The sequence below is a fragment of the Apteryx rowi genome, unplaced genomic scaffold, assembly GCF_003343035.1.
Source record: "Apteryx rowi isolate R43461 unplaced genomic scaffold, aptRow1 scaffold_152, whole genome shotgun sequence".
NCBI lineage: Eukaryota > Metazoa > Chordata > Aves > Apterygiformes > Apterygidae > Apteryx > Apteryx rowi.
Window position 1 is genome coordinate 820428 of NW_020447775.1, and position 65667 is coordinate 886094.

Here is a 65667-nt window from a genome sequence, read left to right on the forward strand (position 1 = left end):
CATCCGGCCTGCTACTGAACTACCATTTTCACCACTTTCCTCGTGCCTGCATCCCCCGAGGATGGAGCGGGGGGGCTGCCCAGCATCCCTCCCCTGCGCTGCAGGTCTCGGTCCTCAGGGCTGTTCATCCTTCGGCAGCCTGGGCACAGCCTGGAGGGTGAGGAGTGCCCTCCCCCCCGCCCCCAGACCCCCAGGAGTGTTGTTTCTTGTCCAGTGGGGCTGGTAAGAGATGGGGTAGGAGGGTGGGAGGCTTGGAGGGGTATGGACCGCCCTACTGGGTGGCGGTAAGGTGTGGAGTGGCCTCACTGTTTCTGAGCTTTGACTCCCGATGCGTTTGGGTGAGCTCTCTTAGCCGTCTGTGGCAGCTCTTGATTTCATAGCAGATCTTCACCGTTATGCCCCTTTCACAGATGGGGAAACTGAGGCAAGGAGTGGAAAAAAACACATATCTACATGTACTTTGTAATCAGTGTTGCTCGTAGTGATCAGTAACTCTCCGTCTCGTGAGCCTCTGTGCTATGGCTTCAGAAAGGAGCTTGGTGTGAGGCTGGTGAGGTATCCCTTCAGCACAGTGACCTCTCCCTCCGCTTCCTCCTTCCCACCCAGGTGGCCATGCCTGGGATGAGTTTGGCTCGTGTCAGCCTGGTTCCCTGACAAGCTTGCCGCCAGACTTTGAGAACCTGAGGTGTCTCACTCACTTGGATCTCAGCTTCAATCGCCTCTCCACCTTGCCCAGCTGCATCCCCCACCTCCCCAGCCTCCGTGTGCTCCTGGTGAGCCACAACAGCCTGGTGGCGCTGCCTGAGGACTTCGGCTGCCTGAGCAAGCTGACTTTCTTCTCTGCTATGAAAAACCAGCTGAAGGACTTGCCACAGAGCATTGGGGAGCTGGCAGCACTGCAGGACCTGGATCTCTCAGAAAATGCCTTGGAATGCCTCCCTGATGAAATAGGGAATCTGCGCAACTGCACAGAACTGGAACTCTCTGGGAATCGGTTATCGAGCATCCCGGACTCTTTAGGTAAATATTGCCCTGGGGAGAAGAAGACCCTCAGTCTCTGTCCCCATAGAGTTGTTAGCAGGAACTGTCCATTATACTAGAGCCTAAATGGAAGGGATATCCAGAGGAAACATGCCTGGTTCAGTCAGTCCCTTTAGCATTAAGGGATCTCTGGGCCACGTTCTCTGTGATCAGCAGGACTCCTAAGATTTCAATCCAGTTTTCAGAAGCTGAGGATTTGGCCTGGCTGGTTTTGGGTAGCATCCAGCACTGGAAACAAAAGAGCTGGGGCTTAATGGTATGGATGGAAATCTGGGCTTGAAATCATGGTTGTCAGATATGGACCAGTCCATGGAGCTGGGCCCTGACTTCTGCTGCCCGGGTTTCTGCAGCTTTGCTGGCTCCTGGGTCCTATATGATTTTGTGCATGGGTGCTGTCACTGATGGTGCTGTGTTTTGGAAGCATCTCGTAGCTGGGTGCTGCAAGGCACAAGACAAAAGAGGCTGCAGGGCCTCTCAGCTAATTCATTGCCCCCCTTTATTTTATGAAATAAAGATATGCAGAGCGCTTGAGCTTTTCCCTTATGGTGTGTGTGCGATGGGAGTGAAGATCCGGCGCTCGACAGCGGGAGTGTGTGTGTATTTGTGGTGAGGAGAGCGGGGAGGGGGGTTGGAGCTGGTGTGCAATATAATTAACAACCCCGATGGGGAGTCACGTCTTGTTCTAACCTGCAGCCAATTTGAAGTCTCTGCGGCGGCTGCATCTCCACAGCAATCTCCTGGTGACGGTCCCCGCGTCGCTCGCCAGCCTGCCCAACTTGTCCAGACTCGATCTGCAGAACAACTGCCTCCGAGCCGTCCCCCCCGAGATCCAGACCTTGCCGTTCGTGCACCTCCGCGGCAACCCCTTAGGAGAAACTGAGCCCTCCCCGCAGACTGGTAATTGCGCGGCTTCTCTTGTGTCGGTCCTGCCCAGCTGCTCCCTTGCTCTGCCCAGCACGGTGTGAATAGATTTGGGTTAGAGAGGAGAAGCAGGGGGGAATTAGATCAGTATTTATTTGTCTGGCGTAATTATTAGGTTGTAAGGACGCAACAGCGCCAGTTCTGGAGCTTCTGGTTTTATGAGCTCAGCCGGTTCTAAAGGGCTCAGGGGTACTTGGAAGCGGACTTGCTCGGCCCGCTCTTAGGGAAGTRGAGGTGAAAATGGGATTCACAGGAAACAGAAAAGGCCTTAAAGGGCCTTTTCAGGARTGGGCACCAGTTTTTGGGTGCACTGCCTCACCTTGAGGCTGTGGTGGCTCGYGCTAGCAGCACACTGGGCAATAGGAGGTGAGCCAGCAGCGCGATTACCCCTGGCTTTGCCCTTGCCCTGGCTGCAGGAGGGCAGCTCGTTCTCTGAGGCAAAGGTGATGAAGCAGAAGGAATCTGAGCAGGTTTTCCCATGGGTGCTCACATTGGCAAGGGTGAGCACTGACTCCCAGGAGTGGCCCCAGGCACTCAGTCCCGGCCCCGGGAGCTGTGGGGCTGGTGAATGGGGAGCTTCGCTAACTCCCCCTGCTCCTGAGCTTTCCTGGGGGACACAGTCAGCATTTCCAGTGCATCTGGGGACCTCTGGGCTTCTTCCCATGCTCCTCCTGCTCCTTGATCTGAACCCCCCTGGAGTGTGAGCATGGTTTCTTTAGTGACTTCTATCAGATTAGGATTAAACCAAAACCGAAATGCAAGTTCAGCTTTTCTTGCCTACCCTGATCTAAATAACCTCTGTCTTCTCCTGCCACCCAACCCTTCTTACTGCTGCAGATGAATCCAGTGCCAGAAGGCTACAAAGACTGTTCCTTGCATCAGGAGAGGACAGGTATGCCTGTTTTTAAGAATTTATGTTATAGTAGTGTTACAAGGCCCCAGACAAGATTGCCTGGTAGATACTGCAAATGTACATAGAGAATTTACGGCCTCAGTAGGCCAGTCAGACAAGGTGGGAGATTTCTTCTGTTGATTTTTGGAGCACTGAAGTCATTGCACAGTGTCATACATTCATACATTTCTTCCGGAAGCTTTACCGTGACATCTGAAGGCTGCAAAGTACTCCTGGCCTGTGGCATCCATTTCCACTTTCCTCCGGGGGCTGCCTCTGACCCTCTGCGCATTCACTTCCGCACCCTTCCGCCGGACCCCCAGTGGGTGAAGCTGCGGCACCACGACGTCCTGCTGAGCATGGTCCTGGAGCTGCGGCCTCACGGGGTTGAATTCCAGCAGGTGAGGGCACGTCCAGGCCACCCGCTGAGCCAGCGGCCTCTGCCACAGCCCAGCCGCATGGCAGAGTCCTTTGGGACCATGGGTGCCAGCTACACCCGTCACTGCTGTTTTTAAGTAGCTGTATGACTGGCTGTCAAAAACCCCCACTGCAAAGACACAGAAAGGACACAACCAGGTTGCCTAGCACGGTGTTGGCCTGCCTCTTTTCCTTTCTCCACTGCTTCTGCTTGAGCTGAGCTATAAACTTCCTCGCTTACAGCCCTCCTCCTCTGCCAGAAGAGAGGTGCTGTTCCTGCATTTGACCTTAGCCCGCAAGGAGAATGGGTCACATCTTTCCCTAAAAGTCCGACTGAGCGGTTTTAATTCAAACTCCTGTGTACTTACACCACCAGCCCTGCCGCACTGACAGCAACTCCGTGGAAAGGTTGCTTTGCCCTTTCTGCCCACAAACTGCTGAACTTTCTCTGCAGTTACAGTACACTGTGTGCCTGACATCTTCTGTCCCCTCCCTCGAGGCTGCAGGAGAGAGCAGGCTCCCATCTCCTCCCTGACTCCCCGYGTACAGGCCACGCTTTGCCTCCCCTTCTCGTCTGCACAGGAGGCCACAGAGCAGAGCTAGGCTTGGTTTTGTCCTTTCTGTTGGTGTCTTAGGGGAATGCCTTTTTGTACCCGCTCTGTTGCCAGGAGGTGGAGATCTGGATGCCGTATGCCTCTCCTCAAACCCTTCACCAGCGTGAGGTGGTAGTTCGGACCTTTAGCGGGCAGAGCTGGAGCGATCTGAGAACAAAAGTGAAGCATAAGAGAAAATCAAAGGTAAGCAGGTAGTGACACATGTCATTCCTGTTCCCCTCTTTGGTTTTGCCTGAACATAAGCCTGCCTGAAACGTTTTGTGAAGCATCTTGTGAGCAGTGTTGTTGTGTCCAGTTGGTATAAAATGGAGTGATTTCGGCTTTAGGTTTGCTCTCTCGTGGAGGTATGTCTCCTAAAGTTGATGAGTTAAAGCATGCCATGCTCCATTCCTGTTCTAGTATTGGAGACTTTGATCTGCTGGGGTTTTACTGCCTCTTTTTTCCTGCTGCTCTTGTGTTATGTTATATGCCTGCATGTTTTCTCTTCTTCCTTGTCTTCTGTTACAGAAGCATGTGGCTTGTTGTAGTGTCCTTCACTTCTCCTGGTTCCTAGTTGTGTCTCGGCTTGTAGAGAATGAATGCAAAGTGCCAGCAGAGGGGACATTGCTCTTTTCTAGCGTGGATCCAGACATCAAAGTGATCTTCCCTCCTGGGGTCACCGAAGAGACTCGCAGCGTCAAACTGCAGGTATGTGTGCTTAAAAAAATAAATGGTGAGCCTTGGTGCGACTGCTGACCCATGCTGAGTAGGAGATCAGAGCTGAGCTGGCTGCCCTAGGCTAGTTTGGTGTGACATGGATGTGTCATGGGCTGACCCATCTCAGATCGCCTCCTGCCTTAGCTTCCCTCCCTGCAAAATGGAGAGAGGATCTCCTTGCAGCTCTGCCAGTGCTGCCTTTGGCAGGTCAGCTGCTGTGAACGGGGCATAAAGAAGCTTTTGCCTCTTGTTCCATTACAAAACATAATGAGCCTGGCAGAGCAGGTCAGCAAGTGAGATTTCGGGGGATTGCTCAAGCGAATCTAACTCTAGAGCAGCCCCACTGCAGCTGGTTGTGCTGTAGAGCAGGCAGACAGTGCTAGATGCTGTTGCAATACCTCGGTCTGCCCCTGCTTGCCAGGCTGGCGTCAGGATTAGAGCAGAATTTGGCCCAGCTGCTGGGCTTCCTTTTCCCACTGTGCCCTGAGCCAAGCACAGCATTTGCCTGCTGGGTGTTGGGGGTCTGCGCAGGTGACAAGGGGATGTGGGTGCCTGACCACTCAGCTCACTGCACTAYGTTCCACATCCAGGTGCTGCCGGTCTCTGCGGAGGAGGTAGAGGAAATCACGGCTGATGCGGGTTGCAGAGCCAGTCCCCTGCTCTGCCTCTCCCAGGATTGCCCGGTGGATTTTCTCAGGCCAGTGAGAATTCAGCTCCCCCTCCCACTTGGGGTCACAGGTCAGTTTATTCCCCAAATTGGCCAAGAGAAACTGCACGTGTAGAAAACCACAAGTGGCAAGCTGGACATTTTGTTTGCTTTTCCTGTTAATAATAAAGCTTGTTGCCCTGCCTGCAGGAACAGCACTGTGGCGAGGCACGTCCGCTTGGTGGGTGCTAGTGCAGGGTGGTGGGAGCAGAGGTAGTTCAGATCTCGTAGCAAACCAGCGCTGAGCTTCTGGTCCTGCAGGGGAAGAGGAGAAGCGAGGCACAGTAAGCCAGCAGCAGCAGCTGGGAAAATGGCCCTGGTAAATGGGTTTCCCTGCTGACCCACATTTGTATTTAGCCTGCGGGGTTTGGTGGGATGGGTTGGAGAGGCACTCCTGCAAGCTGAGGAGATGTGTTGTAAAAGGGCTCCGATTCGTGATTGGGAATAGCAGAGCTTGAAGCAGACAAGGAAGATGCTGCCTGCAGGGGTCTGCCTTCTCTCTCACTTCCTGCTCATGAATCAGCTGCTGCAGTTAATACTGTAGCGTTACACACTAAACCATCTCCTGCTCTGAACACTGTGCTGCTATAAGCTGCCTCAGTTCAACAGCTGACTTGCCAGGGATTCCTCTGTCTGCGTGCGGAGTACCCTGCATCTACTGATTTCTGTTTTCTTTGGCCTCTTCTGGCTTTCTCATGAGGAAGTAAAATCTTTTTCAGTATTGGCTTGGCCTTCTTTTTAAGACTACCTGGTATTTTCATGGCCGGAGTGCATCAAGATTAAAAAGTCTCTGGGCTGTACATTTAGAAAGGGAAAGAACTTCATTAACACCCCTAGGTACTGGTGATGGGGATCGCACCATCTGTGCATCTGTGTTGGTGGAGATCAGTACACTATCAGTTTAAGACTGCATATTCTGCCAGAATATCCTGGATGCATTGGGGTAGCCTGATGCTTTTACTGCTGCTCTTCTTAGACCAAAATCCTGTCCTGGATGCTGAAGAGAAGAGCATGATGCTTAATTTGGTACTTTTAAAAAAGTGAATCACCCCAAACCATGGCTGGGTTTGTAAAGCCATGAATCAAGGGTGGAAGGAAGATGCCTATATTCACCTCAGATTAAAAGCTTCTGTTGTACACTGCATGTCTTGATTTTTGTCTTTAGGGTTAAACTTGGATCGATCCAGGCTGCACCTTCTCCATGGCGACCTGCAGGGCCAAACCTGGGATGACATTACCAGTCAGGTGGTGCTGGAATTCACCCATCTTTATGCAGTGTTTGAAGTCACCCACTTCTCCTGGTGAGTGGGGACTTAGTCTTGAGGAAGAGATGGGATGTTTCTTCACCTTGCTTTTTTTTGTCCCCCAGCCAGGGCTCATGTCATTATTCCTGCCTATTCCACTTTTCCTTTGGAGTTCAAGCCCAGCTTAAAACTTTCTCTTTACCCATCATTTTTTACTCCATTGTACAACTCCACTGGAAAAAAGCATGTGGTTCTGCTCTCCTCAGAGTGCTCCTGGCCCTTCTCCTTGCCCTTCAGTGCAGAGAAGTCTGGACAGATTAGCCAGCAGGGTATCCTTAGAGCAATTACACTCCACCTAGTGCCTTCCCATGCTGAATCCGTAGTTCTTCAGCCACAGGGTGCCAGGCCATTCTCCCCTCAGCTCTGAGTTCTCCTCCTCTTCCTCCCTGGTCTCGGCCTCCCTCACTTTAAGTTTTCTCCCCCATTCTCAATCTGAGTACCTGCCTCTCATGCTGTCAGCTGGGATAAGAAGATAAGCTGGTGCCTGAAGTGTTGCTTGAGAAACACAAGCTCCCTCAACACCGAGCTTTGTCTTTTCCCCGAAGGAGTGAAGAGGGGGTCACTGAAGACCTGAACAGTGGGTGATCTCATGGGCGTGACCCTGGCTTCTCCAGGATCTTTCCCTCTTCTTAACTACTTTGTCTGCTAGGTACTGGCTGTGGTACACCACCAAGACCTACATTGGAGGCATTGCCAAGAAAGTCTATGAGCGGCTGCGTATGTACCAGGTGAACTTCATTGCTCTGCAGAGGAAGAAAGACCCTGAGCAAGTCCTGCTTCAGTGTGTGCCCAAGCACAAGGTCTGGTCTGGGCTGCATTGCTTTGCTTCTGAGCTCCCGGGGCTTTTTTGTGGGACATAAGGGCAGCAGGGCACCACATGGTCCTGCTGGCTGCCCTGGGATCRTGGCTGGGGTATGTTGTTGCCCCACTATGTTGGTACTGTGATGCCAGCTCACTGGGAAGCAGGGGAGGAAGAAAACTTGTTCTGTGCAGCAGTGGATGCAGTGCAGTGATTTCCTGCCCTGTGAACCCCAGGGACTGGGCTGCTAAGCTCAGCTGGGCCACAGTAACTGTCCTTGTGCGTGCTGGTAGCCTGCAGCAAACATGAGGCAAAATGTGCTGGCTTAAACTTCAGTAAAAGATACTGACGTTAACACATTACTTGTCTGCTGTTGGCTCATAGCATGGGTGGAAACAATCTCCTCAGTCTGCTTCAGCGCAATGCCAGGTTAGCTCATGCTCTCAGGGAGGGCAGTTTGAGCTAACCTGTCTGACTTTGCACTGAGGGAGATGGGAAGCACTCAGGCAGCTCTTCTACTCCCTCTGCCCTATGGGTATCGGCCCTCAGTAGCATTGCTTCAGATGTTTGCAAAGTAAATGCGATGCTGCGTTTGGAGAGCGTGTACCCTGACAGGCAGCGCTGCTCAGTGAGGCAAGGAAGGGCTCATTCATCAAACCACTGGAGCTGGGCTGCATGTCCCAGTCTCGGCATAATCCTCTGGCCTGATTGCTCCCTCTTGTCTTTATTTGTTCTCCCCCATTGCAATGACGCGTGGCTAAAAACCATCTATAAGGGGTCTTCGTCTTTTGGATCTTGGACTCAAATTCTGTTTCCAGAGGATACAGCAATAGCACTCGCGGTGAGATCAGGGTGCTGTTTTCCTGCCAGTGAGATTGGAGATAGCGTTTACAGCTATAAATATGAAGAAGGATAGACACACACCACAGCTCTAGGCTAACTTTTGCACTGCCTCTGGGACTGCAGGGCTCGCAGTGTTAAGATACTACAGGCTGCTATGCCAAAATGAGCCTTCTGGTGTCCTCAGCTGTGTGTCATTGCAGCCTGTGGGTTTTGCAGACTACTAGGAGGGAAAGGGAACAAGTGACTCCCTGCCTTTGAAGGTCACTGACCTGTTAAAAAGACAGTGAAGCTGATAATACCTTTTAGTGGCAGCTTTGGGATGGCCTATCTTTGCTAATCCACACAGGCTTTTCTGCTTTTTACTTGAAAACAGAAATAGGGAAGCCAAAAGACTCGGAGCACCACTTCTTCCTCCGTAGTGAATGTGCCTGGGATAGGAGCGGGTGGGTGTTTGTTCATTTGTTTTTCCTTTCCACAGAAAATAAACTTTCTCTTTTGAAAGTGAATGAGAGGAACATTATGGGCTTGGGGACATGGGCCTGGGGACAGACATTATGTGACCAAACGCGGGGCTCCTGTGTTGTCACCCTCGTCAGGTTGATCCGGTGCTGAAGAAGCTGCAGGACCGCTACCGAGGACCTGAGCCATCTGACATGGTGGAGATGTTTGAGGGAGAGCAGTTCTTCGCCGCTTTTGAGCGAGGCATCAGCATTGATATGGGTATGGCAGTGCTGGACTCCTTTCTGATCCTGCCCCTCTCCTGCTTCCCTAGCCCCAGGTCTGTCCCTGCTGGGGACTGTGCTCCTCCGTGGCATTTTCCCTCATCTCCAGCATGCTGCTCGCCTGCTGCTCACAACAGCTGGCCTGTGGACACTGAGCCTGTCACATCCTCTGGTCACCAGCTTGTGTGTCTAGCTTTCTCTATGACAGTGCTGTTTGCAGACTTCTGTTTCCTCTCGTGCTGCTGTAGCCTGCAAAAGACTCTATGCAAGTGTGTTTATTTTGTGACTGATCTGCTTGTGCAGCCAGTTATGCCCTTTTCCAGGCATCTCAGACACTGCACTGGGATGCCCACAGGGATCTAATTCACGTTGTCCATTTCTGGGAAAACATATGTAAAGATACCTCTCTGGAGAAGAGATTCTGAAATGATCCAGAGCAGAGAATTCCCATTACCAAATTCCATGTGTATGTGCTATCTCTCTGTTTTCATAACCCTTTTAGTCCTTTTCCCTAATGGAGTTTTTAGAAGAGATAGAAAGAAAGAGCAGGACCAAAACCCAAGATGGTGTTTTATGCCCCAGTGTGTCTGAACCTATTACAGCTGCAAACTGAGGCACCTTCTGCAAAACCTGAATATACAGCTCAGTTTCAGTGGTGTAAATTAAGAGCAACTCTATCAAGAATAATAAAGTGCACTGGATTTGCCATGGAGCTGATGAGCCTGGAATCTGTGCCGTTACCCAGATTTAGTCTGGATTCTAACTTAGTCTCGAGACACTTACATATATGAATGCTATACCTGGTTATATTTTTTTTCTCTTTAGCTCTATTCCTGTTTCCTCACACACTATGAAAATGGTGAAGAGCTAGATGACCTATTTTTGTGTATTACAGAGTACTATCGCAGCTGATTCTGTCCTTGCCTKGCCTTGCCTTCCCTTCTTGAACTTGATCTCCACCTTGTGGCCATTCTCCTTCTTCATCTGCTGGACCTGCTTTCCTGTGTCACCCAAGGGGGAAGGGGGGATTAAAATTCTTTCAGGCCTGACTAGAAGGAGGAGTAGATTGTAGCCTGGAGGCTTGCTGTCGATGACGGGCTGTTGCCCAGGCTCATAAAGGTGCACACTTTTCTGCACAAGTTGAATTGATGCTACTTCTCTGACACAGATCGCCCTGACTGTGTGGATGGACGTCTCTCATTCATTTTTTACTCACACTTGAAGAACATGAAAGAAATCTATGTGACCTCCCCTGTAGACAGGAAGGGCCAAGCTGTAAAAGGCCAGGTGAGCAACCAGTGACACTCTGCACAAGGACTTTTTGTTTCCTCCTTCATCATCATCATCATTGTTTTTAAGATGCTCCTCACCATAGTCTCTGAGTGCTGTGCATGACTCTTTTCCTCCTCTCTTTCCCTTGGCTTTGCATTTCACTAACTGAACCCTGAATATGCAGGAAGAGGAGATGTGGGATGATCACTCCTCACAATATCTCTCTGGCTTTATATTCCTGCCCTTAGCTCTTGGGGTACCAGCAGAAATGGGAGGGAGTCTAGCTATTATGGCATAACCTCAGTGTCCCTCTCAGTCACACTTGAGTGGGGAGTGGAAGGGTGTATTTATGGACCGAGGATAGGTGAGAAATGCCAAATCCATCCTTTCGCAGAATGAAAAGCAGGCCTGCCACTGTGCTTGCATCTGAATCTCACTGCATGCTCTCTGTTTGCAAAGGTCTCTTTCTACCGAGGGGCAGTTCCTGACAGCATCCCTGAAGATGCCAGCAGGAGGAGGAAAGGACCAGACTCCCTCTGGCTTGCTACTCTGCCAATCAAACTGCCTGTGAGTTATTTTGTCTCCTACAGAAAAATGAGTCTAGATGGGGAAAGAGCTGGCCCTTCCTGCTGGGCTAATTTTCTCCTCCTTCATGATAATGGGTGGAATGAATGACTGCAAGAAATTGCTGCCCACCTGCACAAAGGAAAGGAAAGCATCTTCTCTTCCTTTTAAGAACTCCATGGGTGTAGAGGAAGGGTATTAGTTTTCCATAAGTGAAGTGTAGGGTAGTGTTATGATGACATAATCGGAAGCTGACTATAATTAAGAGAAGTTTCTGTTTTGAACATAAATTTCTTTGTCACCGTGATCACACGGGCAGGAAAATAGAAAGGTCTAGGATGAAGTAGTTCAGCTGGATTTGAATAGAGGCGTTGGGTGAAAGTATTCCGGTGTGAGCCACTGGCCTTTAAAAGCCAGGCTATGTGTTACAGAGAGAAAAGCGACTTTCTCTTATGTAATCTAATTGATTTTGAGAAGCTTAAACCTGCAAATGTCTTTGTAGGCTGAACATTTCCCTTCAAATCATGTGCCATGATCTCCCATCCCTTTCTGACACGTGCAGGCCTCAACTGTGGTCTCTTGCTGCTGAGGCAAATAGGTTTTGGGGAAATGATTCATTGAAAATTGCTCTCCAAAGACAGGAAAGAAATTTTCCAGTGTGAGCTGTGACTGTGAGCACTATAATTTGTTACTTTTCAGAGGCACTGAGTATTGCCAGTCGTTGCAAGTTTGTGTGCTCACTGCTTCTTATCGCCTGACTCTTCAGCCCCGAATTAAAATCTTCCTTCCTCCCCAGTATGAGGAAGCAAGTTTCAATGTGGAGACTGAACGGCCAAACACTGTCCTCTTCAAAGAAAATTTATTTAGCAAGTTACATCTCTCTCTCCTCTGTGAAACAGAAATTGAAATCCCGCTGGGGTGAGAATCCCGGTCCCCTGAACGGCTTCTCCTTCCCTCCTCTGAACCTGGGGAACGCCGAGACTGGCTACCTGACACAAGCAAACCTGCTGAGCATTGCCAGGCGTGTGGGAGCCGACTGGCAGACCATCGGCTTGAACCTGGGGCTGACCTATCAGCAGATTGAGCGCATCGGATACAATAACAGGTAAGGTGGGACACAGTGATTGACAGCGACCCATGGCATACAACTGCAGTGCAGTAATCTAAATCCATGCTTGGCTGGTTGAAAGTTTTTCCACTGGAATTGTTTCATTGGATAAAAGGCAGGTTGACTAACAGTTCTTCTCAAAATGTTACCTTTTTAACAGGAAACTGATTTTTTTCTCTTGCTGTTGAAAAATAAAGCATACTGTTTGAAAAACAAAATTCGGAAATAACAAACCTGAGGAGCTCTGTAGTTCAGATGTATCACATTTCTGTTCTGTTCTGCGATCTGGATTCCTGGCTGGACTCCATCTCCCACGATGAGCTATGGTCCAGGGCTTTGATTGGAAACATCATCTTTATTTAAGAAGAGATTGTGGTACGTCATGGGACATGTAGTCTGACCAGAAAGCCAAGGTGGTAGAAGAGAATTGTGGGGCTTTGCAGTCACATTCAAAATCAGAATGCTTTAATTTGAAATTTCTGTTAGGAAAAACTTTTCTATAGAGATTGGAGTGCATTGGGTGGGGAAAAGACAGTCCCACTGAGTGCTTTGTGTGTGTCTGGATAACTTCTTCAGTGCTCCAAACACGGGCTTGGTCTCAGGTGAGTCCTCTTTGGGTTGTCGGTGAGGAGAGTGTGTTGGTGACTTCTGTGTTTCTCCCTTTCTTCAGAGAGGACCTTGATAAACAGATCCTGGACATGCTTTTCTCATGGGCTCAGCAAAACTTGGAGGATCCTGACTGTGTGGACAAGTTGATCACAGCCATGAAGGAGAGCGGCCGCCAGGACATCGCTGATGAGATTGAAACCATCATTGAGCTGGGACGCCAGAAATACAGGGAGTCCATCCGCCGCGTGGGCTTGGAGCAGGAGAGCAGCACTGAGGACTCTGCAATAGCCATGGTGTAGCACCTCACAGAAACAACCCAGTTTCCTGTGGGGGTGCTTCTGCGTGCCCGGAGTGACAACGCCTGGGGGCTGCTCCCCGCTCAAGGGTCAATGTCCTCCCGAGGTGGTGGACATTGATTTACTCGTGATCAGACTACCACGCTCTGTTAGGGCTAGGCTCATGTGTTATTTCTGCTAATCCCAGAAAGTTTACAGTGTGTTTATGAGCCTTTTCTGTACTTCCACTTCCTGACTTTGAGCTTTAGATTTCAGGAACACGGAGAAGTTCAGAGCCTCAAGTGGCTGTCGGTTGAGTAGTGGCTGAAGTAGCCTTTAATGAATTAATACTCATGTCACATGTATTTATATATAACTTATTCATGAACTTATTCTTCTGCTAGAAACACAGGGCGTGAGCATTGCCAGTGGATCTGTCTGTGCTCCAGGGCTTGGTGGGAAAGCGGAGGTGCAATCATATTATGAAGTCCCATGGTGTGGTGGGGACTGTTCAGCTGTTTCTGTTAATTCCATGTATTGCTCACAGTCTTGTAATGCCCAAGGACTTCAGAGTCTTTTGTGTGGAAAAACTGAGGTGGAAAATGTCTCCCCCTCCAATCTCCAAATTCCCCATGAAAATCTTCTCTATTTTATGCCAGATCTCTTCGTGCTCCCTCAAGGCCAAAACAAAACCTAAGTATTAGTGGGGAAAAAAAGATTAAAAGAATTTCTAGCAAAATTGCTCCTTTTTTTTGGTTGTGCTCCAAAAACTGTTTTGGAACAAATAAAATCTCACAGGCCCCTGCACCTGGCATACTTTTCAGATGAGACCTACACGCTGGTGGTCTTTGGCAAAGTTCCAGTTTTATTTACAAATAAGTAAAAATCCATAACCCTGATGTACTGGACAGACTCTAACTTGGGTCAACCTTCCAGTTTTTGCAATCTGAATATCTTATAAGACTGTGTTTGTTACTTTTTAGCTACCCTGTCACTGTCTCCGGAGGCGCCCTTCCCTTCCTGTAACCCATCTCATACTGGGCCTCATCTATTGGCACACTAGGGATAGTGGGAAGTTTTATGCAAGCTGTTTGGGAGACTGTAATACATATAAGACAAATACATGGATTGTAATCCATGTATATTCAAGCCCTTCAAGACAGCTTTGGATTCAGCACATCCCACCCTCCAAGCAATATTTAAATATTTCAGTCTGAAAACTGGAACACTGTATGAAAATGCCAGGTTGCAACACCCAAAGTCAACCTGCAACTGCAGGTTTGATAAAACCTTTTGTTTTCTTCCCCCTCCCTTTTTTTTTTTCTTTTCCCCCTTTTTACTTGCTTTGTGCAATGTCTCCTTCAGTGATTTTCGTGATGCTGTAATTCGGAAATGCTAACAGTGCTATCAACAGAGATGCATAAAATTGTTCCTCTCTTTTTAAGGAAATTACAAACTGCCAGGCCACAGAGTGCTTGGTAGGTGCTGGAGCACTGGCCAAGGACTTGCGGGCTTGAGTTGTCGCCTTGGGCCTAGGGACTGACTCAGATCTGTTTTTTTAGGCCGTGCTCCCCCTCAAGTGTCATGTCAGGTTCGAGTCATCAGTCCTCTTCTGAATGAGCGTATTCCCCGGTAGCCTGTGTCATATGTGCTTGCCTGTCATTTCACTGTGTACCAATGAGGTATTTGTTCTTTGCTCCAGTTTTGGAGAGATGCATTTGGGCATATTGCTCTCACTGGGAATAAAATAAGCACTTAACTGTTTCACAGCTCTGCACAGTCTGCTAATCCTTTAAACCTGCTAGCAGAAATACAGGTGAGCTTGGCTGTTCTGCGTGGAAATGGGCAAAAGAGCCCGTGTCTGAGCACTCCCGGCTACAAACGGCAGCACAGAGTGCAGCTAGGCTAATGGTACGGCTGTATCTTAGTTTTGCTGTACTACAGTGGGCCAAGCTAGGAGACACGGCAGCTGGGGCTTGGGTTTGACTGGAGTATGACCAGGCTCAGGTAGAGCTGGCACAGGCGGCCACATGGCCAGTGTGCAGGTGGCAGTGGGGTGGTCAGCCTGGCCTCCAGCAAAGCTGGGCTTGGCTCTAGCGAGGCTTTTGGCCTGGGAAAGCCAAGCTCAGGGAGCCTAGAGGCAGCATAAGGTAGCGTCCACAGCTACGGCTGCGTGAGGCTGGGCTGCAGTCAGCTTTCCATTTGCGATGGTCAGCAACAGCCGAGTTAGGCAACGCGGAAATGAGCTCTAGCAAGGCTTGGGTAGGCTGAACTTGTACAGGCTTTGGTGGAGCTACAGCCCTTCCAGGTCGTAGATAGACTGGGCTACGAGAGAGGTTTAGGCATTTAGGTTACTACAGGCTACAACCAGGACAGGTGATAGGAAACGCATGTGCCAAACCCTAGACAGTTTTGTCAATAAAATAGTTCTTCAGGATTTGTGCAATAACTTAAATGGGGCAAGGGAAGTTAAGTAACTCCCCCAGACAAGGGTTGTTATCATCAGTCTTTCACCACCAATGCTTGGGCTGGGTGGCCTCCACGGCAGCTGGTTTTCTCCGTGCAATAACGGTGGGTAAAGCACTCAGCTGAGAGTACAGAGGGGCTGGAAGGAAATCAGAGCAAGCCTCCGACTGCTCTTTTCTTCAGCTGACTTGGCAGCAAATATTTGAGCTGGATGAAAGTCAATGAACAGTGTGTTATTTCCAGGTGTGTTATCTTTATCAATAATCTCTTTGAGTTGCAGTAACGCCTTCTTAAGCCTGTAGGTCTGCGTTGCTGTGGCCAGGAAACCCCGATGACTGTTGCAGTGATGGTTGAACCAACAAAAAAGACGTAGCATTTATCTTTTGGTTCCTATTTTCATCTATGGCTTCTTTTATGAATTCATTAAGTATTGGATTAGTATCTTTCCCTTTCCAGCTATCGATCTTTTCCTGGATCTCGTTCCTTTTGTTGACAGTCGAATGCTTGTTCATTCTGGGAGTTGCACAAGTGGCAGACTGGCTCCCCAAACCACGTGCGCGTCGTGAGGAAATCTTGGGCTGTGTCCAGGCAAGGCTGCCACTGGTTCCCCGCTCTGAAATAAGCAGAAAGGTGCTGGTGCCCAAAGCTACCAGACAACATGGGAGACTGGGATGTCTGGCCCTATATGAAGACATGGACCCACTCAGCACCTCAGTGTCCCACTGACAATCTGGTAGAAACTGTGGTTTTCACTGTGCACAATACAATGTGTCCAAAAATTCCCCTGACCATATTTCAACTAGAAAAGACTTCTCAGAAAGAACTGCAAAATAAAGAGAAAGAAATTGTTCAGGGGTCAGAACATTTCTTCCGATCCGTATTTGGCTGTAACTTCTACTCTCAGACCCTCTCCCACCTCATGAACGTGCAGACCTCCAGCAGAAGGACCGTTGCCTGCCAGGCCCTGGGAGGAGAACAGGGCATTTCCCACATGCTGCCCTCCACTTTCAGCTCCTGCTAACTAGGACAGTCCTCTAACTGCCAGGGGGGCCATAGATCCAGATAAAGCGTTTCCAGCCCRTGCGAGGTTTAGAGATTAATAAAAGAAATTACTGAGTAATGAAAGCCCAGGCAAAGCTCAAATCAGTTTATTAATTATGTAACGACACACTCAAAGCCTGAATATATCCTGAAGGGGTTTTAAACTGTCTGTGCTGTCCCGGCAAAAAAATTGCTGTGTAATTCCCAGTAAAGGGCCTGCAGGCAACATGAAGGTGGCAGTGAGCCAAAGGGGGCTGCTTTCAACTTCTCTGTTTGCTGTGACCAGACAACAATACCATAAAATTCAGCACATCCATACGGCTGCTCCGTTAAGGGAAAGGCTTTGAGGAGGTGACACGTACATTGTGCTGAGGGCTGGATGGTTCGGCCAAGAAACCATGGAGCGTGACACGAGGTGGAAGGAGCACGAATGACACCCCATCAATCGAGCAGATCTCCTGCTGATTGGTACCCTACGGTTTTCCTTCCCCTGTCATGTCTGTGCTCAACAGGGTTATGCTGCTCTTGCTTTTAAAAGGGAAAGTAAATCTGATGGCCCATCACCTTCAGGTGAGCCCACCGTGCCTATTAGTTGCATGTTGATAAGAAAACAACAGTTTCCAGTRCAAACAAGTGCGTGTCCATTTTCCAGACTCTGCAGAAATAAACTGTACATGCTTAGGTAGGAAGATGCTCAGAGGAGAGTACTGCAGAGCATTTTTTACTCTGTTTACCCCGGAGTATCATCACATCCCCCGCGCAGGGACCAAGGACGCAAATGGGAGGTTGCCATCCCCCGTTTCCCGGCTAGGTGGCACCAAATGAAGTGATCCAGCAGCACCTGTACGCAAGCAAAAGGCAGCGCTTTTTTCACGCTGCGCAGGTTTCTAACGCCGACTCGTTGCCAGGAGAGGTTATGAGGCCAAAATATAGACGTGTTTGGCAAGTAATTGGATAAATCGGTGGGGGAAAGCGGCACCAGGAGACAAACGGGTACGGAGAGCTGAGCGCGTTCCCAAACGGAGGGGCTGAGAGATGGGGGTATTTTGAATAAAGACACAAACAGCCTGAGAAATGCTTGAGTTTTCTCCCTGCGGGATGCAGACAGCAATGGGCATCGGGCTATTTCTGCTTTTCCCCCTTTTTCTCCCGTTAAAGCTGTAACAGGCGGCTCGGACTCAAGGCGAGCGGGCGCCGGACGAAGGCTTCGGCCTCTCGCCCCCAGCCGCCGCTCGCTGCCAGCCGCCGCCAGCGGAGCTTCCCAGAAAAAGAATAAATCAGTGTCGAGCAAGACCGGCTTCACCCTCCCTTCGGGCCGCCGGGGAGCCCGAGGCGGCCGCGCAGAGGTGCGCTAACAGCGCGCTCGCGGCTCCCCGTTTTCCTGCCGCCCCGCCCGTTGGGGCGCTGCGCGCGCGGCGCCGAGCACGGCGCGATCGGGGCGTCGCGAGAGCGGCGCAGCCCGCGGGGGGCGGCGGCGAGCGCACAAAATGGCCGCGCGGCAGCGGGGCGGGGGGAGGCAGAGCCGCGTCGCCATGGCGACGCCGCGGCGGGCGGGAAGGGGCCGGGCCGGGGCGGGGGAGGCCTCGCCTCGCCTCGCCGCGGCTCCTGCGCCGGCCGCCGCCACAGAGGGCAGCGCCGAGCCGCGCCGCCCCGCCGGAGAGGAGCCCCGCAGCCCGCGCCGCCGGCGGGAGCCGCCCCGGTAAGTGGAGGAGCGGCGGTGCGGGGGGGGGGCGCTGCCTCCCTTCCCCCCGGCAGGCCGAGGAGGTTCGGCCCCCCCCTCCCCCCATAGAGGGGCGCCGCGGCCGTTGGGCTGCTCGGCCGTTGCGTCGCGCRCCGCTGGCGCAGGTGCGATGCCGCCGTTGGCACCGGGCCCGGCGGGGCGCGTTTTGTGGAGCGCTGCTGATGGACGGACGGACGGACGGACGCGAACCCGCCGCGTAACGGGGAGCGCGAGGGAGGCGCGGGGCGAAGCCGCCGGGGTTGGGTGCGCCCTCGAGGCCCGGGGCCCTGGTCGGAGCCCCCTGGCAGCAGGGAGAGCCTCGCTTACCAGCCGCAGGAGAGCCGCGTGCCTATACGGTAGTATTTACGTAACTGCCTTCACGCCGAGAATTGTGAAATACAGGCTTTCCTGGAGTAGGGCAGCAATGATTCTTTAGGGGAAAAGTAGAGGTGAAACCGTGTCCCGATGGAGTTAAACACATCTATAGGCAGTATGTAAAATGCCTCCCACTAGGGGCCCGATCTTGCAGCTTCCCTAGGAACAGCTTTTTCTGCAAGGGGCGATGCCTGACCCGGGGAACAGCCCCGCTCGAGGCCATGCGGTGACCGTGCAACGCCTTGAAAAGGGTTAACGATCCCTCGGCACTCGGGATTTTATGTGAATAATCTGCAGCCAGCTAGAATTGAGGAGTCTCTCGCAGGAGTGACTAATGAACCTCTCCTGGCTTGGCAAGGAGTGTCTAGGTGCGGCGCAGCGCTGAGTTATCTTCCTTTCTGGTCCCCTCCAAGGGCAGGAGCAGCAGCCGGGTTTGCTGCTGGGGCTGGCCAAGGTGGTACTCATTTTACAGGCGCYGGCAAACCTCTCGGCTGTCTCCTTCCCCGGCTACGTGTCTTTTGGAAATATACTGCTATTGGAGGGTGATGGCCAAATTCACAGTAGCTGCTGAAAAGCAGGACCTTTCTGGGAGATACCTGGGGGCGAAAGGCAGGTGAGGCTGGTTGTGTAGCGAGAGGAGAAAATGCAGCAGCATCGAGCAGGGCTGTGGAGGGGCTCGTGCTCCCTGGTGCAGGCCGGCAGCCAGCCTGCCTTGTCCCGGCGTGATGCTGTCTCTTGTCACTTGATCCCTGGGCCAACGTGGGGGCAGGAAGCAGCAAGTTGCTTGCACTGCCAACTTTCCAGTGCCGGCAAGGCCCTCTGCACAGCACGCATCTGTAACGGGCTGTTTGTATCTGCCTAAAATCACACTCTGCTGCCAGAGTGACATCAAACGGCTTTGAACTAGACCCTAAGGGTGAAGGAAGAGGAGTGGGGGGGGGGAAATGCAAAATATTTTTTTTGTGCAGTTGTCAGGAGATCCCAGGGAGGTAATGTGTAACCAAATGAGGTTTGGAGCAGCTGGGATAAACGAGTTTCCTTGTGATCCCACTCGCTGTTGATCATATGTGTTGCATTAGGATGCAAATGCCTGATCAAGGGAGTTTCTGTGGCTTCTCCCTTTCTAGGTTGTTTCAGAAAAGATAGGCATTTCTCCTAAGCCTGCCTTCTTCCTGGCTGTCCTTTTATTGGAGTGTGTCTGGATTTTTTGTTTTGGGGTTTTTGTCCCCCTCCTCCCGCTGACCCTCAGGTCCACGGCGTCCCGGAGCTGTGCACCTTGGCCAGTGACTGGAGTAAATTAATGTGGTTGAGCCAGAGGCAGTGGAGCACTTCAGTTTGCAGCAGCTGAGGCTGGGCTGYGGTGCGCGAGCCCTCGGGCTGCATGAAAAGCCCAGGCACAGCCTCTTTAGTCTGTCACTTATAAGTTTATTAATATCCTGTTAGGCTTTCAGTTGGACATGCTTTTCTCCTAGCTGCCTGTATAGCCTTAACTCTGCTCCCCTGTTTAAATATGTAATACTGTGTAATGAGATGTGCCTCTGCTTTTCCTTCAGTAATAGCAATGCAGGATGGGGAAGGAGCTACCTGGCCACTGCGTCCTGTCTCCTGCTATTGCAGGTAAATGAGGAGTGGTTATTCCTTCTGCATCTGGGTATGCATTTGCCTAAATCTCTAATTCACTGTGTTCTGGGGAAATGCAGAAGCCTGCTACACCCCCCGTGTTTGCACAATTGGGCTCTCTTAGCTGTACCCAAATATCTGCACTCCCAGAAAGTTAGAGATGGAAACATGGCAATTACTTACAATGGCAAATGAGCGACAAATGCTGCCTGTGAAAGCCAGCGTGCTGTTTTTATTTCTGTTGCTCATGAATGTGCCGTACACAGCGCATACGGCTTATTGTGCGTTTCTCATGAATGGCTGCATGGGCTCTAGCCTCGCTGGAGCCGGTTGCCTTGTCTGTCTGCAGTGAACGTATCTCCGGAGCGGGGCGTGACTGGAAGCGACAGTCGGCTGCTGGAGAGGTGCCTGCGGTCTGCTATGACGATGCACGTCTGCTTCCCTGGCGCCGCGACTAGGAGAAGCCTTCTTCTGCAAGGCTGAGCCCTCTGGCTGCCCCTTATCGGAGGGGGAAGCAATATCCAGCAAAGAGCCCCTACGCGGTAGTATGGCAGCGTGCTAGAGCTGACGCTGAGTTGCTCCAGGTAATCCTAATGGGAGATAAATAACTTTTTCCTGCCCCCTTCTGTTTGCCTTCCAGCACAAAGATAGCAGGAAGGAGGAGGGGGGCTGAGTTGTCCAATACGAAACTGGGTGTTGTTTTAACCTTGCAGTATTGATTGCGGGTAGTTCCAGTTGTTGTTGAGATAAAGTAACAGGGGTGCAAAAGCTTTAGAAAACAAGGCRAAAACCCAAACAAACCCAGTGGAAAGACCTTGTCACTCTGGGTGGTTTGGATTTCTGTCTGGCAGTTTCCTCTTATGCATCTGCAAATATAAAAGCTTTGCATACTTGCTCTCTCACCACGGCTGCCCACAGGGAYATGGCTTGCTTGAGAAGGGGAAAGGCACCCGGGCAGGGATGCTTGTTCCCTGTGTCAGAGGAAACGTGAGGGGATACGGTTTATTTAATTTGCGGGGTCTGTTTTGATCTGAGTTTCATGCGGCCCGTGGTGAGCTGTTCACAGCGATGCGATCTTACGTTATTTTGTTAAGCCTTTTTGCGAGTGGTGCCTACGCTCGTTTTGGAGGCGCTGTTGCGGGTGGGTGGCTGCACCTCGTCGAGCCTCCCTGTGCTGTGCTCTTTCCTTTGGCACCAGTGCTGGCGTGTGGTGTATTGCGAGTGCTGTGTGCGTTTCTTATCTTTCCTGGGTCTGCAGCACTTATCCAGTGACCAGGAGGAGAGAGGCTGATTTCAGCCCGGGCGAGTTTCTCCGCTGCTGCGTGCATGTACCACCTTCTTGAATTCATTTCTCAGCTGCTTCGTGGTGCTGCTCCCCACGCAAGAGCAGTCGCAGTCTGCACTGAGTCATGGCCATCTTGGCAAGGCCATTTTGGCGAAGCCATTTTATACCATGTCTTTTTTCTTTTTCTTCTCTTTCCAGGGAGACTTTTTCCTAGTGTCTGAGGCAGTGTGAACCCACAGCTTTACCTTGTGTCCTGTCCGATCTGGGAGGAAGCATGTGCACGGGGGAAGGAGGCTGAAGCTGGCAGAAAGCAGAGAAGACAGGTCTCATGACCGGCCTTCGCCTAGGTTTTCAAACCAGGTTATTCAGTGATAAAAGGGAGGAGGATGTTTTGCTGCAGAACCTCCTCCCCTCCCTGTGCTAGGGGAGAGAAGGTGCATGCTTTTTAATTAGGGCGCAAAGATACGGGGCCTTTGGCAAGTCATTTTAATAGGAGAGAGGTGCTGTAAGAGTGATCTGAGTTTCGATCAAGCCAGAAGCTGGTCCTGTTGCTGTGATTCTTTGTTTTTGAGTTCAGCCACAGCTTTTTATTTTAACAAGGGGCTGTGCTGTGTCATCTCGGAGCTCGTAGCTAGGATGAGCGCTGGCTTTGCTTGGATAACTGCGGGGATGGCGGTGGTAGCATGCGGCGTGCTCAGTCTGGACCGGCRTGTCTGTCGTTTCTGTCGCTGCTGAGCACTGCGTCCCTCATCACTGCAGTGTCTGAGCCCCTCCGCCCCTTCCTGGGCGTGCTGCTTGCCATGCTGTGCCACGGCAGAGAAGATGCGGGCAGTTCCCTGCCGTCTGTTGGGCAGCAGATGGGAGAGAAACTCCTTCCCCGAGGCCGTGCGCAAACTGGGAGCGGGTTTGGTGCCCTGCTCAGCACTGTGTTCCTTGTAGTGCGGTGGTTAGAAGGGTACATGGAAAAAGAAGGAGGAGGTGTGTTTTAGGGGTGGGATACTTCGGGGGCTAACCCTGAATTTGGGTGCTGCCCCCTCCCTTGCCACAGGCTTGAAGCATGACCTTGGATAAGCAGTAAAACGTCTGTCTCCGGCCTTGTCCCCTGCCGTCCCATAGGGACAGCAGCACTCACCTTTCAGGGTTTTGCCGTTTGTTTACAAACAGCAGCGGCAGGACTGTGTGATGCGCCATAATAAACGGCCTCTCCTTCTGGGCGCTTCGTTTTCCCTTCTAGTTTTATGTCAGTCTGTTCAAGCACGGGGGTAGCTTCCTTCGCCACGTCGCGGATAAGCAGCGCTCGCCTCCGTGAGGCAACAGGAACACTTGTTGGTTCAGCTCGTTCTCTGGGAACAGCTGCTGTTTATGAAGGCTATCTTATACGGGTAATTCTTCTAAAGGACATAAAACATATTGTGTTGGCCTTCTCCTGAACTGTCCCACTCACTTTGTTAGCAGCAAAATGTGTGCCTGACCTGAGCAGCCGTTTGGTTTTCGGTATTGCTTTTTTGCAGAAAACTTACAGTGAAAACTCACCAATGCCCTGCTCTGGTTCTTCAAAACTAATGGAGAGCTGGAAGGAAATAGCTTGGATACTGAAGTGATAAGTGCTACAGAAATGCCAGACGCTGTATAAATAACTAAACTCAGCCCCCGGCCCTTCCCGAAGGAAGGATGATTTGCAGAAATACTTCAACAGATGGTCTGAATTTGGCTCTGGAAGGGGGAAACACATGCCAGGCCGCTGCCGAGCTGTGTGTGGGCACCTGCCCACGYGCGGCGTGCCGCCAGCCCGCTCCCGGGAAGGCCGAGCAACGTGCGGAGGCCCGAGGGAGGCAGCAGAGCCGACGCGCTGCTGGGGAGATGCCTCTTAGCCGAGCGGAGGCCGCAGCRTGGTCTGACCCAGGGCCCTCTTGTGCTGAGAGGTACCTGTGCACGTGGCAGTGCAAATTGGGGTGGTCCAGAGCCRGGAGCAAACGGGTCAGCCGTGGCAAAGAGCATCTGCTGCTCGGTGTGGTGTTTGGACACCCCACGTGTGTGCACGAGCTGGCAAACCCCAGGGTACCCTCAACAGCCTTGGCGTGGGAGAGGGTTTCTGCATCGCGGGCAGCAACGCTGATGGGCTGCAGTGGAGCTGCCTGTGGTGGCCAGCTTCCCGTCCCCTGATGGGATTATTGCTCCTGCAGGAAAAGGAGCAGCTGATCTCTCCACTGGCACTGGTACTGGACCCGGTGCGTTGACATCCACCATGGCAGCCGTGGGGCGGTGCGCCATCTCCCGCGGGCTCTGCCCTAGGGCAGATCCCACCCCTGCAGCCGGCTCCGGCGAGGGTGGCAAGTTGGAGCCTGGACGTCCCTGTTGCAGGYTGGGAAGCTGGGGCAGAGCAATCCATGCTGGGAGCTCCTCGCCTGCCTCACAGCCGGCTGGAGTCTCCGCYGATTCACAGCGCTCTGGGCGAGATGGGGACTGGATTGTGCCGCACACTCGGTGCCTGCTGGGCGGTGGTTGCAGTCCCCTCGGCGATTCCCAGCTCGTTGTGGAGCAGGTATAAGTTTCCCCGGGGGAAGTGCTAACCTCTTTAGGAGGAATGTGACCCGCGTGGGGCCGCTGACGTGTGTTTAGCAAGGAACCATTTTGCTGCGTTCTGAACGGCTTCGATCCCTGTTGGCGCAAGCAAGCAGCCGAGATGGGAGGAGAGAAACGTGGTTTGTTGATGCAGGAGCGGAGCAGGTACCTTCGTGTATCCGTGCAGCGGAGGGACTGGCAGCAGCAGCAGCAGTGTCCTGTGCTGTGCTGTGGCTGAGAGGCAAAGCGTATTGCTTTAACATGCCATTTAACTGGCATTTCTTCTAGTGCAGCGGGAGCATGAGTCACACTCAGCTTTCAGCAGTGGGATCTAGTGGCATAAGGCACCTTCCCGGGAAAGGTCTGCCCTAACCAGGGCTGTTGCAAAGCGTTTTGAAACCTGGGAAGATGTCCTCTGAGTACACCGTTCCTTCCCTAGGTCTTCTGCGTCGTTTCTGCTCAGCGGCCAGAAGCCAAGGGCTGCTCCTCGCTTCCCAGGCTTCTCTGCAGGTGGTTTTGTGATATTTTATTATCAGTTATTCCAGTGCTCCCATTAGGCAGCCTGCCAGGCAAGGTTACCCCGTCACCTTTAGTCTGGCTGCTAAAGGGTCAGGCCCCGATCCCCGCGCCTGCCTCTCGTTCTGGGCCAGCTCAACCATTTGTGCAGCTGCGCTGGGAACTGAGCTGGGAACAGGCCCTGCCGAAAAGGAGTTACTCTAGCTGCCGGGGGAAGGAAGAGCTCCCTCCCTTTTGTCAGCAGCCTGGATTTATGCTGGACTAGAGTGACTGGGTAGCCACAGCCTCTGCCGGGAGAGAGGATCATGTGGCCTGAGAGAGAAGCACTTCCTGGGGGTTAAAAATCCCCAGTATGGTTTTCTTTGTGAAAATATTTGTCTTCTTTGCTGACCCCCTGTTGAGACTGACAGAGCTTGTATTAGTGCTGCTCAGTATGGGACRAGCTGCTCTGTACGAGTGCCCATCCGCAGCCCTGGATCTCTCCAGGTGCCTGGCTGGAGACGCGGCATCACGTCCTTAAAATGCTCTGTAATGCACATGGCATGTTCCTTGCTGCTGGTGAAGGGTGATTGCTTCTCAGGCCTCCCGGGGATAGCCGTGTGCGCTGCCAGGTGCACGCGGTGTCAGAATAAGTGGGGGTGGGGGGGGGGGGGAAGTCTTTTGCTTTGCTCTGACACAGTCCCCTAGTGTCCGCAGGAACACGCGCATGCTTTAGAAAGTGCTCGCTGAGCACGTGTCCTTGGAGATGCAAAGAAATACGACCGACTTCCTCTCCTCTTCCTCTTCCCCTCCCTCCCGCGCGGACCGGGAGGCGGTGGCAGCGCCTGCAGACGCAGCGCAGTGCGAGCACAGCTGGCGCCGAGGAGGGCTCCTCTCCAGCCATGGCCGAGGTGAGGCATCTGGGTACCTCTGGGCTGCGGGGCCGAGAGGCTGCTTGCCTGGCTTGAGCCTCTCTCTCCCCTGCCATCCTTCCGCTTCTCCCTGCTGCTGTCTTTCCCTTCCTCTTCTCCTTTCTGAAGAGTCCTTTCCTGTTCCGACGTGGGAGGTGAACACTGTAACCCCCCCTCTCATCCCTGCTGCCAAATGGGTTTTCAGAGCCACTGGCGTTGCCTGACTAGGTCGAGCTCGCGCTGCAGTGCGAACACCGCTTCCTCGCGCCGCCCGTCTGGGCGCGCGGCTGCCCAACTTGGGGCACRCGGACGAGCCGGGTGCTGGGCGACGCGCAGCCGCCAGCGCCGCTCTGCGGCCGGAGAGCGTGCGTGTGCCAGATGGCTGCTCGTAGCGGTGCCACGCGGGCCCCGCGGCGYGGGGAGGAGGCTGCGGGAGGCCCCAGTGCTCGCGGCGCTGCAGGGTGTCAGCCGTGGGCTTGCCACGTGCCCGGCACCGTGAGGAGGGAGGCTGGAGGGGATGAGCCAACTCGCCCTTCGGAGAGGGCGTCCCGTCCCCGTCGTTGCACGAAGGGCTGGGTGACTGAGCCGGGCGTGTTAACCCGGCGGCGTGTTAACCAGGCAGCTGGACCCAGCTAGCCGTAGAGCGCGCGCCCCCGCACTGTGCCTCCGAAAGCCGTGTCGAGGCAAGCACCTTCCGCTCCTGCACGGCTGCTACGGAGGAGCCTGGGTTTGTCGTGCCCTTTGCTCCCTTTGCCCTCCGGGCACACCGGGCTTGTCTGAATTAACGTAATTAGCACATGCCTTATTAGCTCACTAAGGCACAAAGAACTCGTGTACATTTGTAGCCATGTTAAGCAGCCCCTATTAATTTAATAACCGTGTCCTCCTCATTGCGCGGCAACAGTTACTCGCCAGTGGTGACTCAGGATCAGCCAGTACTGAAGGCATTTGGGCAAGGTATGCGTGTGTGCGGTTCTCTTTTATTACGTTGCATTTTTATTAATGAGCGGGCCTGCGAAGGGAATGAGCAGCAGGCACAATAGACGGAAGGAAGCTTTCGGTGCAGGTTTGCTAAACAGCCAGCCCTGGCTGTTTCCTATGCTATATACCGTATGCAGAAAAGGATCTGTAGAGTGAATCAGCCTGATATCCTGTATGACACAGACCGGGGAGGGGGAAATAAGCTTTAGCAATCAGCACTTCAACTCCGCTTTGGTAGCGTTATGAACTAGGTCCTCTGAAAGTTGTTTGCCTTCTCTGTCTGATATTTCCCCTCAGTGAATCCTCTGGGCGGGGGTAGTGGCTGACTGCTGAAAGTGGCTGCTGTGTGCTGGCACTGCTCATAATTCAGCCTGGGAAAGAGTAAGATCCTTGTGAAAGGACAAAAAAATAGTTGCAAGCAGTTTCATTCTCTGCGGAAATGCAGACCTCCATCCCTGCTGCTAGTCTGGGTCGTGCCACGTGCAGAGCTTAGCTAGGTCCTGTGGGATGTTGCTGACACATCTATCACTGGGCTTTTTTTTTTTTTTCTTTTCTAGAAGATGCAGGTATCAAGGGTGGGTGCCAGTTAGTGCTCCTCCACCCTGGCATGATGCGGACTGTGAGACTAGGACGGTGGTGTGGGTGTCTCCATCCCTGTGGGATAGTAAGATCCTGCATTGCTTCTAAAACCAGTGAGTTATGCATTTGGGGACTCCTTTCAGCCGAGATTACTACACGCACAAAAGAGGCTTCCTGCATTTCTTCTCTGCCTTCCCCTTGCAGCGCTAATCGTGGGCCACGCTGTGCGGTAAGCACTAGTGGGAGGAGGATGAGCAGGAGTACAGGGGCTGGAGGGCAGCTGGTGTGCTTGCACAGTGTGGGTCAGTCTTTCTGCAAGCAGCTGGTGGGGCAGAGGTGCAGGTATCCCACTTGCTTTCCCTCCCTCCCATCCCTGTTTCCATTTGCCGTTTCTCTCCCTGGCAAGAACGGGTAAGCTGGGACTATCAAGGCTGAAGCTGTTCCCTGTCGTGATGAGCTGGTGCAGGAGCATGGTTGAGAAGATGAGCCTGTTACGGGCAGCTGAGCAAGGAAACCCCATGACACTGCCCAGAAGTGTGTGTGTGCCCGTGATGTGCCCTCTGACTGCAGCTGGCAGGGGACCAAGTCCTCGACTCCAGCAGAGGCAGTGGAGCTGTTCTGGCTTGTGTGAGCCAAGGATCTGGCCCTACAGGAGGGCACAGTAGGAAGAGCAAAGGACTTCGTGAGATCTCAGTGGGGTGACGGGATGGACAAGAGTCTGTGCGGAGCAGATTGGAGCAGATAAGTTTGTTTCTCTTCCTTAGTCTGTTTTCATGAAAGCCCGACACTTYTCCCAGGTCCTGTGAGCAAAGCTGCCTTGTAGTTCTGAAACTGTAGTTTCGGAAAGCCCCTGGTTTGCTATCTCTCAATGTGGGCATGTGGTCAGCAGAGCTGGCCGCAGCGCACGTGGCAGTGTTGGCATCCCCCTGGCGTGCCCTGGGTAGGTTGTGCTGCTGGTACAGAGGTACCCGTGTGCAGCCCCCAACTGGTGTAGGCAGTGCAGGAGAAATTGGATGCTGGTCAGAGGTGGCTAGTTTTTTCTGCCCCTTCCCGGGGCACTGCTTGGCTCAGTCGTTCGGAGGCTTTCCCTGTGGGATTGGAGCAGCCCGCTGGCTTGTAGCTGTTGGACACTCGGTGCACACCAGAAGGGGGAGAATTTGAAAAAAGCGTTTGCCGGTGAGATCCCCACGCTCTGTTCCCTAGCTCAGAAGAGTTTGGGGAAGGAGGGAACGGCCTTGACCTGGCTGAGTTTACCAGCAAAGACTTCATCTGCCTTCCCTCCCGTTTCCGCGTGGCGGGAGAGCCATGTGTCTGAGCTGACTCAGAAGGCCCCTTGCTGGCTGCTGGGCTGGAAGGGATGCAGCTTGATTTATAGCCCTGGAATAGCTGAAGTTGAGGCTATTTCGGGCACTCGTTTTGTTCAACACCTGCCTCGAAGAAACACAGTGGAGGGGAAACTTTCGCCTTTGCGGCCTTGGGTTTGGCCACCAAGAACCAGCACCATCCCAGAAGGACTCACTTCCAGCCATTGAACGGGAACAGCTCTGTGGGTGTTTGTGTCTCGCTCTGATGAGATAATGCCACGATTTGGGCCGGAAGAGGTGCTTTTTCTTCCCAGCAGAGCCACTGAAGCCCCGTTCTTTTAGAGGAGAGCAATCTGCTGAGAGCCAGGAACCGTATTTTTGTCGCTGACGGGGACTGAATGGGCCCTTTCACAGCCCAGGACCTCAGCTCAGCCCTGTCTGCCTCGCTCCTACTGAGYGAGCTCGAATCCAACCCTTGTTTTTTCCCTTGGGCTCCTTGGTTGTTATTTTTTTTTTTTAATTACTGCTTTGTACATGGTGATTATTTTAAACTCGAGGGGAAGGGGGGGAGGAAGCTTTTTTTCTATTCTGCCAGTCTCTTGGCAGAGTACCTGAGTGATCTGCACCATTTAGCTTCTCTGTGTGTGGAAAGTCCTTCCAGATCAAAGGGTTGGTCTGTCTGGCTGTCACTGTCGGTTTTGGTTCTGCCGTTTCTTTGTGTACAGGGCCGTTTCAGAGCACTGAAAAGGAAATGCTCTTTCTTGCTTGTTTTATATAAATTCTTGGTCACTTTCCCAGCCCTGTCTCCCATCTGCCAAGCTCCAGCTTCTCTGTTAACCTGTCCTCTTCCTCCAGCCAGTGCTGCCTTTCTCTTCGGCTGTAGTTTCATTAAAGCTGGCATGGAGAACAGATCCAGGGTAGGATGKGTTTAAAACTAGTTTGAACTGACCCAGCTCACTGTATGAGGACATGATATCTCAGGTGGCACTTGGAAGGGGGATCACAGGCAATATGCACCCATTTATGTCATCCAAAGATGTTTAGCTCCCATTGGTTCCTTGCCTCCGCTCAGTCTTGCCAGGGTGCTGCGGGCACTTTTAGACCTGCTCTATTTCTCCCCCATGGAGGAAGGCGTTATTTCCTTCCAGGAGCGTTTTAACCTGTGGTCCTTCTATGGAGCAGGACTCTGCTACATGTGCTCAGGGAGATGATTGCAAGGTCATTTGTCCTTCTGCAGTCTTCCCTCTGCTCCTCTTGGCTCAGCAGCCCTGATGCCTTGGACAGCCAGAGCCCTCAGCTTCGCTGCGCGAGCCCCGGGTGAGTCGCTTCCCCTAACGCCTGTCCTTGCTCATCCAGTCTCATAGTTGGGCTGCAAAACCTCAGGACAGGGACTGCCCTTCACTAAAGGTCTGGGCAGCCTCTAGCATAAAAGGTCCCAGATCTGCACGGGGGCCTCTTGGTGCTGCTGCAGTGTTGAGACCTAAGCCCTGCTTAAGACAAATGCCAGCTTTCCGCCTGTTGGTCCAGGGCGGTTTCCCAAGTCACACAAAGTTTAAGGGTGTATTTGGTGTTGGTTCCTGGTCGGCACAGACCTGCTCCTCCAGTCCTTCCATCTCTGACTTGAGTGCAGGTGGCTTGGTGTTATGCAGGTGATGGGTCGCCCTTTGCCAGCCTCGCTGCCCAGCGGGAGCCGTGTGTGCCCGGGTAACTGTTTGGGGAGTTATTTGGCATTAGGGACACGTGACCCGAGCTCTGTTTCCTAAGCTGTCGTTGCGCAGAGCCGAGGGGTGTGAGGAGGAGGCTGTACTGGTGCAAGCAGAGGCCTCTGCAGAACTCCCCCTGTTAAGCAATCAGACAGCCGGTGCCGCAGCAAACAGCTTCTGCACAAATCTAAGCAAGTCACTGGCTGTTTGGCCTTGCTCAGGCAACGGGAGGAGCCTTTGCTTTGTCAGTCCCGGAGAGGGAGGTTCTCCTGGATGGAAAGGCATTTATTTCTCTGGCGCTTTGCAGTGCCTTTTGGAGGTGTTTCTCCAAGCCTTAGCTCTCACAGAGATAACAGTAGGTGCTCGCGGTCTAGACTTATCACTTAAGGTTTCTTAGCAAAGCAGGCAAAACTGAATGTACTGGGAAAGAAGGCCAGCCTGTTGCACGACCAGGATGGAGAGCCTGAAGGGGAGAGCGTGGGAAAATTGGGTGTGTTCCTCCTGCTGCTGCAGCCTGGAGGTAGGAGTGATCCCCACCTCCTTCCCTGCTTTTCTCCCTTCCTTTCAGGTAATACCTGCTGCTCTGCACACCTCGATCCTTCCTTTGGAGACAGCCACTAGCTGAGCTTTTCCCAGCTTGACCACGGCTGCTCAGATGGCAGGAGTGTTGCTAGGAGCAGTGAAATGGCTGTCCCCTCTCTTCAACAGCTCTGTTTCACTTTGCTTTGAGCTGGCCCTGGTGACTGCAGCCAGAGGGTGAATCTGGGGAGACAGAGCTGCCCCCAGTCCGCTGTGGGACGCTTGGCCCCATGATGGGATGGTTGGTTGGACCAGCTCACAAGAAGCTCCTGAGTGGGAGGTCCCCTCCTGGGACGCTCCTGCGGGGAACTACACCGGTCCAGGTGGGCAGAGGATGTGGTGGGCAAGCGCTTCCGTTAAGGCATTAGACTGTTTTTGTTTGTGGCTCGTTTTTTTTTTTTCCCCTAAGGCAAAATGTCAAGGGAGCAGGATATTCCTCAAACTGCAAGTCATGGTTGGAAATCCTGTCCGAAGGCGAAGGGCGAGGCAGAGCTGGGGCGAGGTGTCAGGAGCCTTTGCTGCCGGCTGGGGATTTTGGGGCCCCCTTTTTTCCCTCTCTGCAGACATCCAGGTGAACCTGTGCTGCCACCTCGTGTGTTTGCAAAGCCAAATGCCTTGGTAACGTGCCCTTATCCTGGGGACTCTGATGCATCTCTAGGGGGCTGCCGGGTCCTGGGGCTCAGCCTCCCCGCTGTCCTGCAAGCTGAGCGGGCGCCAGGCCTGTCCCCTCTGTGCCACGTGTGGCCAACGCCAACGGGGCAGGCGGGTGGCGCAGCGCCTCCCTGCTGGGACTTTGGCCTGCCATCCACCGGAGGCGAGCGGGGCTGCTGCCCTGGGCTGGGTTTGCATCTGCTCTCAAGGCACATGGAAAGTCGTGCAAGGGAGTCCCGGTTTTCCGCTTGTGCCATTTATTTGCAAGTGAAGGTGGTAGTCTGAACGTCTGTTTTTGGTGATGTCTTCCAGCATATGCCAGCCTCAGGCTCGGTCCATCAGTGTGGGGCTGCTGGCAAGGAGGTAGCCTGGAAACGAGAGGGGCAGCGCAGGGCAGGAGACTCGGCTCCTGGAGGTGTTGGGTGCCTGTTTTTCCATCCAGACTTCGTGGGTGCTGCAGGCGACCAGGGTTGCTGTCCAAAGCCTGCATTTCAGTCTTTGCAGCTGCCCCTAGATATGTGGGAGAGGGACTCGTGACATCCGTGCATTAGTCCCATGCTTGATAGGGCCAGATGGGAGCTCTGGAAGGAGCTGACTCCAGTGACCACGTGCTGTACGAGAGGGTCCTAATTCTTTTCCCTGTTTCACCATACCATTTTGGGTGTCCTGGCCAGCCTCATTGGCAAAAGCATTGCTGCCCAGGGAGAGCCAAATGGATCCCTCTCAGGCACAGTGGGTCTGTGTGTGTGTGAATGCTGAAATCCATGAGGAATTGTGGACATGGCCTCCCACCGCAGCAGAAAGGATGCTTGCTCTCCCTTCTGCGATACCTGAAACGTCTCAGCCAAGCCGCCCCAGACAAGTGACGGTTTCTTTCTTCCCTCCCTATCTAAGGGAAAGGAGAGGGAAATTTCTTCCCGAGTGCTTACGAGTGCAGAGGGCTGGTGGATGAAGCCAAATGCGTCACCGTTCAGGTGGAGGGTGGTGTTCTGCTGAGTGTTGGTGCACTGAGAGTGTCCTTGCAGCGATCAGGACAGATGGGTCTAAAAAACACTTCCAGACCAGTGTCTTTACAACGGTGGATCTCATGGGGGGTGTTAGTTCGGCTGTCTGCATACCCTGAGTGTGTGTCTGCATACCCTGAGTGTGTGTCTGACGGAGCAGCGGGGCCCCAGGGATGAATGGGGACAGGGAGACCCGAGTTTGGACTCCTCCTTTACCCAAACCAGGGCAGTCCTTCATTGCACAGCGAAGGCATCGGAGACGAGCAGAGATACCCCCCCAGGCGATTTTCGCCCTGCTCCCTCACCTTGCTCGCTGTGCAAACGGCACGCTTGGCAGGACTGTGTGTGCCTGGTCCATGCCCCAGAAGGGGCTGTAATTTTCTGATAAGCACTTTTCCTTCGGGTGATAAGGCGGGAGAAACAAAGGTTAATAGTTGAGCCCAGTGCCCCGGCTGGTTAGTACCACAGCTGGTCCGAGGTACGCAACGGTTGGCTGTCCTGAAGAAGACCTCCTTACAGGTGGGGAAGAGACAGCCTGGGTAAGGTAGGCGCAGTGGTGTGTGGGCAAGGAAGGGGAGCAAAACAGGACTGTTYTGGCAGAGGTGGAGGTTGCGAGGACCAGACCCATCCGAAGCTGGCTGTGGTACCCCCTGAGGCAGCCAGATATGCTGGCTCTCTCTCTGGGCCTGGTTATTTGGGAGCCAGGTAGTTGGGAGAGAGGGGAGACTGGCTTGAAGGAGCTCCTGGGCTTTGGAAGGGCTGGGGCAAAGCAAAGGGCCATTTTTGTTTTGGGACCTCCTTTCAAACAGGCTGGGGAAGCCCTTCAGGTCTGTAAGGCTGAGCAGAGGGCTTTTGGCTGCATGCATCCGGCACAAGATATTAGTAGGGTTGCTTCCCTGGACTTGAAACCCTGTCTGCGCAAGGAGTTTGCGATGATGTGGTATCCCTGGTGGATAAACGCTGGTGGAAAACCTGTAGGGACAGGAGAAGTGCAAGGCTGTGAGTTGTAGTGCAGAGCACTCACGCTGTGGCTGGACGAAACGGAGAGCTTCTCTGCACCGGGCAGCGCGGGTGTCACGCAGCATCGGTGCGGGCCATCCGCGCCGATCCTCCGCCTAGCGCTGAGGCGCTTCCCTGCGCTGCGATGTGCACATCGTCCTAAAACTAATTTGCTCCATCATTTTAATAAATGTTGAAGGGAGATCCTGGCGTGTGGGTAATGGGGCATTAATCCATGCCTTGCTGTGTTAACAGCACTCTAGGAAGGAATTAATGCCACATAATTCATCGCCTCTGCGACTCTTGCTCTCTTAATTATGGCTCGTATGATTTAGGAACACCCTTCTGTTAGGGCTTCCCAGTCTCTTCTGCTTTAGGGAAGGCCTCTTGGTTTCTTGGTTTTCTTGCCCCCTCCCCTGCTACCAGTTTCCTCCAGACTCCTCCTTTACTTGCGCCGTGGAGGGTCCCGGTCCCAGCAGTGCCCTCGTCCGCCTGGCCCTAATACAGAGACTTTGAGGTGTGAACTTCTGGGTGCTGCTCCCCTGCCCCGGTCCAGGTGCTGATCGGAGGTTTCCCGGGAACAGGCAAGCCCTCCTCACTGACCCTGCTCCTTGCTCCTCTTCTCCTTTATTTTTATTTTTATTTTTTATTTTTAAGTGAGTTTTGAACCTGTTTGGCTGCAAAAGCGCTGCTTGACCGCTTTTGTTTGCATTTTTTGGCTTCAAAGAGCACTGCATTCCTGGGAGGATATTCCTCAGTCTCTGCCTAATCTCCTTCCTTTGTAGGATAAATGTACAGTGTCTTTCTACTATAATAGTTATTTTCCTGCCCTGGGAGGGACTGGGATCTGGTGAGGCCCTACCCAGCCACCTACCCAGCCGGGGCACCTGAGGCTTCATGGGTCGCCAGTTTTTGAAGGACTCAAGGAACTCTGTTGTTCCCAGCAAAGCGCTCGGGGGAGTTTGCAGTGGCTTTGGCTTTGTTTTGCAAACGGTGATCTGTTGGAGCTCTGTCTAAACAGAGCTCAAGTCAGCTTTCCACTTCAGTGCATTAAAATCCCCGGGCAATGAGCATTCAGGCCTCTGCCCTGCCAGGTGCTGTATAAACACTTATCAAGTGGTCGTGTCTGCTGTGAAACGATGGCCCCCGCTTCCTTGCCCTCGCTCGCCTGCTAGCTGAGTTACCTCTGCTGGGGGAGCCGATGTTAGTGGTGGCACTTGGTGGCCATGCAGCCTGTTCCCTGGCTGGATCTGGGTGCGCCGCACCGAGGCAGTCGATATCTGAGGATGCTGGGAACAGGCCACGAGGACTGCTCCGTGCGGAGATTTCGTCCAGAGTTGCTGCATCAGTAAACGCAAATATCCTATTCAGGGTAGAGATGTTATCAAGGGAGTTTTCATGGTTCAGGGCTTGTATATGCCGGGGTTACAGGCTTGAAACAATAGCTGGTCTTGCCGGTCTCTCTGTATTTGTGTGTGTGTGGTTTTATATTTGGGTCTTATTCTGATTAAATTGATGGGCAAGCAAACTACTCTTGTGGACATGCATCTGAAAACACATGCAGAGGAAGATTTATGTGATTTTTTTTCACTTAGGAAGTGCAGACAGGACCTCAGCTGATCTCTAGAGATTTTTAAGGCACACTTCCTCCGCTTACTTGAGAGCAGGTAAGAAACTGGCTGTAAGGGATCCCACAAGGAGAGGGAGGTGCATAGTGTGGTGTAGACGGGGAGGTTGGGCTTTCGTATTTTGGAAAGGAGCCTGCCCTTAGTGGGGTCAGTGCAGTGGGCTCATTTGGCTTCRGCTGAATCTGGGAATCCAAGTGAAAAGGGAGGTTTAGTCCCGCTTAATCCAAGAGCAGAAGCCTGAAAGCCACTTTGCTGAACCGCCGTGGTCTAGGAAAGCTTCTGCAGTCGGGGGCAAATTTCATTCCTGAGGCAAAGGACAAAGATTTCCTCCTCTCCTGGCTCACCACCCAGGTGGCAGCTAGGGAGGGGCGCTGTGGAGAGCGGCTGGGTGACATCTGCCAGCTCTCCTTAAAAAACAGGCATTATGAGCCTTCAAGAGACCTGTTTCCTGCAGACTTGTAACTTCGGTACTGTGCCAGCAGGCACCAAGCGCAAGGAACGGGGCAAGGTGCAAAGTCCCATGAATATACTGGGGAGGGTGAGGCGCTATTTAAAAGATTGCGTTGGCCCAAGACTGGGCTCGGACTGTCCATTTGGGTTGGAAAGAAGAGGCTGCAGACGGTACTGCTGTGCCCGGTGCTGCGCAGAGCTTGTGCGCTGCCTTGCTGCTGCCTGTCCTCACGTGCCACTGGAGCCTGCCTGCTCCAGGGTGACTCTTCCCTCTATAGCAGCAAGAAGGCCTCTTTGGGAAGGTCTGTCTCTCTTAAAAGTAAGAGAGACTGTGCAATTAACCCATCTTCCTCTCTGAATCCAGTGCCTGAACACAGCTTCTGGCCAGTCCACCCTGTTGGAGCCAGGAGATGAATATATTTATATATATATATATATATGTGTGTGTGTGTGCATATATATATATGTCTACAGCTCCCTCAGGAGCTCAGTCAGCAGATGCTGTCTCAGTCCAAGGAGACCAGGTGCTCTCCTGAGTCATTTTTTCCGCAGCCTGCCCAGAAGGACCAGAGCTTCAGAACAGTGCAAGTGGCTAGTTCTCAACTTTGTCTCCTTGGTGTCTCCTTCCCAGGAAGAAACCCTGAACCCTTAGAAGCAGTGACTGAAGAGGAAGTTAAGGAACAACCGGAAGGAACAAACCCATTTCATAACAAGATCAAGTTTGAATTAAATGGCTGATAAACAGATCAGGTAACTTTTTTTTTAATTGTTGAATTGTTGGTTTTGCTTTAGATTTTTCTTTTCTAGTCTTTCAAACTCAGTCCCTTTTGTGATACAGGTAGCTGGAGGAGATCCCTTGATCGTTTCTTCTGGTTGTAAACGGCTCTGATTCCTTCTTTGCTCCTCTCTCAACTGCTTTTTTCAGTCTTTGCTTCTCTCCTCATGTTTTATGTCTTCCTCCTGTTGTCACATTTCTGTTTTCTTCAGCTCTTCCTTCTCGCTGCTTGTTTCTTTCTTCCCTTTGCTTTCTGCCCTGCATGACCAAGTTCCTTTTTGCTTCACCCTTCAAAGGTCAGGTTGACCTGCTGACTTCAGCTTGCTGACGTCGAGGGAGCAAAGCCAGCTCTTTGACCAGCTGATGATCTGGTGCTTTTAATTAAAAACTCCCCATAGATGCATCCTTGTACCCTTCCTTTAAAGCCATTGATGGCTTGAGTGATTGTAGGATCATGAAGTACCAATGTGTGGCCATTGCCAAGTTTAAAATAGCTGGTGACACTTAAGTGCGCAGCAGGAATTTAAGAGCCTTGGCCCTGGCACATGTAAAGGCTGGATTTGACTTCTCCCTGGAAGTGAATTGAGATGTCTTATTAGAAAAGACACTGCCAATTTTACCCTTAGCTTCCTAGGAGCTGGGTCAGATTGCACAGTCCTGCACGTGGGTTTAACTTTCTGCTGCTTGTGAAGTTGCTCCAGATAAATGACTCATTTGTGCCTTGGGATTTCTGTTTTTCTGTGTCCCTCTCCTAACACCTACCTTCCCAGGTTACCACCTAGGGCAGGAGGGAAGCAGGTGGCCTAGGACAGTGGGTGAATGCTACCTGGTGACAGAGGGCCAGGATCTGGCAATGCTTGAGTACTACAGGAAGGAGGGCTGCCCCTTCTCAGTGTTTGCCACAATTTGGATTCTTTTTATTTTATTTTTTTCCCCACCCCTCTCCTTTCTGGGAGCGAAAGCAGTCCTGAGCTGCACTGATAACAAGACAGCGTTGCAGAGTGTTTATGTGCCTAGATTTGCCTGTCATCAGTTATGCGATTTCAGGAGCACTTGGCACTGTTCTGTTATACCACCAAAGCGTGCGCTGAGATTCACCTCCGCCAGCCTGACAGATGCAGGTCCCTGATAGCCTCAGCAGAGTGAAAGGGGCAGATGTCCGTGGCCGTTTGAGGGGAGCTGGGAGCCTAGTATTTTAAGGCAGGGGAGATGCGTCCTCCAAGATCTCCTCCCACCTTTCCAGTGTGCTTTTGGCAGTGTGAACAGGAGCCTGCTGGCTGCGGGGGCTGATTAAAGGGCTGAGGAGAAGCATAAGGAGAACCGAGGTGTCTTTCTATCCCTTCTGGTGTAAAACTGAGCAAGTGGCTGTATTTGTGTGCTAGCCTGTGTCTATCATCCCTTAGCAAAATGAGACTGACACCAGAAGACTCCACAGCAGTAGCTTGCTGCAAGGTGAGATCAAGAGCATTGCATTTCTACAGTTCTGCCCGTGTAACTTCATCTGAGCGCAAGGAGAGCTGTTCCCCAGATGCTGCCTCATTATCTGTCTGTTCTAGTCTCTCCGCATTGCTCATGGGGGAGCCTGAATTGTTGGATTCGGATGCAGTGGGAGTGTTAAGCAAGGGTTTCTCATCCACAGATAGGATGAGAGGCTCACTGCAGCCCATGTTGCTCCAAGTTTTTTGGCTTGCCCAGACACATCAGACTATTCCCCTTTCTTGTGGGGGTCTGCGCTGAAATCGGTGAATCTTTTGCACCTGCAGTGCTGGCGGGCAACATGTTTGCCGCAAGTCTGTCTCACTCCCACCTGATGAAAACGCTGTGATGATTTTGCTGTTGGAACAAGTAGAGGCAAGCGTCTGCCTGCCCCAGGTGTTTCACAGACACACGGAGAAGCTGTGGCAGCACCAAGACTGGAAAGGGGCCTTGGTGGCATTTGTAACTTGCAGACTGTGACCTGCCAGTGGTGACTTTGGAGCTGAATTTGGGCAAGCTGATGAGATCCCGTCTTGTGTTGTCTGCATGGACACCGTGCACTGGCTGAACTCTGTTTGAAATACCCTCCTTCCCAGTGGAGTCTCCCTCTTGACATGACCTTCATCTGGTCCCTAGCCTCAGCATTCAGTTGGACTTTGGTTTAGATGAGGAGAGAGCTGTGATGCGAAGCCTATTATTTGCTGAACTTTTCCCTTACCCTGAGATAAAATGAGCGTAGGAGTTCACAAGCACATCTGTTCCCTTCTCAGGCTGTGGTGCAAAGATCCTCAAGGCAGCAGAGTCTCGAGCGGGTGAGACTGGAGCGTGGCACAGCTCTGAGCTAATACACTAATTTGGGCATGACTTTCTAATGCGCTGTGCTTGATTTTAATCTCGGTCAGCACCATCTYGCTTGTGAATCGGGGCTGAGCTTGGGTCTGTCTGCCCAGCCTTGGCATCTCTTCTGCCAGCCCCGGGGCTGCGTGTGCACGCTGTATCAGTGTGGGTGTTGAGGAGGAAGYGGCTCGGACTGCCTGCGAACGGAGGCTGCAGGGAATTTCCTGGAGTGTCAAGTTCTCTCTTTGCACTTGCGGGCAAGGTTTTTTTTTTTCTTTTTTCTTCCCCCTCCACTCCTCTCTGCTTCCCCCGGAGAGATCTCCAGTTATAACCCTGAGTCTTCATACACTGCGTTTCCATCAGGCCTGGAGCAGAGAGGCAGCCCTCTCCGCACGGCCAGTTATCGATCCTCTCTGCCGTCCGCCCTTGTTGCAGAGCGTGTGGGAAGGCCTCTGTGGGGGCAGCGCTTGCAGAGCCTCAGCCCGCTGCGTGGTGGCCAGCCTCGCTGCTGCTTTTCCCAGTGGATATGCCAGGCTGTGCCCCCATCCGGAGCAGGGCTTTGCCGGATGTCGCTGCCATGGCAGGGAGTGTGCTGGGGTCCCGACAGCAGGGCTCAGCCTCRCGGGCAGTCCGGTGGTATTGCTGTAGCCTGCTCGCCCGGCGGCAATCTAGGATGGCTGTCAGCCGTCGGTTTAATATCCGACACCTGCTGTGCGCAGGGAGCCGTAGCCTGGGCTTTACTGGAGGGAGCTGACTCAAACAGGCTTCCTTTGTCTCTGCGCGTGGTGGTTTATCGAGCATGTAAACGCTGGACGCTCGGCGTAATTGCATTTGCTGGGAGCTTGCGTTTCGCTGGTCTGGCTTTAGCTCCGTGCTACTTGCAGATTCCAAGAATTCCCTGTGGGAATAGAAAGGCGGGTGGAAAAAGCCCCATGTTTTGGAGCATGTGCCAGGCTTTGATTTCCCCCATAGGTATGAGCTCACGTCTCTGTGTCTGCACGCGATCAGCTGGCCCACCGTGGCCGTGCCGGCTGCCAGCCCCGTGGTTTCGCTGGGGCGGCAGCTCGCGTGTGCTCTGCCCCGGGCTGTGGGTCTGGGAGCAGCGCGGGAAGCGGCTCCCCAGCTCAGCAGCCGTCTGTGCCTCGGCTGCCAGCTGGGCGCTTCTGGCTGCTCCCTCCCACGCGATGTTAGCGGCTGACGTGTCACGAACCGCCGGCTAGGARTGTATCTGATTGCAGTGCTGAAAAGCATTTGCCTGCAGCCCTGCCGGCTGGGATGCCATCAGGCCCTAGGTAGAGTCGGTCCACACGGTAGATGGTCCAGCACTTTTTTTCTCCTCAAGAGACTACAGGAGCCCTTGGGTCCTGGGGAGCTTTCTGTTCCCCACTCCCTGTTGTTTGGATCTGATGCCAGATTTCATGAATTCAGGGCTGGAACAAATGGATTTTTTAACCTTGGCCCTGTGCAGCTTGTCGCCCAGGGCCTGGCTCTCCTTATGGGCCTTGTTCCTCCTGGGTCTGCTGAGGGTTCTACCGGGACCTCATCCCTTTCTTCTTCCCGAAATGAATCCCGGCTGCTTCTTGCAGGGGTTTCTTGCTCAGCAGGTCTCTGGGCACTGCAAGAGCAGAGTGGCGTTGGCCCTGCCCCACAGCTGGAAGGGAGCAGGGATGGAGGCTGCCCGGGAAAGGGCTGGAGGGGTGGATTTTGGAGGCAGCACTTCTGCTCCTTCCCTGTCCCGCCTGCCAGTGGCTCTGAGCTTTTGCAGGCATCCCTGAGAGGAGGGACAAGGCCAAATTTTGGTGATGCTGCACTTATGGCTGCTGTGTGTGGTGGGTTTTTTTTTGTTATTTAGTTTTTGTCTGAGAACTATCTTGCGGCATTAGGAGAGTGGGAGCCTTGGCACGTTCACGGGGTCGAAACAGGGAGGAAAGACAGCTTATCGCCTGCCTCTTCCGGGAGGCAGGGGAGGGATAAGGGGGCCCAGCTCTGCAAGCCCCAGCCTGGTGCCTCGTTCACAAGGTTCCCCTTCATGGCTGGAAGGAAGAAGTGGTTAAAGGATACTTGTTCTTGCCTCGAAATCAAGGCAGCGGGGAGGCAGGGTTTTGCCTGGCTGCCAGCGATGTGTGGCTCAGCTGGTTGGTTCCCGCTCCCCTGAGCAGTGGTTCGTCCTGCTGCTACGTGCCTCTCCCCTCCTCCCCGTACATGCAGCAAGGGCCGGGCTTTGCCTTGAGGCAGAGCTCCCTGCCTGCTGGGGAGGGACAGCGTTGTCGCATGGCAGTGTGTTGGTTTTTTGGTCGTAAAAGGGCAGCGTTGTTTGCTCTTTCACTCACCTAAAGTTATCTCAGTGCTAAGGCATCTGGTTTTGTGTGTCTTGTCCCCTTACAGTTTACCTGCCAAGCTGATCAATGGAGGGATAGCTGGGCTCATCGGGGTCACCTGTGTATTTCCCATTGACTTGGCAAAAACCCGTCTGCAGAACCAGCAGAATGGCCAGCGGATGTACACCAGCATGTGAGTACCGCGGGCGCGGGCAGCTTCCCCGGGGGCTCTCGCTGGGGAATCCTGCTGCCTTGTTACCTCGTTCAGGTGAGATCAGCGTTTCTAGGAACCGGGCTGTCCCTGGGAAAGCCAGGGCTCAAAGCAAGCCGTGCTAGAGCAAATAAAGCAGTTCTTCAGGCTGCCGAGCCCAGCAGGTGAGACTTCTGCTGAGGGCACGTCTGTTTTTCTGTCTCATGCTTGGGAGCAGCGTGTTCTCTGCTGTCAGCACCGGCCAAAAGGGCAGGAGGTCTCTGGGCCAAAATGCAAGGAGCCTGGCTTGGTTCTCTGCTGTGCTGCAGCCAGGTGCAGGAGGGAGTTTCTGGCTCTCTTCCACTTCCATGACTGTCATATTGGAGGTAACAATCCTTTCCTTTGCTTTATCAGTTTAGAAAAAGGAAGCCATCGCCCATTCCTTGTCTAGAGCACTGCATGCAGCCCTTTTGAGGGAACACAGGTTGTCACACACTGTAGTTACCCCATCAGTCCTATGTCCAAAAATCACGCGCTGCAGGCTGTGTGAAATGAAGGCACAAGTGTACCCAGCCCACCAGATTCACCTGTGACTTGAGAGATGCGTAGGGCTGTGTGTCTGCTGTCGGGGTGGGTACAGCGCACTTTGGGTACAGCACAAGGCGTGAGGGAGACCGATGCTCTCGGGTAGCATCGCTTTGAGATAATCCTGGGTGGAGGCTGGAGCTCTGGCCACACTTCTTAAGTTCAGAGCTGGAACAGAGACTCCCGTCAGTGTGTCTACAGCTGCTGTTGCCCAGTTCTGTGGTGGTTGTGTGGGTGGCATAGTCTCTCTGGGAAAGGGGCAAGAAGTTCAGTACTGTCCCTGAGTAGTTCTTCCTTTTTGCCCATAAGGACAGCGAGTGTTTGTTCGCCGCTCTTCCCCCAGCGCGTGCTTTCACAACACTACAGGGGCAGTGTTGCTTTATGTGAGAGGTGCAATATGATCAGTAGATGTGCAAGGGGTAGTTGGAGAGACTCACTGGGTTCCTATAGAAACACTGTCTCCAGGGCTAGATCTGCATGAAAGAGAGCCTTGGGGATTTCTGCAGATCACTCCTTTTATTAGCAAAACACATGGAACTGCCTTTAAAATATAGAAATGCACGAGCATGTGTGCACAGAAAGACAGCTCTTTGCCTTCTGCATTCATCTACGCATCGAGGAAGTGGACACCACGAAGAAGAAGGCTTCTTTAATGGGCTTAGATTTAGCACAGTTGGCAAAGCTTGCCCTGGGTAGGAAAGGTGGGACGAGGTACCCCAGAGCTGTGCAGAGAGATGTTATGCTGGAGACAGCTTTGGGACCTACTTGAAATCGGAGGAGACCTGTGAAATGGTGCTGATTCTTTGGATAGTGATTTGTTTGCACTTGTAGCTGCAGTGGAAGTGAACTTGGCCTCAGTGAGCCCAGCCATTGCAAGCAGTAGCTGAGGAAGAGCTCAGGCCAGGAGCTGAGCTACAAGGGTGATGATGGTCCCTCAGCAGCCTCTTTCCTGCACTGCTTTCCTCTCYGCTGCAGCAGTGGTCAAGAGCTCCTACCACTAAGTCACAGAATGACAGAATAGTTGTGGCTAGAAGGGACCTCTGGAGATCAGTTAGTTCAACCCCCCTGCTCAAGCAGGGTCACCTAGAGCAGATTGCCCAGGACTGTAACCAGTTGGGTTTTAAATATCTCCAAGGAGGGAGACTCCACAACCTCTCTGTGGGTGTTCAACCACCCACACAGTGAAGTGTTTTCTTGTGTTCAAGCGGAATTTCCTGTATTTCGGTTTGTGCCCATTTCCTCTCATTCTGTCACTGGGCACCACTGAGAGGAGTCTGGCCCCATCCCCTTTACACCCTCCCATCAGGTATTTATAAACGTTGATAAGATGCCCCTGAGCCTTCTCTTCTCCAGGCTGAACAATTCCAGCGCTCTCAGCCTCCCCTTGTATGGGAGATGCTCCACTCTCTTAATCATCTTAGCGGCCCTTTGCTAGACTTGCTCCAGCAGGTCCATGTCTCTCTTGTACTGGGGAGCCCAGCACTGGGCACAGCACTCCAGGTGTGCCCACACCAGGGCTGAGTAGAGGTGGAGGATCGTCTCCCTCCACCTCCTGGCAATCCTCTGCCTAATGCAGCCAGGATACTGCTGGCCTCCTTTGCCACAAGGGCACATTGCTGGTCGACTTGATGTCCACCAGGACTCCTAGGTCCTTCTCTGCAGAGCTGCTCTCCCGGCGGTCAGCATCAGCCTGTACTGGTGCCTGGCGTTATTCCTCCCCAGGTCCAGGTCTTGGCGTTTCCCTGTATTGAACTTCATGAGGTTTCTCTCTGCACATTTCTCCAGCCTGCTGAGGTCCCTCTGAATGGCAGCACAGCCCTCTGGCGTATCAGCTGCTCTCCTCCGTTTTGTCTGCTCTCTGGGATTGGAAGATGCTTTGTCACAGGAACCAGAAATAGGCCTTAGTTTTCCAAAAGCGCTGATAATGTTGAGGTGGGGAGAAGGGGCAGGGACTGAAGATGACCTGTGACCTGTCCTCCTACCTTCTTGTTCAGCAGTAGTATGTTGATAGTTTTAGTTATTGGGCCTCCTYGTTCTAGCTGGCGGCATGCAGTTATGTATGAGCTTAGGTTGTAGTTCTTGGCCTGCCGGAGCAGCCTGGTGCTTCCCTTGACACTTACAGCACTCTGCTCCCCGTGTTGCCTGGGTGTGCTGTCAGGATGCGGCCTCCTGCCTCACCTCGTGTCTAGCTTTTGTTGTGCCCCGCTCCAGCCGCTGCTGCGGTTCACATCTCTTCCCTGACCTGCCTGCTGATGAGTGGCCGGCGATGAAGAGCGCAGTGTGCAGTGGTCCCTTGGCATTGAAGCAGGACGGGGGATTTGTTGGCCCTGACCCTGGGACCCCATGCCAGGGTGCCTTCACTCTGGGAGGGGGCTCAGCAGGAGGGAGGCTTTTAATCTCCAGCAAGAGAGTGCAGATCTGCTCTGGAGCAGAACGGAGCCTGGCTGGGCTGTGTGATGAGATGCCATTGAGGAATATGGGGGTTTTACCAGTGTTTTTGAGCTGGCTCCTGCTAGGAGCCTGAGACAAAGCCTGAAAAACAACAAGCCCTGCAGAAGATGCTGCTCTGATGCTGGCAGCAGCTGTCGGGAAAGTGAGCTTGGACTGGTGGGGTGAGTTCAGGATGGATGAAAGAGGGCAGTCTTTTGGGGGCCAGCGGAGATAAGGACGTGATGGTGGTAACGGCTTCCAGATAACACCGGGCCATCCTGTGTCCTGCCCCAACAGACAAGGGGAAGACACTAAGGATAGCTGAGGAAGAGATGGGTATGTGCTGGCTGCAGGAGCTGTGCTGGAGTGTGTGAAAGCTGGAGTCGCAGAGGTTGGGGTGTCCTGGCACAGAGACAGGGGCCTTGTGAGTGATGCAGACTTCCCTAGAAACCCTGCTTGGCCAAAAAGTCCTTGAGAAAAGGCTGTATTTTCTCCCCTCCCACCTCAGCATTATTACAGAGCAAAAACGAAGATTTCTCCTTGTATTGCCAGATCTCTCAGAATTGTATTCTTGTTCTAATCAGCTACACTTCCCTTATTACTACTAAAAAGAGCCTTTTGTTCCTTAATTAGGTACACATGGGTGCATGTGCACCCCTCCCCTCCCCTCCAGCCACGGCAAGCACTTGCCCCTTCCAAAAACCTGTGGAGCAATCCCTAGGCAGCGGGCAGGCTTCGTGCGGCTGGGGTCTGGCGAGAGGAACTTGGCCCCGGCGTCTGCGCTGCCGTCCTGAACTGCAGATCCGCCTTCGTCAGAAGTGCGTGCTGAAAAGGCTTTGAGCGATTCCGGTGCTCTGCAGAGTTTTCCAATTTAAAATAAATGTAGTTAAGAACAAAGAGGGCGACAGGTCTCCCCTCGGGCRCTCCCTCCCTTGGACGACCACGCTTGTTGACTGCAGTGGGAGTCTGTGTTAAAAGCAAGTGCTTTTAACCTTAGTAGGAGGTCATGGATGACTGAGTGTTCAGGTCAGCTAGTGTTTGTGCACCCTATGTCAAATTTCATGGAGTAAGTCAAGTGTTTTGGGATTTTGCTCCCCCGCCTTCCCCTCTGCAGAGCCAGATTTAAAAACAGACGCGTGGGAATATGATTGTTAGAGCATCCTGTGTGCGTTTGCCACAGGGGACCCTAGATAAACAGCCCTCGCAGTAACATTTTTCCCTTTTGTATTTTTAGAAAGCAGACAGCGTGCGTGTGGGGTGAGCCAGGGGTTTCAAAGCCCGGTGAATTAGGGACCGAAATCRGACTCAAGCCTGAACAATGGCACTTTGAGCAGCTGATGTTGTTCCCTTCTCAGCTCAGGGTTTGCTGACAGATTGTAAATGAAAACCCCTCCAAGAGATTTGTTTTGTTTTCTCTGCTCCCACCTGCCTTTGAGCTCCTGTGGTTTATTTCTCTCTGTTTGGTTTGCAGGTCCGACTGCCTCATTAAAACGATCCGGTCAGAAGGCTACTTTGGCATGTACAGGGGTAAGTAAAGCTGAGTCAGGCACCGTGCTCCTCTGGCATTGCTTGACTTTTGCTTTGGAGGCCCTGCCTGCGTAAGTGGAAAGAAAACCCGTATCCTCTGCCTGATAAAGAAATATCCTAGACCCATGGGATGTTGGCAGAGGTGCTGTAGTGTATCTAGCTGTAGCAGTTTCTGAAAAAAGACTCTCTGCCAGGTGTCTGCTCAGCTCTCTGCCATCCAGGGCCTGAGTCCTCCTCATGGCTGCTTTGGTGATAAACCTTGCGGTTTACTTAAGTCCATTTTTACTGGCAGTTTAAATGAAGCTGCTGGACCTTGTTCCAGGTCTCTGTGTGTGGGTGCATTTCTCCCATCCTGGACACAGTAACTTTTGTGAGAGGGGCAGTAGAAAACCTTATGATGTGCTGCGCTTTGTAGTTGATAATTTAATTTATGTCAAAGCCCCCGTGAACCACTAATGTGGTCAGGCCTCCTGCCCCATCTAGTTGGTAGCTTGTCTCCAAAATTGGCTAGCTCAAGCACACCTCAAGGCTTTGTGCAAGTATTAAGACAAGCTACTTTGAAAAAACAAAGTAAAACAAAAAACCCTTCCACAGAAGAGATTCCCTTGGGGCTGACAAAAAAAAAATTGGGGTTGGCTCATGTTGGACTTCCAGCTACCTTATCATTATATACTAACCTGCAATAAATCTCCTGGTCCCTTGCTGTCTCTTGCAGCAGGGAGTTCCTCAGTTGACAATGACACCTTTCCTAGTTTAAACACACAATCCTTGGAAGTTCGTAAAGGTTTAGGAGGGAGAAGAATAGCAGGCCGAATTCTGACTATTCTCATAGTAATGGAAAATGTGGAATAACTTCTTGGCCTTCAGCAGAGTCCAGTTGGTTTAGCTGACACTTGGCCTCTGCTTCTTTTTATACATTGGTATACAACTGCCTGAACATACAGTTTTTATCTCTGAAGCGTTCAGATAGTGTTCAGATAGCATTATTTGTGGCATTCACTTCTTGAGAAAGTCTGATTAAAGAACAGTGATTAAATGAGTCCTCGCTTCCTTTTCAAGTGGGAGGCCGGAGCTGCGGGAGCTCCGCTGCTGGCAGTGGCTCCTGCCAGTGCCTCCGGGGGAACGCTGCCGCTGGGGCTGGCTCTCGTGGGAGCGGGTGCTGGCCGCTGAGGCAGCGTCTCTTGCCCAGTTTGCTGGTGGGCGTTTCGGGGGAGTGGAGTGGACGCTGGGAATGGATTGGCCACTCTGTGCCGGCTCTCCTGGGAGCAGACAAGGCAAATAACCCCAAGGAAAACCCTGGCAGGTTCCATCCCAGTGCTAACAGCAACATTTTCTCCCTTGCTTTTTCCCAGAAGTCGGCTGCTGCTGTGTTTTTTAGTGAGGAACGAAGCCACCACCCTGTGATTAGTGTCAGCTTAAACCTGCTTGTCACCTCTGATTGCCTCTTGAAGTGGGAGCTGGGTTTGGATAGGGGGGTTGTGAGTAGCTCCAGCTCTTTTGTGGAGGTCAGTTGTCCCTGCCGCAGGGCACATGGCCTCTGTCAGAGGAGAGAGGAGGTCTGCTCAGGTCCAGCCATTCCTGCTGTGTGACTCCAGGTCTCCTTCGTGTGCAAATAAAAGCTCCCCGGCGCTGTCAGGAGAGAGACCTGAGCTTATGGGCTGCTTCTCTTCAGATTGTCCCATGATATATTACGGAGTGCACGTGGGCACACCAGTCCCTGTCCTGCAGGAGTAGCACAGCGAACTGCACAGCATGTAAGGTGATCCCAGCATCGCTCTCAAGCTCTTCCCCAAAAGTTATGGACATTCTTCAGTTTGTTTGGGGGAAGGAAGAGAGGGTTTTCTTACGTTTTCCTGTAATAGCTAGCTAGAAGTGATGTCTCAAAGCAGGGTGGTACTGTGTACCCTGCTTGTGCTCAAGCAATGACTGTGTGCTGCCTTCAGCTGTGGCGCCAGGCAAATGAATTTGTGGTTGCTTGTGGCTCGCTGGGCTACACTGACACCGGTGGAGGGGTGTCTGGGAGAGCCCACACTCCCTCCTACCTGGTACGGTCCATCTGCGGGCTGGGAAAGCGCACATCCTTCAAAGGCACACGCTGTCTGCAGTCCAGCCATTTCGCCTAGCTGTCAGCAGCCAAAGGACTAGGCCAGGCTGGGCAAATGCACTTTGCTGCTTAGCTGCACCTTGCCCAAAATATATTCATAACGCAGCGCTACAGTAGAGCAGCAGCCTCCCCAGCCTCTGCTAATAATACCTGCCACGTCATCTCCCGGTTCACACGCTGCCTGCCAAAATTATCCGGGACTGCCAGGGTCATGCAAAGTTTTCCAGGTTGCAGCGTACCCTATTAATAGCCAAGGTGGTTATGTTTGCAGTGCACCGATTCTGCCGGTGCTCCTTTCCCACCTGGTAAAGGGAGCAGCACGCGTGGTGGCGGCATCTGCCCCACTTTGGCTTTGCCCTGCGGCGCTCGTCTGTGCATATTTTCTCTCCCCGGCTGGGGGCTGCGATCTCCAAGCACGTCAGTGTGCTCCCAGGGCGCTCTGACTTCTGCAAGTGTTAAACCCAGCCGAAAGCAAGAAACGCAACCCCAAGCCACCCCCGCGGGCTCGGGCGCTGCCTTGTCCCGCTGCTCTCTGCTTTCCTGACTCTGTTTCACTTATGATCCCATCTGCCATTGCTTCAGGTACATATAGCTTTGTCTATAGGCCAAGGTTAGTTTTCATTAGGGAAATATATTTATTGGCATAGCTAGAATTTTAAGAACTATGAAGTTTTGTAAAAAGGTAGAAAACACCTTGGAAGGCATACAGGCGACAGCTGAAGTATCTAATTTCTCTTCCTCCAGTGAGTTGAAGCTGTTATGGATTATTGAGGACAGGGATTACCCATTCTCTGCTAAGCAGCTTTGCTGAAAATATCAAAGATGTAGGAGAAAACCCAGGTTCGTTAATTTTTCTCTGTATATGGTGGGTTTTTTTCCCTTCCACTTTGTTTGCAATTGGAGGAAAAAATGGATGTGAAAGTCTCCTCAGTTGCTGGAGGACGTCAGCACATGGAAGCATACTTCTCGCTTCCCTTTCTTGCTTGATTTTTTTTTTTTTCTTTCTTTCAGTGAACCCTTTGCACAGATGTTGCAGTAGCAGGTGTGCTCTTTTTTTTTAATTTGTTTGGGTTTTTTTTGTTCTTTCCCTTCTTGTTCTTCCAAAGACACAGCCATTCATTCAGCGCGTAAGCCCTCGTGTTTCACTAACGCCGGCCTCAGCGGCCCTCGGCGGGGAACRGGCCGCGCGGGCCTTTCATTGTGCCAGGCACAATGTGGGGATTTGCCGTTTGCTGCTCCTGACAAAAGGGCACCTCCGTGGGAGGTGGCAGTGAGGGCTTGTTTAYGTCCCGTGTCCCCAGCAAGCAGCCACCCTAGGCCAGATGCTTGCAGGGGAATTTGCGCATGCTGCAGCTCTGGGTGGATAAAAAGCCGCTCGACAGCCCAGCTGAGCGGCTGCTCTGCCGGTGACACCCAGCGGGGAAATAGGAAGGCAGTCACCTAACCCAAAGGGCTGGTTTAGAGCTGGCTGGAGTCCCTGCAGAGGATCCAGTTGACTTGGGCCAGCCTCCAAGCCTTTCAAGTGCTCTGGCTCTTCTAGAGTACCAGTGTGTGGTTTTGGTGGTGCTGGGGCAGTAGCAAGAAGGGGAGAGGGGGTATTTTCTGCCTCTCAGTATCACAAGATACTCCTAAAGGAGCTGGCGCTGGTTATTAATCCCACTTGTCCTCCTTTCTTGAAGGCCTGATCTGCATTCATAGGGGTGCATCCTTGGGTGGGAGAAGGGAATGTATGTATGCATGGTGGTGGTGGTGGGGTAGTAGTGAAACTAAAGAAATTACAGAAAGCCTCGTGCAAGTGGAATTGAAACACGTCAGGGGATGTTTGCAAAAACCCAAAGCGTTGGGAAGTAGAAATCCTATTAATTTCCAGTGATGCTTTGTGTTTCTAAATTCCTTTGGTGCAACGGGAGCTCTCCCTCATCTTTGTCCCTGGTTTTGAGCAGGAGTTATGACACACGAGTGATCCAGTTAACGGGTGCTTTATTCTCATCCTTCAGTGGTGGTCTTGTCTCTTCCTTCCCTAGGGGCTGCGGTGAACCTGACCCTAGTGACGCCGGAGAAGGCCATCAAACTAGCAGCCAATGACTTCTTCCGGCATCACTTCTCCAAAGATGGGTGAGTAGTGGGTGCAGACCTACAACGCCCGGGGCTGAGGCCACTGGCTCCTGGGAGAAGCCTGGTGAGGTGACAGGGCAAAAGCAGAATAGGGCGATGGGATGACTGGAACGTTAGTTGTTCTTGAAATGCTCAGCTGGTGATTACATTCAAGCTAAGGATATGATGTCTAAAACTGGAAGTGAAAAGCACTTCACTGTAGGACAGCTTTTTCAAGCTTCTAAAAATAGCCCTAGATCTAAGCCAAGGTTAAGAGATCCAGACTTTGCAGGCAAAGTATTTGAGGAGGAACCCAATGGCACTGCTCTCTGCTTAGACAGCTGCTGGGAGGACCTCGTCCTCAGCTTCCCATTGGGTGCTCTTCGGCTCTTTCTGGCTTTTCAGAGATTGTAGCTTGAACAGATGGTGAGTCAAGTTCTGTAGATCCCAAACTTAGCACCCTTTTGTGCTTTTGTAACTTGGAAATTATTTCAGAGAGGTGAGAAGAGGTGGAGAACGAATCTGCATTGACAAATGGCACTTGCAGTGTTGCTCAGCAGCGGATCTGTGTGTAAACGCTGAAGGAATAAAATTGTCTGTTTACTTTGGGGATGGGGGTTGCTCCATGTGAATTAAATGCCAGAGAAAGGTGCTAGTTTGGCAGCACCAAGCTGGACCGTGAATAGCTAATACTGTTTTCACCAAGGCGTTTCCCCTGCAATTCAGGGGACACTTGTGTTTCCATTCAGACCGAGACCGCTCTCCAGTGACAGCCAGTGAGGGGTCCAGCAAGGGCACTGACTCTGGTCCCCAGCAGTTAGAAAACAGCCGGCTTGGGAGATGATCCTAACTCTTACCACCGGTAGTGCTGGGGTAGAACATCGCTGCAAACGTAAAGCTCTGCAATGGTTATTTGATATGCTGGCTCCCCATAGCATCCCACCTGAGTCTTAGCTGCTGCAGATCAGAGTGGGTCGACAACTTCAGTGGAGTTTGCTGATTTACACAGGTTGAGGATCTGGGCCTTTCATGTACCTCACTCCTTTTGTTCTGGAGTCTTTTAAAGCAGCAGCTAACATACGTCTGTGTGACTCATCAGCTCGCAGCTGTTTGTGATTTTTCTGTCTCTTCAAATAGTGTCTCTTCTGTACTCGCGCAGACGGTGGGAGGTGATGATGTCCTCACTGCTCCTTGCTTCTTCCAAGCAGTGGGTCTGATCCCAGCAGCAGTGACAGTGCAGCGGGCCCTGGGCTTCTGCAGTAGCCAAGAGCACTGCTAGCTCTTTGCCGACACCTACAATGTGAGGGCTTAGTAGGTTGTACAGGGAAAAAGAAGGAAAGGGTGCCAAGCTGTCAGACCTTGTACCCCCAGTTTGTTGAAAGACTGACCCGTGGAAGAAATCGGACCAGCGTTGCGATGCATCTGGTCTTCTGGAGGAGCAACTGCTGCTTTGATGCTTCAGCTGTTAAAAAGCTACATGCCCGGTAGTAAAGCTCCTGCACGTACTGCACGATACTGTGGTGACAGGCAGTTTAAGGTATTTCTAGGTAGAAACAGCACTCCAAGATGCGATGGGAAAGAAAGTGCTTTGCAGGTTGGCTGTGCCTAGTGTAGGCCCTCAAATTGGGTGTAGCGAAAGGTGCTGTGCCTGCTAGGACCTTGTCTAGTGCTTGGGAGGCAGAGGGTGGCTGAGAAGGCAGTGGCATCACCAGTGAGCGCGAGGATCCTTAAAAACAGCAGGGCAGCTGCTTGTCTTGGCATCCTTTTCCCCCCGTGCTTGGGAACCTGCAGGCCATGGGGTGGCAAACATAACCTGCTGGAGGGGTTGTGCCTGTTGCATGCCACTGCTGTGTCTTTGGTAGCTCACAGGATCTTCTCCCACGTGCAGCACGCATGGCAAACTGGAGTGACAGTGAGGGGCCCTCTGACCAGGTTGCAGAGCTGTGTGTCCATCCCCAAGGGCTCGCCGTGCTCTTGGTCCCTCTTTCCAAGCTGCTTGCAGCGGCAGGCTTCTCCCTTGAGACACTTCTGTCCCTTCTTCCCCTGTTTTTGACATGAGATGGGGCAGGATTAGGAGTGCTCGAAGCCAAATGCCTCTCCTTTTGCCCAAGGCAAAACGTGGCGCATACCTACTGACATGTCATAAGGCTGGGTACCTATTCCACAGCTGCAGTCAAAAAATAGGCATGAACAGCAAAATAGCCTTGGGGTAGAAAGGAGAAGATTCAAGCTGCCTGGCACATCAGTGCGCTTTCATTTCTGGGTGTGTAACTGCAACAGCCAAGGTGTTAAATGGTGTGAAGCGCTGCTGAGGGAGTTGGGCTCAGGGTAAGGTTGGGGGCTGCTTTTTCATGGTGCGGACGTGTGGCTCCCAAGACCTTGCTTCAGCTTGCCCAGAGTCCTTCCTGCACAAGCCAGGTTATCTGCTGTGCGTTCGCAGTATGCCGTGCTCGTAGACCAGCATCCCAAAGGATGTGACTGTAGCCAGCTCCAGTGCTTTTCTGGCTCAAAGAGCTGCAAAGGTCTCCTAGATCTGTTTGACTTTGAACGCCTTCATTGCTAAGCTTCCAGTGCTTGTCTTGAAATACGTCCAATATGAATTGGAGATCCTTGTCTGATAAAACGCACATGTTTTATCAGTATTTGCTGATTAAAATTTGCTGAGCCTATGCTCCACATACAAGTGGAAGAAGCATGTGTGATCAGGAGAGAATGTGGCAAATCCAACGTGACCCAAAATAGGCTGAAGTTATGCAACAACCTCTAGTGTGCATTATTATTATTATTATTATTATTATTTACCTTTGAGAATCTCAATGTTGAAATGAATCTCCTTTTAAACTGCTAGAAAAGACGTGGCCTAAATCCCACTTCCAAAAGGCCAACACCTGCAACATAGGAAGCTCCGGGCTGAAAATTGCTGGAAGAGCAATTTGGGATTTATCACTACAGGTCTGTGGTGGGCTAACTTTTCCCTGGCTGAGCTCTTGGATGCTCCTGGAGGCAGTGTCCTGGGGCAACGGGACCTCAGGTGGGACCTGATACCCCTGTGGGATCCTCACCTCCCTGCATCTGGGGATCTCGGTTCCTGCAGTCCCCTCATGCCCTGGGACCCACCTGGGTGGGCGGTCCCCCTTGCACAGCGCTTTCCCACTCCTTTTGGCACAGCAAGGGTGTGCATTCACTGGCGAGAGCAGTATGATGACCTACTGCTTGAACTTCTTGTTTTTGGAGGAAATGAGACTTACTGTGTTGGTCCTCCCATGCTGTCCTGGCTGGTTAGGAATGAGGAGGCCCTGGTGAGTTGTATTAACAGTGCCAACCCCCTTGCTGTGCCGTGGAGGAGAACTGAATACTGAAAAACCTAAAGGACACCCTGTGTCACTGACTGGGAAAGGCGTTAGGTCTAGCATGGTCCTGTGATTATTTTGGCTTGATGGTCTGTACAGTTCCCAGAGCAACAAGCAGAAGAGGTGACCTGCAGAGGAGTCTTGATGCAGGTCCTTGTTCCTGGGGTGCTTGTGCTGGCTGTCCCATCCTGCCTTACGCACTTCTTATAAACTGGTTCCTTTAAAGTGTCCTACCGGGTTTCATGGTTATCTCTAAAGTGTTGAGTGCCAGACAGCTGTTGTATTTGGTGTGTGTTTGCCAGGTTTTGTTGCTCATTTTTCAGGTTTTTGGTTAAATACTCGGCCTTGGTTGCAGTAAAAAGTGTCTCATGGCTTGTTTTAAAAGGGATTTCTTGCTCTTAAAAGATCTCCAAGGTCCCTAGATGACTTTCCTGCCGCTCCTCTCCGAGGTGTGTTATTGTGGCAATTCCCTTACCTCTCCTGCCCTCTTTAATCTTGACCTTCATTTTGTTTGCTGTTCTGGAGCAAAGGCTGGCAACCCGCTGACTCAGCAGCCCTGCTCCCTAGCAAGACCAGCACTTTTGCATTGTTTCTTTGCTGATACCAGCAAATTTTCTTCCCTCCCCCCATCCCCCCCACCATTTCTGGCTTTCCTCAGAGAAGAGAAATAGCAGCCCATATTCCCAGAGACAAGCAGGGATGTCCAGACACTTCTTTAGTGCYGATAACTCGCATCTGACCCCCTGTGATTTGTAGGTAGGAGGATCCAGCCCTCCCTGGGGGACGYTTGGTGAGCACGTCCCCGTCTGGCCGCCGCTGGGCTGCCCTGCTCTGCAGTGTGTCGGTCCCCAAGCACATGTCGAAGGGCTGCTGTTTAAATTGTTATAAGCCAGCTGGCTTCCTTTGGCCCGAAACTCTTTGGGAGCCTCCTACAATCTGCTGGATCGACCAGCCGGAGGCAGTGGGCATTTGATGAGCGCGCTGAGGATGGTGATCTCTTGGGCAGCATGAAGAGGGTGCGAGCAGCCTTGCCGGGGGGCTGGGGGTCCCTCACCTGGTTGGCTTTTACAAAGCAGACGTGCAAATTGGAACATATGGCTTTGTATGGGTGGTTCCTTAAGCGAACGTTTTCCTGCCTTTGGAAACCTTATGTCATGCCTATTCCAGAATGGCTGGTTTTAGTCCCTCGCCAAGCACAGGCAGCTCCTAGGGGGTCAACACTTGTCAGAAACTTTTTAGAAATCCTGCTCTACTCCCATATGACAGCAGTATATCAATGCTTGTAGAGGTCCTAACTTTGGACTGATGCATTGCTCTTGAACAGCTCTCCATAAATCTTTAGTTCTTTTGCGTTGATTCCCCCTACTTTGTCTTATTTTTCATCCCTAGTTTGAAACTCAGTTTCAATGCAATATGACTATTTTCTCCTTCCCTTTAACATTGCAGATTTTTCACCAACTTAATTGCATGTCAGTTAAAAAAGTTGAATGACAGGTTTTGACCAGTGCAGAACTTGGAGCTATTGTATATATTTTTTATATTTAATACCCTCTTGCTGTGATAAAGGACAGCATCTGCATTCATAGGACCGGATCCCTGCTGGTGCCATACCTTTTAAAGTCAGTTGAGATGTGCCAGTTTTTCAGCTACTGAGGATAAGGCCTGCGTCGCTCTAATATTTAAACCGTTTCTGTCATCTAGAGACGAACCAGTTTAAAACTCCTCTGATCTTTCGGATATTCCTGCCTTCAGGCAGCCGCAGAGGAGAGCGCTATATTTAGTCCCTGGTAATCCCCGCTGCGACTTTGCACCTCTAATCCCCCGCTCTGATACCCTCCGCGGGGCAGGCGAGGGGGGAGCCCAGCTGGCGCGCGGGGCGAGGGGGGTTTCGGGGAGCCGGGGTGGCCCGCGAAGGGCAGGCAAACCCGCGCGGCCCCAGCTGCGGCGGGCTGCGCGCCTGCGTCTCGTGCCCGCAGGAGGGGAGCGGGGCTGGCTTCCTGCGAGGGGGTAGCGCGTGTCCTTGCGGTAGTGCGGGGACTCGCGTAGAATAACTTAAGGTGAAATTTTGCTGCAGGAGTGGGGGTGGGAGGAGTGAAAATAACACTTTTGAGGGGATTGCATTTGGAACAAAAAGAAAGAGGCTGTCTACCCTCTGGCTGTGTGATTAAATACACTTTTTTTCCCCTCCTTTTAAGAGCAAACAAATCTGAGGCCCAAAACATTGACAGAAAGCTTTATGAAGATGCTTGCTTATGATAGCTTTTCTCCTTTATTTTTATTTATTTTTTGTTTAAATCAGGTCAGCAATTTCTGATACCAGGTGTGACAATCTAAAGACTGTAGTGAGATTTTTTTTTTACATGAGAGCTCACCAGTTCTTGAAAATTGAGTCCTTCTGAGCATTTGCACCCTGAGCCCCCCTTTTTAATCCTGTGGCCGTGCTGTTGCTGGCTCGGGGAGGGAGGGGAGGGGAGTTGCTGGTCGCAGCTATCGGCTGCTGCGTTTCGGGGTGTGAGAGCGCGCCCTGGCAAGCCCCACTCTGCGGTGCAGGGAGGCAGAAGATGCCCAAAGCCGAAAAGCAGTGCCAAAAAAAAAAAGGGGGGGGGGGAAGGGGAGGGGATGCCACAAAGCTGGGGTCCAGGCCACATCCTCTGACTGACTCCCTCTCTCCTTCTCTCTCTTTTCCCGGGCAGGAAAAAGCTGACGCTGCTGCGGGAGATGCTGGCAGGCTGCGGTGCCGGCACCTGCCAGGTGATTGTCACCACCCCCATGGAGATGCTCAAAATCCAGCTGCAGGACGCGGGCCGAATCGGTACCTTGTGCTCCTCTTCTCTTGGGGACAGAGGCGGGGGAAGAAGGGGAGGGAATGAGTGTAAAAAACCCTTTTTTCTCCTCCGTGCCCCAAGTCAGAGGTGCCTCAGGCTGTGGCAGAAGTTTCTCCTTCTCTTCCCAGCTCGTTCCCCCTCCCTTTGCTCATCTGGCCTTGCCAGGAGGCTCTTCTGGTTGCCAAAGGTGATTTTTGCTCAAAGCAATAGGCTTGGTGAGTGAAGCAGCAAATGCAGGTGGTGGAGGGGAGAGAGAGCTGGAAGAGATGACTGCGTGTTCAGCTCATGAGTGATTAAAACTCAACTGCACACAGTCCAAAAGGGATTAGGTACCATGTTGGTGGCCCTTCCGAAACTCTGGCAAACAGGCAGGCCAATTTGCCCTCTAATCCCTCCTCTGATGTGGCATTCCTAAATAATCACGGATTTGCTTTTCTTTCCTCTTTGCTGTTTTTAATGCAGTCCTTATCCTCTTTGTGTGTATTATTTTGAAACGGTTGAAGGAATTAAGCCGCGGTTTGAGGGTTCAGAAGAGGTTGTTGCTGCTGTGAGCAGCCTGTTCTCTGTGTGGCAAAGGACCTGCCGTGTCCCCGCAGCAGCCGGAGGATCACTACAGGTTGATGTGCTCTCCATCTTCTGGCCAAAGAGCAGAAACGCATCAGGGTTTGAAAAGGCTCCTGGGAGTAACCAGGTCATGTGTACAAGTCTAGTGTCCCTGGTGCAACCGAGGAACAACCTGAGTTATTGGTTGTTTTTGAGGGAAGGGAGTAAAGAACAGAAGTGTTGAACCTCCCTTATTTATGGGTATCCTTAGCTTTTTCTGCTGAGCTCAGGGATGTAGCTGGAAGGAAGCCCTCTCTTTAATGCCTAATCGTGGCGGCTCCTCTCCGCACTGCAGAGGTTGTGCGTGACCGGTGGCTTCACCTCAGTAAAAATGGTCAGACAGGAGAGTGTAGCTGCGGCACGTGAACAGCCGGCTCCGAGCACGGGACGCGCTGGCTTGCCTCTGGCTGAGGGATAAAAGCCGGCAGGGTACCTGGCTGTGCGATGAGTGCGTCTCTTGGTTTTGGTGCACTCGGAGATTTGCCTCTTTGTCCCATCCTGGGCGTCAGGCTGCAATGGAAACGCTGTTGAGCACCTTGCAGACTGGCACTCTCTGTCTCCTCCCCAGCGGCGCAGAAGAAGCTGATGGCGGCCCAGCTCTCGGCCGCGGCAGGGGCGGCGGAGCCAGTGGTGGAAGCACGCACCACCGCGACGCAGATCACGAGGGAGCTGCTGCGGAGCAAAGGCATCGCGGGGCTCTACAAGGGCCTGGGAGCCACGCTGCTGAGGTAGGACAGCACCAGCACCCTTGGTCCTACAAGGGACCTAAGGGACTGATCACCCAAGGGAGTGAGGGTGAAAAGGAAGTGTTGACTTGGTGGGGTATATGTCTGTTTTTATTTTGTTTGCATGCGCATGTCCCACACTGGCTTCGCTCATCTTTGTCCTCTCTCCTTCTTCCGCCCACGCCGCAGAGATGTCCCATTTTCCATCGTTTACTTCCCACTGTTTGCAAACCTGAACAAACTGGGCCAGAAGGACCCCGACGTCAAGGCCCCGTTCTACGTGTCCTTCCTCTCCGGGTGTCTGGCCGGCAGTACGGCTGCTGTGGCCGTCAACCCGTGTGACGGTGAGTCCTGTGCTGGTGGCCCGGCACTGAGTGGTGGCAGTTGAGGGGCCTCGGTAGGCTGGGCGAGGAGGAGGTGACCRTGCCAGCCTCTTTGCAGCTCAGAGGGAGGTACAGGAGGGGAGCTCAGCCCCGAGCTCCCCCCAGCCCAGAAGTGTTGCCTTCAGCTGAGCTTTAACCTCAGCCACTGCTTACGCAGATATTTGTGGTCTTCACTAAGTGAGTCGGGTAGAGGTGAAACCCGCATCCTGCACCAGGAATGGCTGCGAACACGCCTCTGAAAAGGGCACGTTTGTGTGTGGAGTGATCGTATGTAGAGTGTTTACACACACGTGTAAGGTCACCTACAATCGGGGGGAGCCTCAGAGCTGTGGCTGGGTCTTCTACTCCACAGCAGCTGCCTTAAATACCACCACTTGGTGTCCTTGCTCTGAAAACCACCAGAAAGTAGCTCCTCTGTCCCCACCACTACACATGCTTCTACTTCAAGGTGTGAAGAAGTTGAAGAGCAGCACCAATTATATGTATTTTAGATCATTCAAGCTGCTTTTCCAGAAAGGGCTTAGCATTTGAAAATCAGCTTCCACTTTGCGGAAAGCTATCTGAATTTTTGGAAGCGTTTAAAGCTAGATCAGCCTTGAAAGCCTTGATTGAAGTGAAGGGAGAGGGTTGGTTAGTTTTTGGGTGGTTGTGTTTTTCTTTTATCCTTTTGTAAAGGAATGGGTTGGTTTTCCCCTGTTTTGCTGATAACCATGTGAAAACGGTCTGCGTTCCTGGTGATCTCGGTGTGACTGTGTGTCAAGGTGTCGCTCCCAAGCGACTCTTGCCGGCTGAGGAGGGTGCTCAGCAGCTGGTGACTGTGGTGGGAGGCCAGACCCTCTGCTCACCGCTGTCTCTCTTCTCTCTTCCTTCCCAGTGATCAAGACGCGGTTGCAGTCCTTGCAGAGAGGCGTAAACGAGGACACGTACTCGGGAATCCTGGACTGCACCAAGTAAGACTCTGCACGAAGCGGGCTGGCAAATCCCATGTACAGCTTCTGCTGCTGCCCGCTGCAGACCTGTTGTGTGTTTATAAATGTATCTAAATACAGCGATATATCTACATATAGAGGGGGGTGGGCTGGACGCTGAGCTGTCTGTGCTGTCTCTCCGCAGGAAGATCTGGCAGAAAGAAGGGCCCACAGCCTTCTTCAAAGGGGCGTACTGCCGAGCCCTGGTCATCGCTCCCCTCTTTGGCATTGCACAAGTAGTCTACTTCATTGGCATCGCAGAGTTCCTCCTGGACCTGCTCCCGAAGCACCGGGCCTAGCCCCGGCGTGCCTGTGTGTGCCTGCCTGCCCGCTGCCGTGCCGAGTCCATCCCCGTGTCCGTCATCCGTGTCGATTGGTGTCAGAGCAACAGCACAAAGGGTTTGCGCGGGAATGCCGAGGGGACATGGTCTCCAGACGAGCCAAGGCAGGGAGGGAGAGTCCCTTCTCCGTCCCAAGCTGGAGCTGGCCCCCTCCCGCTCCTCCCAAGGACAATACCTAGTTATGCATATCATTTTTCCCTTTTTTTTATTTTGTTTTTTTAACTGTCATTCCTGAGGACACTGGTAAGCACAGACTGGGCTTGCAGCCCCAGAGGTCTCCTCCCAGCCTTGGCAGGGAAGAGGGATGGGAAAGAAAGAACCTGAGCCCTCCTCCATCTCAGCCCTCTTGCCCTCCCCGGGGTTATCAGCTGTCCGAGGAGGACTCGGCCCTCCTCAGGGTCTGGGCCCCAGGCCGTGGGGCACTCACCGAGGGAGGCCCTGCATCGCCCAGGGAGCGGGGGCAGATGCTGAATCTGGCCAAGTTCCTTGGCCTGGAAGCCTTCACCCCTCCCTGCTCCCTCGCTCGAAGACAAGCTGGACTTAGGTGAACTCCCTGGAGATCAGAGGAAAGGAAAGGGGATCATTGCTGTTGTTTTTGTGATTACTTTTGTTTTAAAGCAAAGGGACTTCCCTCCTAACTAGGTGTCACAGGCGCGTCCAGGTGAGGTGCAGAGACGAGGCATCTGCTCTGCAGGGACCATGTCTGTGGGACCTCATGAATGTCCTGAGGTGCTTCACTGCTCAGCTGTGGGCAGGGAAGGGAGAGGAACTTGGGATCAACTTTTTTTTTTTTTTTTTAATATAGGGGATGTAGGGTGGGGGGAAACCAAACAAAAAGAAACCACTTACATTCCTTCAGCCTGCCCGGCCCAGAGGCAGAAAGCGGTTGCCGCAGCGGGCATACAGTTAGCTGCGTCTTCTGGCCCGGCCCTCAATGGCTCCCTCGTCTCCCTGCGCTCGCTGCCTGGCTCGCGGGGAGGGAAGAGGAGAGGAGAGCAGACGGAGGCGCCATCCCCGGGGCCCGAAGGCCGGGAGACACGCTAGAAAYGCTCCGCTTTTGCTTTCACCTCGCATGGGCTGGGTCTGGTTTTGCTTTGACATTGGAATGGGCGTTTGGAGCTGGCCAGTAGTGACGAGGCCAGAGGTTTCCTGCGCCCCGAGCGAGGAGCCGCTCGCAAATGTGCAATCGCAGGAGTGAGTCCTCCAGATTGCCAAAATTCAGCGTCCCGCTTGCTCTGGGGTAGTGACGGTTGGGTTGGGTGGCAGGGGGCAAATCCACACTTACAGCCCGTTCTGTCAAAGGGATGTTGGCCAGCCAAAAAATCACTCGTTGAAGAAATTACTCATTAAATACTCTCTTTGGCTGTATTCTTAATTCTAGTTTAAATTATCCTAAGCGCGAGATCTACAAACCCAGCGTGGTCTTCTCCATTATTTATTCCATTTGGTGCAATCCACCCAACTTTGGTGTTTCAATTAAACTGGTCAAATTCACTTTCATTCCTTCTTCTCTTCACTTGCTTGGTGTTTGTGTTTCAGATGTATATTTAAATTAATTTAAAAAGAAATCAGTGTTTTTAATGTTGAAAAAAATCTGTTTCAACTTTTTTTTTTTTTTTCTCCCAAAACCTGTATGTCAAGGACCTTCTTCCTAGATATGTCCCTTTTCTCTTAGAAAAAGTTGTTCTATGGCTGGTTTGTAACTTGTCACTTTGCTTATGTGAATCACTTTTTTTTTTTTTTTAATGACTTTGGTGTGTATCTGGGAAGGAATCTGTGCAGCGCCGCTCTCCGATTCGGCCGGCTCTCTGTGACGTGTGTAGTGCTGTGATGCTGCTCTTGCTCTGGATCTCCTTAGGTGGATTAAAAGAAAGTGGTTTTTTTAAGGTGCGTGGGGTTTTTGGTTTTTTGTTTTGTTTTTTTGATTTGTTTTTTTAATAGCAGACTTGCTGCTTTGTGATTTACAGAGAAGGCCCCTGAAAGAAACCCTGCAAGTAAAAACAGGGTTTTCCATGTGGCCTTATGTGCTTTGACCTGGGGTTGTATTGCGGCCCCCTGCTCCAGGGCCCACTGAGCGCTGGGGACCTTTCAGAGGAAACCTTGCTGCAGTTAAGAGCTGAAGTGCAGGGAAGGCACCCTCTGCCCTTCAACAGCAGTCAGTGAGCCGAGAACGCAGCTGAAATCCTCGTGGTCATAAGATGCCTTTTTTAAAAAGGAAATCAGCCTCAGAGCCCCAAACTCTCCTACAGGACCAGCCCAGCTCCGGGACGCTCATCAGCAGGGTCTCAAGCAGCTCCTGTCTGTAGGAGAGCTCAAAGCTTTGGAAGTCACCCACCGCCTGGATGTCACAGCTGACCTCAGCGATGCTTCGGATCGGGGGAAGCTTGAGCTTGGAGTGCTGAGTCCCAAGAGAGCAAAACACAGCTGAATGGCTGAGGAACTGTTCAGAGGGCCAAGAGGGCTGCAAGGGGAGGATCTAGCCTCAAAGCACATCACAAGGAGGCTGCACTCTCCAGGAGCCCAACTGACCTCACCTCGGCATCTATTTCAGAGCAAAGAAATCTCTTTTCCTTTCCTTAGCGTCAGAAGAGTTTCAGGAAGAAAAAAAGAAACACCACCACCCCCAAAAAACAGCACCAATGATTACAACAGCATGTACCCGGGGATATGCAGAAGGGATACAGGCATGGGTTTGGAACTGGAGACTCAAATCGTTCCTCAGGGGCTCTTTAGAAAGAAACAATGCAGGTCAGGAAGCCCTAACTCTGAGCAGGCTCTGGAGCTGGTGGTACATGGACATCTCTGACCTCTTGCACCCAGAGCTGCCACCTGGCAGCTGGTTCTGTAGTGCGACAGGATGCTCATCGCGATGTCCCCCTCCATGTGGACAAGCAGCTGCTCCTTGGGGGCACAGAGTGTAATCTTGTAGGTTAGTGTGTGTCCTCCACATTTTTCCTGGTATTCCTGCATCATTTGAGCAGGAGGATCATGTTCAGGACCCTGATTGCCTGCAGAAAACACCCAGAGACGGGTCTCGCAGAGACATCACCGAAGCCAAGGCAAGGCAAGCCATGCCAAGGCAAGCCAAGGCTCCTGTCTGTAACACCAGCAAACAAGCCTTCCTGGGCTGGAGGGAAGGTCCTGGAGTGGCAGGTGGACCTGGGCTCCCAGCCCCAGGCCACGCAGCCTGCTCTGGCCAGGCTGTGCAGCCCTGCGCAGGGCTGAGTGAGGCCTCGCCTGGAAACTCACAGCGGAAGGATGTAGCTATGCTTTGGCATGAAGCTGTCCCGCCTGAGCAGTGGCTGGTCCCACAGCCAAAAGAGCAGCTCCTTCAGCACCTCCTCTGCAGGGCAGCGCTTGGGGACCAGGGTCCTCCGCATGGCCCCGGCAACACTACAGACCCAGAGCAYGCTGTCAGGGGGGCTGCTTTGGCCTGCGATAGCCCCGGAGCTCCAGAGCTGTCCTCCAGGCTGGCAGGCCCCGTACCCGTCACACAGCAGGGAGGTGTTCAGCAGGCCCTYGACCACCTGATCAGGGGCCAAGCAGGCCATCTGGAAAAGGGTCCTGTTCCAGACGGCCTGGAGTGACGCCTCACTGATGCCCATCAGGTTCTTGTGGATGCTGATCACCACCTGTGGCACCAGGAGGGGACACAGGTGAGAGCAGGGCCACTATGGGAGTGTAGTAATTGCCCCAGGGGCCATGGAGAACTGCTTCCTCCCCATCGCTCTTTGCTGGCCTCAAAGGCTGTTGGGTGCCTGAGAGCCATGGCCTCTGCTCAAGGGGGCTCAGAGCCCAGAGGGCGCGAGCGCAGGGCAATGCGGCTGCAAGCTGCTGACCCTGTCCAGCTCAAGGTCTCTCAAGACCACCTCCATCGTGTGGGCAACCACCTCGGTGTCCGAGACCCTTGGGTCTGTCATGCCCTCGATGGTTGAGCGCAGCTAACAGCCAGCAAACAGATGCAAGCAGTTTGCACAGCAGTTTCTTGGCTCTGCTTAGACCCTCTGAGACCTTTGTTGGAAGCTGGGGGGGGCTTTCTAGAGACCCTCTGAGGAATGAGAGGGTGCTTGCTGCGGACAGGTAAGGAGAGCTAGGCAAGGACAGTTAAAGGAGGCCCTAGTGGCTCCTGGGAGGCTCTAGCTAGGTATAGCTGCTGCTAACAAGCTTTGTTGGTGGCCCCTGATCAGAGGGAGTTGGGGCTTTTGTTCCAGCTGACCCTTGTTTAGGGTGGTTGAAGCACCCTGTTAGTCAGYGCTAGGGAGAGGCTATATAAGAGCCAGGCCTAGAGTGCAGTTCATGCAGAAGAGTGCAAAGAGGAACTGCCTTCTCCAGTCTTAGGACCGTATCCTTCCTGACTATGGTTATGACATGGTGCAGAGTGCTTTCTCCAGCAGCTGTTGGAGTCGCTGCCTCTGCCATGTYGGAGGCTTCCACCTAGACAGACCTTCTGACAGCAGATGCAGCTCTGCAGGTCTCGGGCTGCAGGGAGTGCCTGGGGTCGCTCCGTGCGCCTGGGGCTGACAATCAACTTTTCCGCAGAAGGTGTGCTGTTGGTGATGAGCCGTGTCACCRGGTAAAGGAGTCACGGGAGAAGGTAAGCAGGCTGCGTAGTATCTGAGAAGAGCGAGAAATAGGATATTGTCAGAGACCCTAGAGCTTCAAGAGTCTCAACCTCCCATAGCAGTGGAGGTGCAGGCAGGCTCTGTGCCATGTTGAAGTTAGCCATAACTTTGTAGAAGATGAAGGCTGGAARCTGGTCACTTCTCGTATGAAAAGTAAGGCTTTTGCTCCTCCTGAAACCCTGCAGCTGATGAATGGGTTCAGTGCTCTCCAAGCTGAGGAGGAGCTGAGCATGGCTTCAAGTGAAGCAACTGGGCTGATGGACTCTGTGCTGTGCAGGAACACCTGGAAGAAGTGGTGAGTGATTGTTGTGGGTGACTCCCTGCTGCAGGGGACGGAGGCACCTATTTGCTGACCTGGCCTGTTGTCTAGAGAGGTTTGCTGCCTGCCAGGGGCTCAGATCTGAGATGTCTTGGAAAGACTGCTGAGGCTTGTCCACCTGTCTGACTACTACCCACTGCTGCTCTTCCACATGGGCACCAATGATACTGCCAAGGGCAACTTGGAAAGTATCAAACATGATTTCAGAGCTCTGGGAATGGTGGTCAAGGGTGTGGGGGCCCAGGTTGTTTTCTCCTCAGTCCTGCCAGTGAGGGGGAAGGATGGAAGGAGAAGTAGATGGATACTCCAGGTAAATAACTGGCTGTGCCRCTGGTGTTGGCAACAGGGTTTTGGTTTCTATGATCATGGGACCCAGTTTGAAGATCAACAACTGATTGGGAGAGATGGGATCCACCTGACTAAATGGAGCAYGCGTCTTTGCCAACAGGCTGGCCAACCTGGTAAGAAGGGYTTTAAACTAGGAAAGACGGGGTAAGGGGAGAGTTATAGAGACGATGCAGTCAGCAAAACAGGGCTTAAGTGGGGATATCTCCAGCAATTGCAGGCAGCCAGGGAAGTAACTGCAAGGCAAGACTAGGGGGAAACCTCTTGCACCCCTCCCGGGAAATCGGCATGCTCGAATACTTCTCCGAAGTGCCAGCACACAAATGCATGTAGCACGGGGAATAAACAGGAGGAATTAGATCTGTGTGCAGTCACAGGGCTATGATCTCATTGTGGTTAGAGACATGGTGGGATAGCTCGCATGGCTGGAATGTTGCCAGGGATGGCTACATGCTCTTTAGGAAGGCCAGGCCAGGCCAGGCCAGGCCAGGAGGGTGAGGAGAGAGTGTCACCCTTTATGTGAGAGAGCAACTGGAATGTATTGAGCTCTGCCTAGGGGTGCATGATGGGTGGGTTGAGAGCTTATGGGTAAGGATTAAGGGGCAGACTAACSTGGGTGACACTGTTGTGGGTGTTTGCTGCAGGCCACCTGATCAGGAAGAGGAAGCAGATGAGGACTTCTACAGACAGCTGGAAGTAGCCTCATGATCACAGGCCCTGGTTCTCATGGGGGACTTCAGCCACCGTGATATCTGCTGGGGGGAACAACACAGCAAGGCACAAGCAGTCCAGGAGGTTCCTGGAGAGCATCGATGATGATAACTTTCAGACACAGGTGGTGGAGGAGTCAATGAGGAGAGGTGCACTGCTGGACCTCGTACTAATAAACAAGGAAGGACTGGTTGGAGATCTGAAGGTTGGGGGCAGCCTTGGCTGCAGTGACCATGAGATGGTGGAGTTGAGGATCCTGCAAGGAGAAAGCAGGGCAAAAATATGATCACAACACTGGACTGCAAGAGAGCAAACTGACCTCTTCAGGGACCTTCTTGGAAGAATCCCATGGGATAGGCTGCAGAAGGAAGAGGGGTCCAAGAGAGCTGGTCGATATTCAAGGATCACCTCCTCCACGCTCAAGAGCRGTGCATCCCAATGAGCAAGCAGCCGAGCAAAGGGGCCAGGAGACCTGCATGGATGAACAAGGAGCTCCTGGCAAAACTCAGRCAGAAGGAGGAAGTGCACAGAAGACGGAAGCAGGGACAGGCTGCCTGGGAGCATTAGAGGAAGGTCGTCCAAGCGTGCAGGAATGAGACTAGGAAGACCAAGAGGAAAGACCCGCAGCACCGAGCAGGCACCTGGAGGAGCGGCTTGGGAGAGAGGGAGGGAAAGCAGAGGGGCTCCAAACAGAGCACGAAGACGCCCTGCTGGGCAGTAGCTGTGCTTTTACCAGGTWGGGAAGGGCTCAGCAAAACAGCCGGGAAGTCAATGGGAAATTTCCTGGCAAGCAAAAAGKGAAAAAGCCTTAGACAGCAGAGGGGGGAAATAGCCAGGAAAGCACGAGGGACTTCTTAGGAAAAAATGGAGGAATTTCCTAGAAATTCAGAGGGAGAGGGGCTAGAAAACAGAGGAGGAAAATTCTTAGAAAGGAAGGGGGAAATTCCTAAACGACAAGGGAAATTACCTGGAAAGCAAAAGTGAAATTTCTTCAAAAATAAGA

At 52.5% G+C, this 65667-nt stretch overlaps 2 protein-coding genes across 10 annotated transcripts in view; both read left to right on the forward strand.

The window, feature by feature from the left end:
• The window catches only part of PIDD1 (p53-induced death domain protein 1), an 18858-nt gene extending 4308 nt beyond the window's left edge, over positions 1–14550 (forward strand). For 5 of the 6 annotated variants that reach the window (XM_026059082.1, XM_026059079.1, XM_026059081.1 and 2 more), the window contains 14 exons: positions 607–1020; positions 1735–1938; positions 2800–2854; positions 3054–3255; positions 3940–4068; positions 4393–4572; positions 5172–5319; positions 6453–6588; positions 7241–7391; positions 8830–8953; positions 10124–10242; positions 10687–10794; positions 11691–11896; positions 12570–14550. In XM_026059082.1, the coding sequence (XP_025914867.1) occupies positions 607–1020; positions 1735–1938; positions 2800–2854; positions 3054–3255; positions 3940–4068; positions 4393–4572; positions 5172–5319; positions 6453–6588; positions 7241–7391; positions 8830–8953; positions 10124–10242; positions 10687–10794; positions 11691–11896; positions 12570–12807 (2414 nt within the window). In that variant the 3' untranslated portion in view covers positions 12808–14550. Of the gene's footprint in view, positions 1–606; positions 1021–1734; positions 1939–2799; positions 2855–3053; positions 3256–3939; positions 4069–4392; positions 4573–5171; positions 5320–6452; positions 6589–7240; positions 7392–8829; positions 8954–10123; positions 10243–10686; positions 10795–11690; positions 11897–12059; positions 12275–12569 lie in introns of all 6 variants that reach the window. The other variant, XR_003252380.1, reaches the window with a different exon arrangement.
• Positions 14551–19962: 5412 nt separating this feature from the next.
• Positions 19963–60553, forward strand: SLC25A22 (solute carrier family 25 member 22). 4 transcript variants are annotated; one of them, XM_026059129.1, is made up of 13 exons: positions 19963–20002; positions 20355–20589; positions 21489–21613; positions 34654–34725; positions 35768–35886; positions 40610–40735; positions 45219–45274; positions 49403–49493; positions 55516–55634; positions 56819–56978; positions 57165–57319; positions 58233–58308; positions 58472–60553. In XM_026059129.1, exons 5-13 carry the CDS (start codon positions 35867–35869, stop codon positions 58623–58625), a joined length of 957 nt encoding a protein of 318 aa, XP_025914914.1. In that variant the 5' UTR covers positions 19963–20002; positions 20355–20589; positions 21489–21613; positions 34654–34725; positions 35768–35866; the 3' UTR covers positions 58626–60553. The 4 variants fall into 4 exon arrangements, with proteins under 4 accessions (XP_025914914.1, XP_025914915.1, XP_025914916.1 ...); XM_026059130.1 differs by lacking the exon at positions 21489–21613; XM_026059131.1 differs by lacking the exons at positions 19963–20002; positions 20355–20589; positions 21489–21613 and adding an exon at positions 21632–21650.
• The last annotated feature ends 5114 nt before the right edge of the window (positions 60554–65667 follow it).

Bases quoted from the DNA above. Each gene is read 5' to 3' on its own strand.
- SLC25A22 (XM_026059129.1), top strand. From the start codon at position 35,867: ATGGCTGATAAACAGATCAG. The intron at 55,635-56,818 runs GTACCTTGTGCT...TCTCCTCCCCAG, and splicing joins GCAGGACGCGGGCCGAATCG to CGGCGCAGAAGAAGCTGATG. The intron at 57,320-58,232 runs GTGAGTCCTGTG...CTTCCTTCCCAG, and splicing joins GGCCGTCAACCCGTGTGACG to TGATCAAGACGCGGTTGCAG.